Genomic DNA, 68817 nt, shown 5'->3' on the forward strand with positions numbered 1-68817 from the left:
CCCGCACTGGCACAGGGCTCCAGTGCCTCCGTCACGGCCGGCGGGGTCTGGCACGCACAGCGTCTCTCTCCTTGCTCCAGGTTGCAGATGATCTCAGGCTGATCCCAGACTGTCCGGGGCAGAGAGAGAAGCACCTTCACCCACACTGTCAGGAGGCAGCACTGGACCCAGCACCCCCAGCCCCCAGCACCTCACCACGGCACCCCCCAGCCCCTAGCACCCAGCCCCTGGCACCCCAGCAGCTGCAGCATCCCCAGCCCCAGCACTCCAAGCCCCGGCAGCCCAGTCCCAGCACCCACAGCCCCGAAACCCACCAGGCCGGGCAGGGCCCAGCATCTCCCCCCACTCCCCTCCTCTCTCCTGACCCTGCCCAGCTACAATTCATCCCCCTTCTCCCTTGCGCCTACAAGCCTCCTCTCGCCTCGCCTGCATCACCTCGGCCGCTCTCCTGCACACAGGACACCCGCCGAGGGCTCAAATCTGCACCAGGACAGGTTGAGACCGAACACAAGGAAGCATTTCTTTCCCGAGGGTGCTCAAACCCTGGCACAGGCTTCCCGCAGAGCCCGCTCGATGCCCCAAGCCAGGCAGGGTTGCAGAGGCCTTTGGCCAATGATCGCAATGCCGGGCTTTAACTGCTGCTCAGCCCCGAAGAGTGGAGGCACTCGCACCGGGTCAGCCTCGGAGGTCCTTTCCCACTGGCAAAGTCTGTTCCAGCCCAGGTGCTGTGGAGCCCAGACTGGCAGAGCCGCAGAGAGTCCTCACCCAGCACCCCCCTCCCCGCCACCCCCATCCCCTGCACCCTCATCCCCTGCACCCCCCATCCCCTGCACCTCCATGCCCGGCACCCCCATCCCCTGCACCCCCATCCCCTGCACCCCCATCCCCGGCACCCTCATCCGCAGCACCCCCATCCCCAGCACCCCCATCCCCGACACTCCCATCCCCAGCACCCTCATTCCCAGCACCCCCATCCCCGGAACCCCCCATCGCCGGCACCCGCATCCCCGGCACCCTCATCCCCTGCACCCCCATCCCCAGCACCCTCATCCGCAGCAGCCCCATCCCCAGCACCTCCATCCCCGGCACACCCATCCCCCGCACCCCCATCCCCGGCACCCCATCCCCGACACTCCCATCCCCTGCACCCCCATCCCCGGCACTCCCATCCCCAGCACCCTCATTCCCGGCACCCTCATCCGCAGCACCCCTATCCCGGCACCCCCATCCCCCGCACCCCCATCCCCGCACCCCCATCCCCCGCATCCCCATCCCCGGCACCCCCATCCCCGCACCCCCATCCCCCCGCACCCCCATCCCGGCACCTCCATCCCCGGCCCCCCCATCCCGGCATCTCACCCAGCGAGGCGAGCATTCCGTAGGTGTCCCAGCATCACCTCCCGGTAGAGCCGCCGCTGCCAGCCCGCCAGCTCTGCCCCACTCCTGGCGGGAGAAGTAGACGGCCACCTCCTCGAACGGCCCCGCCATCTGCAGCCCGAAGCACGGACAGAGCCCTCCCCCTCCCTTCTCGCCGCCCCCTCCGCCCGCAGCTCCGCCGCCGACGAGAACGGGACGCCGACGAACCGTTTCCGTGGCGGAATTGGCGTCTCCCGTTGGGCTCCGCCTCCCCGCGGGGCGCTGGGACCCCGCAGCCCGGGCTCCAGCCGGGGCACAGCCCCTCCTCCGGGCTGGCAGCGGCGGCTCTACCGGCGGGTGATGCTGGACACCCCCGAGGACGCTCGCCTCGCGGGGGGAGATGCTGGCGCTGGGGGGGCCGGGGCCGGCGCTGCCACCCCCGCAGGGGCGGCAGAGGCTGCTGCTCGCTGTGCCCCCGAGACGGGGGGGACGGTCCTCGAGCTGGAGCGAGGAGAGACGCCGTGCGAGCCAATACCCCCCGGGGCACCGCGGGGGCACCGCAACCCTGTGCCGGGTGGGTCCCGGGGCTCCGCTGGAGGGGGTTCCAGCAGCGGGGGTTTGGGGGGCTCATCCCCGCAGACGGCTGAGCAGGAGACCGGAGCGCCAGAAGGGCACCCTCACCCTCATCTTGGCCAGGCCCCCCAGCCGCTGGAGAAGACCCCAGCACCCACAGCGAGAGCAGCGAGAGCTCAGGAGCCCGAGTGCTTTGGCCATCCACGACCGGAGCCCCCAGGCGAGCACCCCTTCTCCTGCACCGCCTGCGGCAAGAGCTTCACCCGTAAGGGCTCCCTGATCACCCACCAGCGCATCCACACTGGTGAGCGCCCCTTTGCCTGCAGCCACTGCAACCACCGCTTCAGCCGCAAGCAACACCTGGTCACCCACCAGCGCATCCACACCGGCGAGCACCCCTCATGTGCGTCGATGTGCGGAGACACCTCTTAGCCAGAAGGGCAACCTGATCAAACACCAGCGCGGTCCACACGGGCGGAGCGTCCCTTTGCCTGCCACCGACTGTGGGAAAGGAGCTTCAGTCGGAAGAGCTCCCTGATCGCCCACCAGCGCATCCACACCACCGAGTTGCCATTCGCCTGCACCGACTGCAGCAAAGGCTTCAGCCAGAAGGACGCCCTGATCAGCCACCAGCGCATCCACATGGGTGAGCTGCCCTTTGCCTGTGCTGACTGTGGCCAAAGCCTTCAGCAGAAGGGGTTCCCTGAACAGACACCAGCGCATCCACACCGGCGAGCGCCCGTTCGCCTGTGCCGACTGCGGCAAGAGCTTCAACATGAAGAGCACCCTGATCAGCCACCAGCGCATCCACACGGGTGAGCGCCCCTTCCTCTGCATGGAGTGCGGCAAGAGCTTCAGAGAGAAGGGTGCTCTGATCAAGCACCAGCCCTTCCACACCAGCCAGAAACCCTACAAGTGTGACGAGTGTGGCCAAGACCTACAAGTGGAAGTATGACCTGAAGAAACCACCGGCGGGTGCATCAGGGCCTGGAGGGGATGCCGGAGGGTGACCAACGGGAGGAGGAGTGTTTGTCCCTGGCAGGGGAGCAGACAGAGGCCAAGTCCTTCCAGTGCAGCAGCTGCAAGAAGCACTTTAAGGAAGAGGGAGCTGTGCTGGCTCACCAGTGCACCCCCAGCACCCACAGCCTGCGGCTTCCTCTGCAACGCGGTGCCCCCTGAAACTGTTGCTGAGGGTCCTGTGGGGCACTGGGGGCTCTGCTGCAGGGGTGGCTGTGTGGGGACACCCAGAGTGATGACTTGAGCCAGCAGTGACAGGCAGCCATGGTCCTCTCCACCACCACCTGTGGTTTTGAGAACATCCTCAGGAGTGTGGGCTGGATCCCTCCTGAGCTGCTCCCTGGGGACACCCTGAGCAGCTGGCATAGCGCTCGTTGGTCAGGGTGAAGCAGGGAATGAAGGGGTTAACCAACTGAGGTACTCAGGAACAAGAATTGAAGGCATTTCTCAAGACATGGACAGGTTATCAGGAACGCTGGGGGCCCAGGCAGAAGCCGTGTGGCTGTGCTTCAGTGAAAAAGGAGACTGTCCAAGGCTAAGCGTTCCTGCGGTTTGGAACACAGCCAACTCAGCTAAGGCAAAGAGTGGACTTATGGTGATGGAATACTGGAAATAATTGTAATAGTAATGCCCTTTTAGCGAACTAATTTTAATAGCCTAGCCCACGTTAAGGAATATGTATGTCTTTACACTATAAATAGCTGCTTGTTAGACAATGCTGTGTGCAACCTAGGAGAGATTGCCCCTTGCGCCCCAGCTGACAATAAAACACACCCTGCTTTATAACTCCCCTGAGTTGTGAAGTTTGAGTCCACGAGTCAAGGGGGTTCATCGTTGTCACCCCTTCCATGCTGTGCTGGGCCCTGCGGTGCCGGCAGCTGCTGCGGGAGAGCCGTGAGCGCAGGAGTGGCTGCCAGGGCAGGGGAAACGCAAGACCCGTGTCCCAATGTGATCAGCATGGCTTACGGGACAGAGGGGAAGATGCTGCTTTCTTTTTCCACCTGGACAGTGAAGATAAAGCTTCTTGGTGCTGAAGGTATTTGCAGGGTCTCCAGGGTATTTCTGGGTCCCCTGGGCATCGCCCGGGTCCCCAGCCTCTCGGCTCCCCGACACAGGGATGAGGGCGTGAGGGTATATGGGGACAGAGGGCTGGGGACATGGGGATTGGTCAGAGGTAAAGGGGTCTGGGGACACGGGGACATTGGGACGTGGGGGTGTGTGGGGCTGTCATGGTGTGTGTGTGTGGGAGAGAGTCTTCTCAGATTTCATTGCAGCAGCGTCTGGGTGAGAAGCTTCCCTGTCCCACCCCTGGCATCAACCATGTTGAGCGTCAGGACCGATACGAGAAGGAGTTACTACTGTAAAAAAATGGAATATTTTGGATTTTAGATAAAGTTTCATCTAAGGAATTGTAACTTTTGACTGTTTAGACACAACGGCCCTCTGAGACCATGTTTTCTTTTCAAGCAGCGTTTTCCCACACACTGTTCATGCCGTGAAGGTGATAACACTTTGTGTTCAGTACGATGTGTGCAGAACAGATATCTCTGCTCCTGGAATCACCTCTGTTTGGAGTTTGTGTCTATCTCAAACCAAAGGTCAAGCCGAGCTGGAGCCAGCTCCACATTAGCAAGAGGTTTGACTCCTGCGACTTTTCATAACAACATTAGAATTAGACCTTGGAAAGTAAGAGAAGATGCCTAGGATTTCTGGGAAAATTTAGCTATCTGGGTGTAAGTGGGGAATATCTCTTGTAACAGCTCTTGCCCGGCTGCCCGTGACTGATGGAGATCGCTCCCTCGGGTGCCCAGGCCAGAGGAAGGTGTGCTTTGCTTTTCTCAAACTCCAAACGAGTCTCCGGGAGTTTATTTTCCGGCGTTTTTGGTGTCAGGAGGATGATGCCAGAGCCGACTCGCCCTCTGGCCCGGCTTCTCTGGGTGCCTCCCCTCCCGGCTGCTGGGAAAATGAACCCGAGCCCCCCGAACCCGGCCAGTCCCCACCGCTGCCCGCAGCCGCCCTCGTCCCTCCATCCCCAGCGCCACCACTGCCACCGGGAAACTGCCACTGCTGCCACTGGGAAACTGCCACCACTGCCCCTGGAGCTGCCACCACTGCCCCTGGGAAACTGCCACCACTGCCACTGGAGCTGCCACCACTGCCCCTGGGAAACTGCCACCACTGCCACTGGAGCTGCCACCACTGCCACTGGGAAACTGCCACCACTGCCACTGGGAAACTGCCACCACTGCCACCTGGAACTGCCACCGCTGCCACCACTGCCACTGGGAAACTGCCACCACTGCCCCCTGGAACTGCCACCACTGCCACTGGGAAACTGCCACCACTGCCACTGGGAAATGCCACCACTGCCACTGGGAAACTGCCACCACTGCCCCCTGGAACTGCCACCACTGCCACTGGGAAACTGCCACCACTGCCCCTGGAGCTGCCACCACTGCCACCAGGAAACTGCCACCGCTGCCACCACTGCCCACTGGGAAACTGCCACCACTGCCCCTGGAGCTGCCACCACTGCCACCAGGAAACTGCCACCGCTGCCCCTGGAGCTGCCACCACTGCCACTGGGAAACTGCCACCACTGCCACCTGGAGCTGCCACCACTGCCACTGGGAAACTGCCACCGCTGCCCCCTGGAGCTGCCACCACTGCCACTGGGAAACTGCCACCACTGCCACCTGGAGCTGCCACCACTGCCACTGGGAAACTGCCACCACTGCCACCTGGAACTGCCACCACTGCCACTGGGAAACTCCCACCACTGCCACCGGGAAACTGCCACCGCTGCCACCACTGCCACTGGGAAACTGCCACCACTGCCACTGGGAAACTGCCACCACTGCCCCCTGGAGCTGCCACCACTGCCACTGGGAAACTGCCACCACTGCCACTGGGAAACTGCCACCACTGCCACCACTGCCCCCTGGAGCTGCCACCACTGCCACTGAGAAACTGCCACCACTGCCACCACTGCCACCTGGAACTGCCACTACTGCCACTGGGAAACTGCCACCGCTGACACCACTGCCAGTGGAAACTGCCACCACTGCCCTGGAACTGCCACCACTGCCCCTGGAACTGCCACCACTGCCACTGGGAAACTGCCACCACTGCCCCCTGGAACTGCCACCACTGCCACCTGGAGCTGCCACCACTGCCACCGGGAAACTGCCACCACTGCCACCTGGAACTGCCACCACTGCCCCCTGGAGCTGCCACACTGCCACCGGGAAACTGCCACCACTGCCCCTGGAACTGCCACCACTGCCACTGAGAAACTGCCACCACTGCCCCTGGAGCTGCCACCACTGCCACTGGGAAACTGCCACCACTGCCCCCTGGAACTGCCACCGCTGCCACCTGGAGCTGCCACCACTGCCACCTGGAGCTGCCACCACTGCCACCAGGGAGGTGTCACCGTTCCGTTCCCTCGCCTGGGGGTTCAATGGCACTCGGGGTCCTGAGGGGGCTCGGAGCTGCCCAGGATGCAGGGGCACAGGCAGCTGCCCTGCATCCTCCTGCAGAGGGAACCGGGCCAGGCGGGTCCTGGGCACGGCCACCCTCTCCCTGTCCCGGCAGCGCAGGCAGCGAGGGGGGCTGAATCCTGAGAGCGGAGGAATGGATTCTGGAGGAGTGAGTGCATCAGCCCAGGCCTTCCCAGGCCTCCGGGCAATGTCTTGGGTCTGACTGAAGCCTTCCAGGGAGGACAGAACAGTGACAGGAAGGAGCAAATGTCATCTCCTCCCCAGCCCCTGGGAAGGGAGAAACCCCCTTTGTGCCCCCAGAAGGGGAATTGCAGGACAGAGAACAAGACACTCCTACTAAGGTCCGGAAAGAGAATGGGTCTGTGTGTCCAGGGAGTGGAGGCTTAGCCAAGGACAATGATGATGCCCATCTGTTTGAATCCCAGTTGGGCCTTGATGACGATTGTAACGATTTTATTAGATCCCAGAGCACAAATACGCATACTGGCACAACAAGGTGCCGAGAAGTGTGCCACGGGGCTGCGAAGAAGTTAAGATGCTGGCGTGAATGGAAGGAGCAGTGTGTGATAGGGGGTTAAAGTCAGTCCATGGCTCCAAGGGGAGAAGTGCCTATCGACCACTTGCTTTGCAATTAGAAGAACAATCCTCCTGGGGAGGGACCCAGGCAGCTGGCCTGCCTTCCTTTGGCGGATGCTGTAATCCCGTGCTTTAGCTGCTGCTCAGCCCTGAAGTCCTCAGGCAGCTGGACCGGCAGAGCCTTGCAGGTCCCTTCCCACTGAAAAAGCTTATGCCATGCCATGCCATCCCGTCCTCTTTGTTTTCCTGTGTCAGAAAAATGACACCAGACAGAGCCCACTCACTCTTGGCCCGGCTTCTCTTGCCAGCCAAACCCTGGCCATTCCCCACCCATGCCCGCAGTCCACCTTTCCCCCTCCAATCCCCACTGCTTTTCCAGCAGGGACATCGATCCAGGGATCTCCACATGGATCTCCTGCCCAGAGCCTGGGGACAATACGAATGACTAAACTCAATCACCAAGAGGTCTTTCCCAATCTGGTGATTCTATGATTCTCTCCAGTGCCGGTGAGTTCACCATCACTTTTCAGTCCTGAGAAGGACAACCCCCATCCTGTCATCGCCCTACAGCTGCCCACAGGTCCCACTGCACCCAGTGTTGATTATTCAGGTTCTGCTTCTGCCTATAGGTCTTGGCATACCACATTTCTAGGGCTTCTCGCTAGTGTGGAGACGCTGGTGAGTGACCAAGGATTTTCTTCCATCTGAAGCGGAGGTCACAGTGGCCACAGGCAAAGGGGCGCTCGCCGGTGTGGATGCGCTGGTGAATGGTCAGGTCGCCCTTCTGGCTGAAGCTCTTGCCACAGGTGGTGCAGGCAAAGGGACGCTCACCGGTGTGGATGCGCTGGTGCCTGGTCAGGTAGCTCTTCTGGCTGAAGCTCTTACTGCAGTCAGCGCAGGTGAAGGGGCGCTCACCCGTGTGGATGCGCTGATGAATGATGAGGTCGCCCTTGCAAATGAAGCTCTTGTTGCACTCTGAGCAGGCAAAGGGACGTTCACCGGTGTGGCTGCGCTGATGAACGGTCAGGGCGCGCTTCCAGCTGAAGCTCTTGCCACAGGCTGGTGCAGGTGAAGGGCCGCTCACCGGTGTGGGTGCGCCGGTGGCTGATCAGGGCACCCTTCCAGCTGAAGCTCTTGCTGCAGTCAGTGCAGGCAAAGGGGCGCTCGCCTGTATGGATGCGCTGGTGCTTGGTCAGGGAGTCCTTCCAGCTGAAGCTTTTGCCGCAATCAGTGCAGGCAAAGGGGCGCTCGCTGGTGTGGATTTGCTGGTGTCTGGTCAGGGCGCTCTTCTCTCTGAAGCTCTTGTTGCAGTCGGTACAGGCAAAGGGGCGCTCACTCCTGTGGGTGTGCTGGTGTCTGATGAGGTTGCCCTTCTCTCTGAAGCTCTTGTTGCAGTCAGTGCAGGCAAAGGGGCGCTCTCTGCTGTGGGTGTGCTGGTGTCTGATCAGGGCGCCCTTCTCACTGAAGCTCTTGTTGCAGTCAGCACAGGCGAAGGGGCGGTTGCCTGTGTGGATGTGCTGGTGTCTGAGGAGGTTGCCCTTGTGGCTGAAGCTCTTGCTGCACTCGGCACAGGCAAAGCCGGATGCTCTGGTGTGGATGCGCTGGTGCTTGATGAGAGAGCTCTTCTGGGCGAAGGTCTCGCCACAGCTCGTGCAGGCAAAGGCACGCTCTCCAGTGTGGATGCGTTGGTGGGTGACCAGGTGTTGCTTCTGGCTGAAGCAGTGGTTACAGTGGCTGCAGGCAAAGGGGCGCTCGCCAGTGTGGACGGGCTGGTGCTTGCTCAGGCTGCTCTTCTGGCTGAAGCTCTTGCCGCAGTCAGCACAGGTGAAGGGGCGCTCACCCGTGTGGATGCGCTGGTGCCTGATCAGGGAGCTCTTCTGGCTGAAGCTCTTGCCGCAGTCGGTGCAGGTGAAGGGGCACTCTCCCGTGTGGCTCCGCTCATGGATGATGAACACACTCGGGCTCCTGAAGCTCTTGTAGCACTTGGGGCAGGTTGGAGGGCTCTTCTCCAGTGGCTGGAGAGCCGGTATGGGGTGAAAGTGAGGGTGACCTGCAGGACCCTCCTGGCTCCTGCTCAGCTCGCTAGAGGATGAGCCCCCCAAAACCCTGCTGCTGGAATCCAGCATCCCTCCCACGGGCCCCTGGGACCCGCCTGGCACAGGGCTCTGGTGCCTCTGCTGCACCCCGGGGGGGTCTGGCACACGCAGTGTCTCTCCTCGCTCCAGCTTGCAGATGATCTCGGGCTTGACAGTGTCCCAGCCTGTCCGGGTCACAGAGAGAATCACCTTCACCAGCACCTCCAGCCCCAGCACCCCCAGTCCCACCACCCACAGCCCCACCACCCCCACCCGTGGCACCCCCAGCCCCTCCAGCCCCAGCACCCCAGCCCCAGCACTCCCAGTTCTGGCACCTCCAGTCCCAGCACCTCCAGCCCCAGCATCCCCATTCCCAGCACCCCTGGCCCCAGCACTCCCAGTTCTGGCACCCCCAGTCCCAGCACCTCCATCCTCAGCACACCCAGCCCAGCACCCCATTCCCAGCACCCCCGGCCCCAGCACTCCCAGTTCTGGCACCCCCAGTCCCAGCACCTCCATCCTCAGCACACCCAGCCCAGCACCCCCAGCCCCAGCACCTCCAGCCCCAGCACTCCCAGTCCAGCACCCACAGCCCCAGCACCCACAGCCCAGGCTTGACAGCAGCCTGGTCTGTCTGGGGCACAGAGAGAAGAACCCTCTTCCGTGATTCCCAAAATCCCGGCAAATAAACTCCCTCTAAGACTCACTTTGGCGCTTTAGAAAGCAAACCTTTCCCACTTCAATGCATCTGTAATCTGGAGCTTTGGAGCCAACTCTCTGCCTGACCTTGGGCTGGAGATAGGGGAACACTGCAAACAGAGGTGATTCCAGAAGAGGAGACATCTGTTCAGCACAGATCGTACTGAACATAAGGCGTTATCATCTCCAAGGAATGCAGAGAGTCTGGAAAAACACTCTTTGAAAGAAAACATGCTCTCAGAGGGACATTGTGTCTAACAGTCAAAAATACAATCCCTTAGATGAAAATTAACCCTACAGACACAAGAAGTAGTCACAAGCAATTTCTTTAGAAAGTAGAAGAGAATGTCCCTCTGAGAGCAGGTTTTCTTTTAGACAGTTTGTTTCCCAGACATTTCTCATTCTTTGGAGATGACAACGCTTTGTGTTCAGTACGATCTGTGCTGAACAGATGTCTCCTCTTCCCTAATCACCTCTGTTAGGAGTTTTCTGCTTATCGTAAAGGCAAGCTCAGAGAGAGAGCTGGAGCCAGCTCCAAACCAGCAAGAGTTTTGACTCTTGTGAAGTTTCATAACAACATTAAAATTAGACCTTGGAAAGTTACAGAAGACGCATAAGATCTATGGGAAAATATAGACATATGGATGTAAGTGGGGAATCTATTCTGTAACAGCTCTTGCCTGGCTGCATGGGATGGATGGAGATCACTCCCTCGGGTGCCCAGGCCTGAGGAAGGATGCTGCTTTTCAAAACTCCAAAATGAGTCTCCCCGAGAGTTTATTTGCTGTCATTTTCGGTATCAAGGGGGCTGCCTGCCGGGGGGCTGCCTGCTGCAGCCACTGCAGCCGCTCGGCTCCCCAACACAGGGACGAGGGCACAAGGGGCCATAGGGACAGGGTCTGGGGACAGGGGTACATGGGGTGGGTCAGCTGGCCAGGGGGCTGGAGACACGAGGACAGGGCCAGAGGGCTGGGGACATGGGGACACGGGGGTGGGGATAGGGGGGCTGTCGCTGTTCAGCCCCAGCGGGTCACGAAGCACCACCCAGCCGCTCGCTCACTGCCTCTCGGGGGATGCAAAGATTGGGGTGGGGGGATGGCGTCCTGATCTGTTTTTACCGCAGCAGACGTCCGGGGGGTGAAACTTCCCTCTCCTCCCAACTGGCACCGGCACCGGTGTTAGACCCCGATTCGGCACCTCCTTTGCGAGAGAAGCGCGTTTTGCTGGCCTTGCCCAGCCGGGGAGGGCTCTGCCATCCCAGTCCCCCGAGAAGCTCTGCATCCCCGGCGGGCGCGGATCTCAGCGTTCCCTGGGCAGGAGGGATCCCACCCCGCAGCCCGGCAGGGACTGCAGCCCCCGCCCCTCCGCGGGCAGCCCGGCAGGAGATCCGGGCCGAGATCTCGGAGCGATGTCCCGACCGGGAGAAGCGCTGGGATGGAGGGGAGAGGGCGGCCGCGGGCACGGGTGGGGAGCGGCCGGGCTTGGGCTGGCGGGGAGGTCCTTTTGCCGGCGGGCGGGAGGGGAGGCCCCGAGAGAAGCGGCGCCAGGGCAGAGGCGGCCCCGCCCGGCGTCATCCTCGGCGGAGGAACGGGGGCGGTGTCGGCCCCGCGGCGGAACTGCGGGCGGAGGGGGCGGCGGGAGGAGAGGGGAGGGCTCCGGCCGTGCTTCGGGCTGCGGATGGCGGGGCCGTTCGAGGAGGTGGCCGTCTACTTCTCCCGCCAGGAAGTGGGCAGAGCTGGCGGGCTGGCAGCGGCGGCTCTACCGGGAGGTGATGCTGGACACCTACGGAATGCTCGCCTCGCTGGGTGAGATGCCGGGGATCGGGGTGCGGGGATGGGGATGCCGGGGATGGGGGGTGCGGGGATGGGGGTGCCGGGGATGGGGATGCAGGGGATGGGGGGTGCCGGGGATGGGGGTGCCGGGGATGGGGGTGCGGGGGATGGGGGTGCCGGGGATGGGGGTGAGGGGATGGGGGTGTGGGGATGGGGGTGCCGGGGATGGGGGTGCTGGGGATGGGGGTGCTGCGGATGGGGTTACCGGTGCTGGGGAAGACGTGGCTTGGGGTGCCGGGGGATGGGGTTGCCAGAGATGGGAGTTTTCGGGGATGGGGGTGCCAGGACGGGGGGCGGCCGTGGCTGGGGCTGTGGGTGCTGGGCCTGGAGGTCACGGAGCTGGGGCTGCCGGTGCTGGGGCTGCCGGTGCTGGGGGGTGCCAGGGTTGGGGGTGACAGGATAGGGGGTGCCGGGATAGGGGGTGCCGGTCCTGGGGCTGCTGGGGCCGTGGGTGCTGGAGCTGGAGGTGCTGGGCCGGCGCTGCCATCCCGGCAGTGCGGGTGAAGGTGCTTCTCTCTGTACCCCGGACAGGCTGGGACACCGTCAAGCCCGAGCTCATCTGCAAGCTGGAGCGAGGAGAGACGCCGTGCGTTCCAGACCCCCCCGGGGAGCAGCGGAGGCACCGCAGCCCTGTGCCGGGCGGGTCCCGGGGGTCCGTGGCAGCGGTGGGTTGTTCCATCAGCAGAAGCTGGGGGGACTCGTCCCAAAGCCAGCTCAGAGGGACCTCGGCGAACCACTCAGGACAACCTCAGGTCTCCCCCATGATACCCCCCAGCCTTTGCAGAAGCCGCTCCCCACGTGTCCTGAGTGCAACAAGAGCTTCAGGACCCGGACTGCATTGGCCATCCACGAGCGGAGCCACACGGGCGAGCGCCCCTTCACCTGCACTGAATGCGGCAAGAACTTCATCCAGAAACAACACCTGGTCAAACACCAGCTCATCCACACCGGCGAGCGCCCCTTTGCCTGTGTTGACTGTGGTTACAAATTCAGCCAAAAGCAACACCTGCTCACTCACCAGCGCATCCACACCAAGGAACGCCCCTTCATCTGTGCTGACTGCAACAAGAGCTTCAGCCAGAAGGGGTCCCTTATCAAACACCAGCGCATCCACACGGGCGAACGCCCCTTCACTTGTCCCAACTGTGACCAGCGCTTCAGCCGGAAGCAAGCATCTGGTCAGTCACCAGCGCATCCACACAGGTGAGCGACCCTTCACCTGCTCCGACTGCGGCAAGAGCTTCAGACGCAAGGGTGACCTTGTCAGCCACCAGCGCATCCACACTGGTGAGCGTCCCCTTTGCCTGCAACCACTGCAACCACTGCTTCAGCCAAAAGCAACACCTGGTCACTCACCAGCGCATCCACACAGGTGAACGACCCTTCATCTGCACTGACTGTGGGAGGAGCTTCAGAGAGAAGGGGGCTCTGATCAAGCACCAGCGCATCCACTCCACTGAGCCCCCTTCGCTGCTCCAACTGTGACAAGAACTTCATCTGGAAGTGTGACCTGACGAATCACCGGTGTGTACACCACTGCTGAGCGCTTCTTTGCCTGCGTCCACATTTACCACCACTTCAGCCCTCACCTCCACTCTGGCCCAGCCCCCTGGTTGCTGGACAAGACCCCCTCCATGTTCCCTGAGTGCAAGAAGAGCTTTAGGAACCAGACTGCACTGGCCATCCATGAACAGAGCCACACGGGTGAGTGGCCCTTCACCTGCTCCAGGTGTAGCAAGAGCTTCCTCCAGAAGGACTCTCTGATCAACCACCAGCGCATCCACACAGATGAGTGCCCCTTTGCCTTTGTTGACTGTGGGAAGAGCTTTAGCAACACCATCTCCCTTCTCAAGTGTAAGTGAATCCACAGTGGTGAGAAGCCCTTTTCCTGTGTCAACTGCAGCAAGAGCTTCAGCCAGAAGGGTGCCCTGATCAAGCACCAGAGCATCCACACCGGCGAGAAACCCTACAAGTGTGATGATTGCAGCGAGGCCTACAGCCAGAAGTCTGATCTGAAGAAACACCAGTGGTTGCACCAGGGCCCACAGGGTGACTGCCTTGGCAGCCCGGTGGCTTCTGAAGCTGATGCTGAGGGTCCCACGTGGACAGATGCTGCTTTCTTTTTCCTATTTGAGACTAAATCTAAAGCTTCTTGGTGCTGATGACAGGCAGTGAGCTTGGGGGGGAGGACAGAGACCTTCCAGTGAGGCAGCTGCAAGAAATGATTTTGGGATGAGGAGAGCATGGCTGGCCCACCAGTGAACCCCCAGCACCCCTAGCCTGCAGCCGCCTCCACAACCTGTCACCCCCAAACCTGCCACTGAGGGTCCTGCAGGGCACCGGGACTCTGCTGCAGGGGTGGCTGCAGGGGGACACTCGGAGCCCCGACCTCTGGCTCCTCCAGAGCAGCTGCACATGAGCTGGAAGCGAGTGGCAACCATGGCTCCGTCCAAACACTGCCTACGGCTCGGGCTGCTGCCAGAGAAGCATCGTCACCGGCACAGTGTGGATCCTCCTGAGATGGGGACCCTATTGCCTAAAGAGATAAAGCTGTGACAGCAGATGAGGACCTCCATTCCACCCCAGGTGTCCCTCAGCTCATTTGAGCCTTAGACCCCCACCAAACCCTCTGTCCCACAAGATGAAGCTGTTCAAGCCAAACCCGTCCCTTTTGCAGTCACAGGGACTTTGGGGTTTGCCCCAAGACTTGGCTGGTTGCAAAATGGCATTTTCTTCTGCCTGTGTCCTCTTGGCTGCAACAATGATTGAGTGTGGTTAAAAGCCCTTGTGGGACACAGACTGGGAACAGCTGGAGTGTGTTCTGACTTAGCTCAAAGGGGCTGATCTGCTGTCAGCCCATGAGAGCATCTCCAGGTGGGATCAGGCAGGGCAGGTGCCCTTAGAGAATCAGTAGCATAGAGCAACCATGGGGTGAACCTGTCCATCCGAATTGAATTCCCGAGGAAGGAAAGGGTTAAAACGGGGAAAAGAATTTACAAAGCATGCACATTTCAGAGTAATTGAAATTAAACATTGGCTGGATCCTCCTGAGCTGCTCCCTGGGGATGCCCTGAGCAGTTGGCATCACACACGTCATTCAAGGCCTTCGTCATCGTCGCCCCTTCCAGCTGTGCTGGGCCCCGCAGTGCTTTTGTCAATGGAGAGATAGAGTGATGCACTTCACTCTTAAGAGGGAAACAGCAATCTGTTGATTGATTTAAAACAGAGATTTAACAAAGCTTGATAATAGATGTGACAGTGACTTAGAAGGTTTGCTCTTAGGGTAGACTTAGTTTTTTACTGTGCCGTTATGTCTAAAGGACTACATACGCACAACACCTCCTTTACACCTCGGAGCTAAAGTCGCAGTTTCAGAGCACCTATTCCCAGTTCCACCCACTGAGGTTCTGTTGCAGCAAGGATTCTCTCAGCCTCGAGGAGAAACCTCAAGAGGTGTCGGTTTTCCCCGGGAGATCCCGCTGTGCTCCCGCTGTTGTTTCAGGAGAGCTCGAAGGGCACTGGGGTCCCCTCACCGTTGGTAGAGTAAGGCAATTGACTCACAATCATATTCTACACCCCAAGCTGGGGGCCAGTTTCTTCCCGGTGTGGCCAGAGCCGGACCCAGGTGGGTGCATTGCCATCGTTCGGCCCTTGGCTGGTTGTGTTGTGATCTGTCTCCCCCAAAGTCACTGGGTATGTGGATGAAGCCGTCGTCAACCACCTCGATCCCCACTGGTGGTTATGGCTCCATCTGGATTTGCGGTGAGAAGGTCAGTCCGGGGGTGGCAGGAGCACCCCATCACAGAAGGTGACACGGCTGACAGTGCAGCTGAAGGGCCTCTGCGCCGATGCACACGGCACAGGCAGCAGACAGGAGGAGCTGGAAGGCGTTGTGCAGCAGGAGAGCTATGACTATAGTGCCATCACGGAGACGTGGTGGGGTGATCTCCACGGGCCAGAGGGCTGCAACGATGCCTACAAACTCTTCATCAGAGACGGCAGGGAGGAAGAGGTGCTGGGGTTGGCCCTGTGTGTTTAGGGAGTGTTTGGCTTCTCTGGAGCTCCGTGAGTGATGCTGGGTTGGAGTTGTGGCGAAGACTCAGGGGAAGGCCAGTGAGGCAGATGTTGTGGTGGGAGTCTGTTCCAGACCACCCCGGCCAGGATGAAGGGGCAGAGGAGTTATTCTAGAAGCAGCTGGGAGGAGCCTCGCCACCACCAGCCCTCATCTCATGGGGGACTTCAGTCCACGGGATGTCTGCTGGAAACACAAAGCAGCAGAGAGGAACCAGTCTTAGGAGGTTCCTGGAGTGGGTGAAGAGAACTTGCTGACACAGCTGGCGAGTGACCCGATGGGCAAGGTGCCCGCTGGACCTGTGGTTTGTGAACAGGAAGGCCCTGAGGGAGCTGTGCCGGCTGGAGGATGCTCACGAGAGGATAGAGTTCTCAGTTCTTGAGAATTCAAGGGAAGTTCATTAAGTTCCCTTTAGGTCCCCCCTTAACGGTCAGTAAGATCCCGAGCCTTGTCTACATGTGAACAAGTCAGGTTATTATAACAATTCTAACAACTCGTGACTAAATAAGGGTTCGGTGGTGTCTGGGGAGAAGATTCTGTTTGGGAAAATACATTGAAAATCAAATACCCGAGCCCAGATCAGAGCGATGTGCAGGTGAGGAATATGTAGTTAGGGGGTCAAGTAGAGAGAGATGCTAAGAATTAGCTTGTTGTTAAGATCTATATTCAGTGTGCCTAACGCTAAGGGCTTACCCCAATGGCATCCCAACAGGGGGAGGGGAGATGGGGTCCAACCCATCGGCTGATCCCAAAGTTTCAACGCTTTCCGCCCAAAACTTTCCCCTTTGTTTTCATTTTCATAATCACACTTTTGGGGAGGAGTTTTAGGTGGATCGAGAGTGACTGAAGGCACAACGTCAAACCCTGCCGATGTGCTGGAGGAAAAGTTCTCCCTTCACGTGCCAAAACCTGACCGCAGGAGCAGTAGGAGTGGTTATGGGAGTGCTTTGCCTCAGAGCCGGGGAGGAGGCGGGCAGCCTTCCGTGTGGAGCTGTGCTTTAGTATTACAATGCTATTTGCTGTGATGGTTGTAAAGCGAACAGGTCAGCTGGAGGGCAGGAGTGTCAGAGCGGTGACTGCAATTTGTCTTCTTGGAAGTAACGGGCCGTTGTCCTTGGGTACCAGGCTCCTTGCTGATAGCGGGGGCTGGACACGGCTGTCCCCAAATGTCCTGGCGCCCACATCACAGGGCAAGATATCCTCGATGCATTCCATTCCAATGCAAACTGTGCTGCACCTCTGCATGTTACACCTTCACTGATTGCTTTCTAAGGAAAACTGCCTTGTACTCAGCCTGTGAGGGGAGGGAGGATTCATAAAACTTCAGGGTTCCCTTTTTTCCTCATATTTAGTTTATTCCCACAGATTGTTCCCCACAGCCACCCCTGCAGCAGAGCCCCCCAGTGCCCTGCAGGACCCTCAGCAGCAGTTTCGGGGGACACAGGAGTGGTGGTGGCAGCAGACGGAGGGTGCTGTGGATGCGCTGGTGAGCCAGCATGGTCCCCTGGCCCGAAAACTACTTCTTGCAGCCGCCTCCTGGGAAGGACTTGGCCTCCATCTGCTCCCCTGACAGGGAAGGACATGCACCTTCCCACCTGTCACCCTCTGGCACCACCCGCAGGGATCAATGCACCCGCTGGTGTCTCTTCAGGTCAAATTTCTGCCTGAAAGTCTTGTTGCACACCTCACAGTTGTGCGGCTTCTCACCACTGTGGATGCGTTGGTGGGCTATGAGCGCGCTATTCTCTCTGAAGCTCTTGTTGCACTCGGTGCAGGTGAACGGGCGCTCACCTGTGTGGATGCGGTGGTGTCTGATGAGGTTGTTCTTCTGGGTGAAGCTCTTGCCACACTCCATGCAGATGAAGGGGCGCTCACCAGTGTGGATGCGCTGGTGTTTGGTCCGGTTGCTCTTGTCTTTGAAGCTCTGCCACAGCTGGTACAGGAGAAGGGACGCTCATTTGTGTGGATGCGCTGGTGCTTGGTCAGGTGTTGCTTCCAGCTGAAGCTCTTGCCACACTCCATGCAGATGAAGGGGCGCTCCACCAGTGTGGGTGTGCTGGTGGATGATCAGGAGTTGCTTCAGTCGGAAGCTCTTTCCACAGTCAGCACAGTGAAATGGGCGCTCGCCTGTGTGGATGCGCTGGTGTCTGATGAGGTCGATCTTCCAGCTGAAGCTCTTACTGCAGTCGGTGCAGGTGAAGGGGCGCTCACCCGTGTGGATCTTCTTGTGGGCGGCACTCTGGCTCCTGAAAGCTCTTATTGCTTTCAGGGCATGTGAGGGGGGTCTTCTCCAGCGGCTGGGGGGCCAGGCCAAGAGGAGGGTGAGGGTGCTCTTCTGGGCCTTCCGAGCTCCTGCTTGGTTCATCTTGGGAAGAGACCCCCAAACCCCTGCTGGAGGAACTCCACACAGCCACAATGGATGCCTGGGACCCGCCTGGCACAGGGCTGCGGTGCCTTTTTCTGTGCCCCGGGAGGGTCTGGCAAGTACGGCGTCTCTCCTCGCTCCAGCCTGCAGATGATCTCAGGCTTGATGGCAGCGCAACCTGTCCAGGGCACAGAGAGAAGCACCTTCAGCCGCGCTGCCGGGATGGCAGTGCTGGCCCAGCACCCCCATCCCCGGCACCCCCACCCCTGGCATCCATCCTGCTTCCCGCAGAGCCGCTCGATGCCCCAAGCCAGGCAGGGTTGCAGAGGCCTTTGGCCAATGATCGCAATGCCGGGCTTTAACTGTTGCTCAGCCCCAAAAGGCTGAGGCACTCGCACTGGGTCAGCCTCAGAGGTCCTTTCCCACTGGCAAGGTCTGTTCCAGCCCAGGTGCTATGGAGCCCAGCCCGGCAGAGCTGCAGAGAGTCCTCAACCCAGCACCCCATCCCCCCGGCACCCCCATCCCCCCGCACCCCCATCCCCTGCACCCCCATCCCCGGCACCCCCATCCGCAGCACCCCCATCCCCGGCACCCCCATCCCCTGCATCCCCATCCCCGCACCCCCATCCCCGGCACCCCCATCCCCGGCATCTCCATCCCCGGCCGCCCCAATCCCGGCACCCCCCAATCCCCGAAAACCCCCATCCCCGGCACCCCCATCCCCGGCGCCCCCATCCCCGGCGCCCCCATCCCCGGCACCCCCATCCCCGGCACCCCCATCCCCGCACCGCCATCCCCGCACCCCCATCCCCGCACCCCCATCCCCGGCATCTCACCCAGCGAGGCGAGCATTCCGTAGGTGTCCAGCATCACCTCCCGGTAGAGCCGCCGCTGCCAGCCCGCCAGCTCTGCCCACTCCTGGCGGGAGAAGTAGACGGCCACCTCCTCGAACGGCCCCGCCATCTGCAGCCCGAAGCACGCCCGGCTCAGCTCGCCCCGCCGCGCCTTGCCCGGCCCCCTCTGCCCCGGCGGCTCCAGCCCGAGGGCAGTGCCGGCAGAGCTCGCAGCAGCCCGGGCGGGGCAGGGGGAGGGCAGAGGGGCGGCACGGGGGGGGTCACTCAGCACTTCCCCGCTCGGGGGGGACACCCCACCCACCGCCTGCACCGGGACAGGGGCACAGCCGGTGGCTTCCAGGCAGCTTTCCCGGCTCCTGAGCCTGAGGGACCCCGCCCCGCGCCCGAAGCCGCACCCCCAGCGCCTCTCGGGGTCTCCCCTCCAGCCGAACCCCGGCCGCTCCCCACCCGTGCCCGCGGCCGCCTTCTCCCCTCCATCCCAGCGCTTCTCCCGGTCAGGACATCGCTCCAGAGATCTTGAAAGCAGAAATCACTTATAACTAACCTATTACATTAACTAAAATAAAGAATTCTGACACAAAGCGGTTTTTTCTTAACCAGGCGGTGGCTGTATCTGGTTGGAGCCAGATAACAAGGAGTGGTACAACGGTAAAAGCAGGGACCACCAGCTGGGACAGATAAGGCCTGAAGACAGCCTGGGCTCCCTAAGAGCATACGCAAGGAGGAAAGGTGAAAAGTTCATGGTGAGGAAGACTGCCCACCTTCATCCCCAAAGACCCCATGGACCACTATCATGAGAAAACACGCAAGCGCTAGGAGGAGGAGACCTGTGATAATGAGTTCCTGTAATTAATCTTATTAAGATAATGAGTTCCTGGGACTACTCTTACTAACCCTACCCCCTTCTTGGAAAAGTCAGACTATGTAATGTTAACCCAATGCATATATATAACACAATAAAGATGTACGGGGTTTGATACATGGTGTGCGAACGTGGAGGACAGATCCTCCATGCACTCTGTGCACAGCCGCATACCTGCACCTAACTGCGCTCGGTGTCGTTATTCCGAGAGTCAATCTCCACCCAGATCTCCTGCCGGGCTGCCCGCAGAGGGTCTGGGGGCTGCAGTCCCTGCCGGGCTGCGGGGTGGGATCCCTCCTGCCCAGGGAACGCTGAGATCCGCGCCTGCCGGGGATGCAGAGCTTCTCCGGGACAGGGGGACTGGGATGGCAGAGCCCTCCCCGGCTTCTTCCGCAAAGGAGGTGCCGAATCGGGGTCTAACACCGGTGCCGGTGCCAGTTGGGAGGAGAGGGAAGTTTCACCCCCGGACGCTGCTGCGGTAAAAACAGATCAGACGCCATCCCCTCACCCCGATCTTTGCATCCCCCGAGAGGCAGTGAGCGAGCGGCTGGGTGGTGCTTCGTGACCGGCTGGGGCTGAACAGCGACAGCCCCCCTATCCCCACCCCCGTGTCCCCATGTCCCCAGCCCTCTGGCCCTGTCCTCGTGTCTCCAGCCCCCTGGCCAGCTGACCCACCCCATGTACCCCTGTCCCCAGACCCTGTCCCTATGGCCCCTTGTGCCCTCGTCCCTGTGTTGGGGAGCCGAGCGGCTGGAGTGGCTGCAGCAGGCAGCCCCCCGGCAGGCAGCCCCCCTTGATACCGAAAATGACAGCAAATAAACTCTCGGGGAGACTCATTTTGGAGTTTTGAAAAGCAGCATCCTTCCTCAGGCCTGGGCACCCGAGGGACTGATCTCCATCCATCCCATGCAGCCAGGCAAGAGCTGTTACAGAATAGATTCCCCACTTACATCCATATGTCTATATTTTCCCATAGATCTTATGCGTCTTCTGTAACTTTCCAAGGTCTAATTTTAATGTTGTTATGAAACTTCACAAGAGTCAAAACTCTTGCTGGTTTGGAGCTGGCTCCAGCTCTCTCTCTGAGCTTGCCTTTACGATAAGCAGAAAACTCCAAACAGAGGTGATTAGGGAAGAGGAGACATCTGTTCAGCACAGATCGTACTGAACACAAAGTGTTGTCATCTCCAAATAATGAGAAATGTCTGGGAAACAAACTGTCTAAAAGAAAACCCGCTCTCAGAGGGACATTCTCTTCTACTTTCTAAAGAAAATTGCTTGTGACTACTTCTTGTGTCTGTAGGGTTAAGTTTCATCTAAGGGATTGTATTTTTTGACTGTTAGACACAATGTCCCTCTGAGAGCATGTTTTCTTTCAAAGAGTGTTTTTCCAGACTCTCTGCATTCCTTGGAGATGATAACGCCTTATGTTCAGTACGATCTGTGCTGAACAGATGTCTCCTCTTCTGGAATCACCTCTGTTTGCAGTGTTCCCCTATCTCCAGCCCAAGGTCAGGCAGAGAGTTGGCTCCAAAGCTCCAGATTACAGATGCATTGAAGTGGGAAAGGTTTGCTTTCTAAAGCACCAAAGTGAGCCTTAGAGGGAGTTTATTTGCCGGCATTTTGGGAATCACAGGAGAGGGTGGTTCTCTCTGTGCCCCGGACACACTGGGCCGCTGTCAAGCCCGAGATCATCCGCAATCTGGAGTGAGGAGAAACGCCGAGTGCGTGCCAGACATCCCCCCCAGTGTGTGGTGGAGGCACCAGAGCCCTGTGCCAGGTGGGTCCCAGGGGCCCGTGGGAGGGATGCTGGATTCCAGCAGCAGGGTTTTGGGGGGCTCATCCTCTAGCGAGCTGAGCAGGAGCCAGGAGGGTCCTGCAGGGCACCCTCACTTTCACCCCATACCGGCTCTCCAGCCACTGGAGAAGAGCCCTCCAACCTGCCCCAAGGGCTACAAGAGCTTCAGGAGCCCGAGTGTGCTCATCATCCATGAGCGGAGCCACACGGGCGAGTGCCCCTTCACCTGCACCGACTGCGGCAAGAGCTTCAGCCAGAAGAGCTCCCTGATCAGGCACCAGCGCATCCACACGGGTGAGCGCCCCTTCACCTGTGCTGACTGCGGCAAGAGCTTCAGCCAGAAGAGCAGCCTGAGCAAGCACCAGCCCGTCCACACTGGCGAGCGCCCCTTTGCCTGCAGCCACTGTAACCACTGCTTCAGCCAGAAGCAACACCTGGTCACCCACCAACGCATCCACACTGGAGAGCGTGCCTTTGCCTGCACCAGCTGTGGCGAGACCTTCACCCAGAAGAGCTCTCTCATCAAGCACCAGCGCATCCACACCAGTGCATCCGGCTTTGCCTGTGCCGAGTGCAGCAAGAGCTTCAGCCACAAGGGCAACCTCCTCAGACACCAGCACATCCACACAGGCAACCGCCCCTTCGCCTGTGCTGACTGCAACAAGAGCTTCAGTGAGAAGGGCGCCCTGATCAGACACCAGCACATCCACAGCAGAGAGCGCCCCTTTGCCTGCACTGACTGCAACAAGAGCTTCAGAGAGAAGGGCAACCTCATCAGACACCAGCACACCCACAGGAGTGAGCGCCCCTTTGCCTGTACCGACTGCAACAAGAGCTTCAGCTGGAAGGGTGCCCTGACCAGCCACCAGCGCATCCACACTGCGGAGCTTCCCTTTCCCTGCACCATCTGTGGCAAGAGCTTCAGCTGGAAGCGTGCCCTGACCATTCACCAATGCGTCCACACCAGTGAGCACCTCTTTGCCTGTGGCCACTGTGACCTCCGCTTCAGATGGAAGAAATCCCTTGTCACCTACCAGTGCATCCAGGCTAGCTAGAAGCCCTAGACATGTGGTGAGTGTGACAAGACCTACAGGCAGAAGCAGAACCTGAATAATCAACACTGGGTGCAGTGGGACCTGTGGGCAGCTGTAGGGCGATGACAGGATGGGAGGTGTCCTTCTGAGGACTGAAAAGTGATGGTGAACTCAGAGGGCCCTGGGGAGAATCATAGAATCATAGAATCACCAGGTTGAAAAGGACCTCTTAATGATTTAGTTCAGTCATTCCTATTGTCCCCAGGCTCTGGGCACGAGATCCACGTGGAGATCTCTGAATCGATGTCCCTGCTGGGAAAAGCAGTGGGGATGGAAGGGGAAGGGTGGACTTTGGGCACGGGTGGCAAATGGCCAGGGTTTGGCTAGGCTAGGGTTAATTTTCCTGGCAGTCCAGAGGGGAGGCACGGAGAGAATGAGTGGGCTTTGTCTGGTGTCATCCTCCTGACACTGAAAAAAGAAGAGGATGGGATGGGATGGATGGGATGGGATGGGATGGGATGGGATGGAATGGGATGGGACGGGATGGGATGGGATAGGATAGGATGGGACAGTGTAAGGTTCAGTCAAAGGATCGATTTCTCTCTCGACATTTCCCATTAGGTGCTAAGCCTCAGAAACCACAGATGCAGGCCTTACGATAACAGCCAAAGCTGGTACAGAACAAATGCTTTGTACCTGTCTCCAAGTCTCCCTGCGACTCATACCTACCTCCGTATCTCCCTGCTATTGTGAAAGATCCACGAAGCAAGACAGGAAAATTAATGCTGGGACTTACCACAGACCCATACCCCAACAGAGCACGCGCCAGGACAAGTTCATCCAAGGTTCAAGGTGATGATGACTGTTAGCCTTCATTGGGGACCCCAAGTCGACCCCTGCCGCCAGAAGGAGCGCCTGTGCAAGGGGATGAGACCTCTCTCCAAAGGCGAGCACGCCTCGGACACTCCTCTCATAGCACGTGTGTTCTGCCAGGTGGGGACTGGCGTATCTCCACAGGGTTCAGGTGGAGCAAAGGCGGGTCGCAAGGAGGAACCAGGTGTATTAGCTTTTACGGTGGCATCCAGCAGCAGGATGGTGAGTGATGCCATGGGGTGGCCATCTGAGGCGATGGGGCAATTCCCTCAGCCTGGAAAAGCCCAGGAAAACACAGGTGGGAGCAGGGCTGGCGACGCTCGGCTCCTGACACGTGGCAGCGGATGGTCCCACGCGGTGCCTGACGGGAGGGGGCAGGCCCGGCAGCTCCCGTGGGAGATTTAAACCATCCCTTGGGAGCATGGTGACCTGGAGCGCGGCGAAGAGGAGCGTGGCACGTTAGCGTAACGGGGCAGTTTGAGCGAGCAGAGAGGGGCTGGAGGCCGGCCATAAAGGACCGTTGACCACGGTGGCGATGATTAAAACCGCTCCGAATGCTGCAGTAAACAGGATAGATGTTGCCCCCATCTGTCCTGCTCAGAGCCTCAGTGGGTCCGTGCAGCTCCCCAGAGCCTGGGCTGTAGGCAGTGCCCCCTCCCACAGAGCCTGGGCTGTAGGCAGTGCCCTCTCCCACAGAGCCTGGGCTGTAGGCAGTGCCCTCTCCCACAGAGCCTGGGCTGTAGGCAGTGCCCCCTCCCACAGAGCCTGGGCTGTAGGGAGTGCCCCCTCCCACAGAGCCTGGGCTGTAGGCAGTGCCCTCTCCCACAGAGCCTGGGCTGTAGGGAGTGCCCCCTCCCACAGAGCCTGGGCTGTAGGCAGTGCCCTCTCCCACAGAGCCTGGGCTGTAGGCAGTGCCCCCTCCCACAGAGCCTGGGCTGTAGGCAGTGCCCTCTCCCACAGAGCCTGGGCTGTAGGCAGTGCCCCCTCCCACAGAGCCTGGGCTGTAGGCAGTGCCCCCTCCCACAGAGCCTGGGCTGTAGGCAGTGCCCCCTCCCACAGAGCCTGAGCTGTAGGCAGTGCCCTCTCCCACAGAGCCTGGGCTGTAGGCAGTGCCCCCTCCCACAGAGCCTGGGCTGTAGGCGGTGCCCCCTCCCACAGAGCCTGGGCTGTAGGCAGTGCCCTCTCCCACAGAGCCTGGGCTGTAGGCAGTGCCCCCTCCCACAGAGCCTGGGCTGTAGGCAGTGCCCCCTCCCACAGAGCCTGGGCTGTAGGGAGTGCCCCCTCCCACAGAGCCTGGGCTGTAGGCAGTACCCCCTCCCACAGAGCCTGGGCTGTAGGCAGTGCCCCCTCCCACAGAGCCTGGGCTGTAGGCAGTGCCCCCTCCCACAGAGCCTGGGCTGTAGGCAGTGCCCCCTCCCACAGAGCCTGGGCTGTAGGCAGTGCCCCCTCCCACAGAGCCTGGGCTGTAGCAGTGCCCCCTCCCACAGAGCCTGAGCTGTAGGCAGTGCCCCCTCCCACAGAGCCTGGGCTGTAGGCAGTACCCCCTCCCACAGAGCCTGGGCTGTAGGCAGTGCCCCCTCCCACAGAGCCTGGGCTGTAGCAGTGCCCCCTCCCACAGAGCCTGAGCTGTAGGCAGTGCCCCCTCCCACAGAGCCTGGGCTGTAGGCAGTACCCCCTCCCACAGAGCCTGGGCTGTAGGCAGTGCCCCCTCCCACAGAGCCTGGGCTGTAGGCGGTGCCCCCTCCCACAGAGCCTGGGCTGTAGGCAGTGCCCCCTCCCACAGAGCCTGGGCTGTAGGCAGTGCCCCCTCCCACAGAGCCTGGGCTGTAGGCAGTGCCCCCTCCCACACCAGCTCACGTAGGGGAACTACTTTGCGTGGTGGCAGAGCTGAGGGAGGAGGTGAACAGACTAAGGACCATCAGGGAATGTGAGAGGGAGATGGATCGCTGGTGCAGTGCCCTCTCACAAACTCAGCAGGCTGCTGGAGCCACTGCAGCTGAGCAACTCCCACCTGCAAACTGTAAGGTTGGGGGAACAAGAGATGGGGAATGGCAGTGAGTTCCTGTCCGGTGCAGGAAACCTGCTCCCCCTACCCAGACAACAAACCCCCAGAGACCCTTGAGGAATAAATATGAAGCACTGCAGGTGGAAAACATCCCTAAGGATGAAGAAGATGGCTCCCACAGACTAGAAACATTTCCTAGGCTCAGGCATCCTCCGAAGACCATAAAAACATCCTCAGTAAATAAGAAGAGGAGAGTGATTGTCTAAGGGAATTCCCTTCTAAAAGGAACGGCGGCACCCATCTGCAGACCGGACCCTCTCCACAAGGAGGTCTGCTGCTTACCCAGGACATCAGTAAAGGATGTCACTAGAAAACTTCCTTCCTCGGTGAAAGAGACAGATTACTACCCTCTAGTAGCATTTCAAATAGGCAACGATGACTTACAGTGCAGAAAGCTGAAAGCCATCAAGAGAGACTCCAGGACTCTGGGGAGAATGTTGAAGGGCTCTGGGGCACAAGTGGTGTTTATCTGCATTCCAGTGCTAAGGAATGAGAAGCAGGAGGTCAAAGAGGAACAGTTGATTACTGCCCGGCTCCGAGCCTGGTGTGAGGAGAGAGGCTTTGGGTTCTTTGATCATGGGGTGACCCACCCCCAGGCTTTCTTACCAGGGATGGGACACGCTGGTCTCCAAGGGGGACTAAAGTCCTTACTAAAAACCCAGCGAGGCTCTTAAATAGGGCTTTAAACTCGATGTGAAGGGGGAGGGGGAGGAGACCAGGCTAGTCGGGAGTGAGCCTGGAAGTGGGACTCCAGTGGCTGAGAGATGGTGCTGGAGAGGAGCGCCAGTACATCAGCTCAGAGCAAGTGGGGGCGATTCTGCCTGGGGGCGGTGAGGATGAAACTGGCACTGAGGAGCGAGTTATTCCAAGGAGCAGTCAGTTGGGAATGAGCTCTCTTCCCTTTATGAGGGCTGAGGGTTTGCCAGCCCAGCTGAAGTGCATTCACACCAATGCAGGCAGCATGGGCAATAAGAAGGAGGAGTTGGAAGCTGTTGCAGGGCAAGGTGACAACGATGTCCTTGCCGTCACGGAAACGTGGTGGGATGACTCTCATAACTGGAGTGCAGCCATGGGGGTATAAACTTGCAGAAGGAACAACAGTGACAGGGGATAAGGACAAGGCTGAGGTACTTAATGCCGTCTTTGCCTCAGTCTTTAATAGCAAGGGAAGTTGTTCCCTCTGTGTACAAACCCAGGAGTCAGAGGAGCAGAATGAGGCTCCCGTGATCCAAGAGGAGGTGGTTAGAGACTCGCTTGCCCATCTAGACACCCACAAGTCTATGGGGCCGGGTGGGATTCACCCAAGAGTATTGAAGGAGCTGGCGGATGCCCTTTCCAAACCCCTTTCCATCACCTTCCAGCGGTCCTGGCTGACTGGGGAAGTTCCACTGGACTGGAGGCGGCTGATGTTGTGCCCATCTACCAGAAGGGTTGCAGGGAGGATCCGGGGAACTCCAGGCCTGTCAGTCTGACGTCAGTGCCGGGGAAAGTCACGGAACAGGTGATCTTGAGTGCTATCATGAAGCACATGCAAGAGAAGCGGGTGATCAGGCCCGGTCAACACGGGTTCACAAAAGGCAGATCTTGCCAAACTAACCTGATCACCTTCTATGACAAAGTGACTCGAATACCGGATGAGGGTGTCACAGAGACAGAGTGGGATCCAGAACTGTATTTAAACATTTAGTTTATTACCTATAATGTTACAATTCTAAGTCAAGAATATTAACCTTAAGTCTAACCAATATTAGCATCCTATAAGGATTGCGAGGGACCATATGACCTGTACGGAGATCGGTGTTCGGTGATAAAGTCTTTAGATGTTCTAAAAATGCTCTGGTGTTCGTAGATTGTTGACGTCGGTGGGGGGTCTCAGACCAGCTGAGAGGGAGCTCCGATTAAGGCTTGCTCCTCTCATTCTCCTATAGTCCATTCTGGAGTGATAACATCTCGGGTGCCAGTCGGCCCATCTCCTTTACTTTGGTCAGAGGTGCCTGATAGTACGGGACACAGTGGATTGCTTAATCCCCACCAACCGTGTAGGATTCCAGAAAATCCAGGGTCATAGGTCAGGATGTTTCCATCACAAAAACTCATAGTCTAAATCACCCAAGTACAACAGGTGTAGATTTCTTTTCACAAATCTTATTAATACTTCTGTTTTGAGGATCACCTCTGAGTCTTTGTTCGGAAATCTATGGTGTAAATCTGATAAGGGAGGGGGTGACCACGTGCCAGTTTAGTCATCCTGATAGGCAAACGAGTGGCAGAGACAGAATGGCTCATTCTCCCTGACTCATCCTTGCTGCTGGCTCACCAGCACACTCTAAGCACCCCCAACCTGCAGCCACCTGCAGAGCCCAGTGCCCCCTTCCCCCCAAACTGCCTTTGAGGGTCCTACGGGGCACTGGAAGCTGCTGCGGGGGTGGCTGTGGGGAGACACCCAGAGCACCGACCTCTGGCTCTTCTTGTCCTGCAACGCGTGAACTGGCATCAAGTAGTGGCCCTGGCCCCCTCCACCACCAGCTACGGCTCGGGCAGCTGCCCAAGAAACTTCTTGACCTGTGCAGCCTGGATCCTCCTGAGCTGCTCCCTGGGGACACTCTGAGCAGCAGGCATTGCGCTTGTCGGTCAAGGGGTTCATCATCGTCGCCCCTTCCCCGCCACGCTGAGCCTCACGTTGCCGGCAGCTGCTGCGGCAGAGCCGTGAGCTCAGGAGTGGCTGCCAGGGCAGGGGAAACACTGGTGAGCTGCTCCACAGCAGCATGGCGTGTGCCACCACTTGCTGATAGCAGCACCTCGGGCTTGGCATCCCCTTGCTCATCCCTACAAACCCCTTTCCTTCCCTTTCTTGTTGGGAGATGGTGAGAGGCTGGGATCTGCCCCGGGACTTGTGGACGGATGAGGGTAAAACTCCCAAAGGAGCCAGAGGGATGTGGGGTCATCTCGGAGAGCTGCCACCCGTGCTGTGGCCGCCAGCGCTCGCTGGAACCATCTGCTCATCTCATCAGCTTTTTACCATGTTGTGCCATTCACCACAGGAGCACAAATTCCCTTGTGCCTTCATTCATTAACAATAGGCTCTGCCAACCGCTCTGCAGCCCGGCAGTGGTCTTTCCTTCTTGTGTGATCACTTGTGCATCTTGTAAAAAACTGACTTCTTGTTCCTATTGCCTCATTTTACTCTGTAATGCAACAACTTCCCGGTCTAAAGCTCTAAGATCAGTAACTAACAACATCCCTCTCTCTCTCCACTAACTTGCGAGAAGAATCCCGTGCTGCTTTCTATGGCAACCCACGCGTGGCTGTTTGAAGTGCCTGCCTTTGCTTCCATCACCCAAAGGCTTCTTTTTTGAGTTTAAGCTTGTCCAGGAGTTCCTCGCTCATCCATGCAGACCTCCTAGTGGTTTTGCCTGACCTCCTCTTTGTTGGGATGCGTCGCTCCTCAGCCTGGAGGAGTCGATCCTTGAATATGAACCAGTTTTCTTGGGCCCCTCTCCCTTCCAGGGTTTTATCCCATGGAACCTTACCGAGCAGGTCCCTGAAAAGGCCAAAGTCTGCTCTCCTGAACACCAGGGTAGTGAGTTTGCTGCACTCCCTCTTTTCTGCCCTAAGGATCTTGGACCTCACCATTTCATGGTCACCGCAGCCAGGCTTCCCTTGAGCTTCACAGCCCTGACCAGCCCTTCCTTGTTGCTGAGATCAAGGTCCAGTACAGCACCTCTTCTCATTGGCCCTTCTGTCACTTAATGAAAGAAGTTGCTATCAACACATTCCAGGAACCTCCTGGATTGATTGTACCCTGACCCTCCAAACAGATATAGGGGTGGTTGAAGTCCCCCATGATGACCAGAGCTTGTGAACATGAGGATGCACCTATCTGTCTGTACAGGGTGTCATCTACTCACTCTTTCTGGTCCAGTGGCCTGCAGCAAACCCTCACTGTAACATCACCTGTCCCTGCCCTCCCTTTAATCTGGACCCGTAAGCTCTTGGTTGGCTCCTCACCCATCCCCAAGTGGAGCTCCATGCGCTCCAGATGGTCATGGACAGGGGGCAACACCCCCTCCTGATCTGCCCTGCCTCCTGGCCTTCCTCAGAGCCTGTATCCCTCCATCCCAACACTCCAACCACGGTGTTCTGAGGAATTAACCCCTATAACCCCCAAATGAGTTATAAAGCAGTAGGTTTATTTCCAGCGCTGAGGTGCGAGGGGTTCTCCTCCTCGCTTGCACACCATATGACTTAACAAACAGCTACTTATAGTGTAAAGACAGGCATAGTTATAAGCGCCTACTACGTATTCACAACCTTTCCCCCCCCCCCCCCCCCCGCAACACCACCTCAGTTTACCTTTAAATTCTATGTTATTTTCCCACTCAAGGGCAAGTACCACAGGGTCATGTGGCAGCACAATCCCACAGTCCCTTTGGCGCTCTGGATGGTTTCGGAGGTGAAAAACACTTCATTCCACTTTTCCGCTCTCTTTATAAAACAACATCAGTTGCAAAACAGTACTGCGATCCTCTTCTAAGTCATGGAGCCCCTGGCACCCCCTGCCAATTCCTTCCAGTGTCTCAGCATGCACCCCAAGGGGCTTGCTTGAGGAAATTCCTTGCTTGGTTTTGCCCCTATCAGACTACCTTCCGACTCTCCCTTTCTCTAACTTCCACACAAACCATTTAAGCACTTACAAACAGGTTGTCCCTAAGTTCTCAGGGACTTCCCACAAGACAACAGCAATTCCCGTCCACAGATTTATAAGCACTCAGGACAATAGAGTCATCCCGACCTAGCTGAATAGCACAATAAAACATTACAACAGACTGAACACCGAAACCCGATCCGTCCCCCCCGCAGCCTGCAGAATTCTGCCCCCTCCCCCCTCCCCCCATCCGTGCAAACCTTTTTGCTTTCACACTTTTAATTTATTCTTTCTCTCACACAAAACACTTAACTCAGATTCCAGGAGGGGGAGGGTTAACTCACACCCAGCAATGAAACTGCTTTAACAGATAAGCCTAACTCGCATTCCAGGAAGGGAGAAAGGGAGGGGCACTCTCAGCTGCCTCTCCTGGGTTTTTTTTTTCTCCCTTTATTTTTTTCTTTCTTTTTCTATGCTGGGTGTTTTAAAATTTCACCCTTTGCAGCCTTCCATTCCAAAGGTCCGAGGTAAATATACCCATCTGCCGGCTCAATGGACGTTTGGAATTGAAAGGTTTCATAAGTGCATTCCTAGGGTTAACCAAGACAAGCAGGGCTTTTAAACAATTTGCAAGTCTCTCAACAGTTTTGAGCACTTCGTCTGTCTCTGGCCCCTCTGTCTATGCAGGAATGAGGTCCCCTGGTAAGCCGTCCCTATCAATTCCCCTCGTACTCTATTACACATCAAACAATTCACGGAGTACGCTTATGACACAAAACACACAACATAGAACAGTGATCCCTCGCTTTGTTCATCTCCGGCTGTTTTGACACAGAACCGCTGATCGGAACTCCTCACTTGCTCTGAGCTTAATTAAGTGTCCCAATTACGCTACCATACACTCCCACACAAGCGCTTGAACTTGAAATAGGCTCTAAATGACGTTAAAATATACCGGTGCTGAAGATTTGCAACAGATGTAGAAGATTATAGCTATCCCACGTGGCACTCCTGCTACCTCAGCAAGGAGGACCCAATTCACCATTGTACTATAGCTCCTCACCCCATGCCGAGTGCGTCTTATGGCATCTTGGGACTATATTCTTCCCGGTGCTTTGCTATCTCAGCAGGGAGCACCCCCTTGGGCGCAAACCACCAATTCCCAGGGTCGAGCAGTATAGTTATCTCAGCTCGCACAGAATGGCTTACAGGCTCTTGATAACCTATCCTACTCCTTCTCTTAGCGTGAGGCGTCCCATACACGACTTGTAGATTCTCCCCCTGTTTCCCCTGCAGGTATTGCCCAAATCCCATACCTGGTCCACCAGCTGATGGGCCGTCTCTCCCCCAGCAGCCATCGGGTAGGGATGGGAGATTCTCTGGAGAAGCAGTCCGGGGAGTGCCTTAGAATGTCCCTCTCCCAACCGATCCAGCAGCCGGGCAGAGAACGTGTCCCATCTGGGTCGACAAATTGTTCTGCGGAATCAAACCCTGTAGCCCAAAAATGAGTGATAAAACAGGAATATTTACTTCCAGCGCTGTGGTGCAAGAGGGTTCTCCTCCTTCTTTGCACACCGCATGACTTAACGTGCAGCTACTTATAGTGTAAAGACATGCATAGTTATAAGCGCCTACTACATATTCATAACTTTTCCCCACTTCGTATTATCATTAGTTCTGGAAGGTTCACTCCAGTCTTGTGCCCGCGTAGTGCCTCCTGGTGGTTGTGGGATGAGGTCTCAGGGATGAAGTAAGAAGTCTTACTGCAAGTCCCTGCAAGTGCCCCGAGAGCAGCAAGAGCTTCAGGACCCAGACTGTGCCGGGCAACCACAAGCGGAGACACGCGGGTGGGCGCCAGTACACCTGCAGTGACTGTGGCAAGAGCTTCAGGCAGAAGGTGCACCTCATCAACCACCAGCACATCCACACGGGCGAAGGTCCCTTCACCTGCAGTGACTGTGGCAAGAGCTTCAGCTACAAGGGCTCTCTGATCACCCACCAGCAAATCCACACTGGTGAGCACCCCTTCAGCTGCACCAATTGCTGCAAGAGCTTCTGCGAGAAGTGCTCCGTGGTCATCCATCACTGCATCCACACTGGTGAGCGTCCCTTTGCCTGCACTGATTGCAGAAAGAATTTTAGATTGAAGTTCTTCCCGATCAATCACCAACGCATCCACACTGGTGAGCGCCCCTTCACCTGCACGGAGTGCAACAAGAGCTTCAGGCAGAAGAGCTCTCTGAGCAGACACCAGCGAGTGGCCTTTCACCTGCACGGAGTGTGGTGAGAGCCTCAGATGGAAGGACTCAGACTGGGGGAAGAATGGCTGGAGAGCTGCATGGAAGAGAAGGACCTGGGGGTGCTGGTTGACAGCCGACTGAACATGAGCCAGCAGTGTGCCCAGGTGGCCAAATAGGTCAACGGCATCGTGGCTTGGATCAGAAATGGGGTCACCAGCAGGGCCAGGGAGGTTATTCTCCCTCTGTACTCAGCACTGGTGAATTGCACCTCGAATACTGTGTTCAGTTCTGGGCCCCTCACCACAAGAAGGATGTTGAGGCTCTGGAGAGTGTCCAGAGAAGAGCAACAAAGCTGGTGAGGGGCTGGAGAACGTCTTATGAGGAGCGGCTGAGAGAGCTGGGGTTGTTCAGCCTGGAGAAGAGGAGGCTGAGGGGAGACCTTATTGCTCTCTACAACTACCTGAAAGGAGGTTGTGGAGTGGAGGGAGCTGGGCTCTTCTCCCAAGGGACAGGGGACAGGACAAGGGGGAATGGCCTCAAGCTCCGTCAGGGGAGGTTCAGGTTGGACATCAGAAAAAAATTCTTCACAGTAAGAGTCATTGGGCACTGGAACAGCTGCCCAGGGAGGTGGTCGAGTCACCTTCCCTGGAGGTGTTTAAGGAACGGGTGGATGAAGTGCTTAGGGACATGGTTTAGGGAGTGTTAGGAATGGTTGGACTCGATGATCCAATGGGTCCTTTCCAACCTGGTGATTCTGTGATTCTGTGATTCTGTGACTCTCTGACTGACCACCAGCGCATCCACACCTGCCAGCGCCCCTTTGCCTGTGGCCACTGTGACCTCCGCTTCACATGGCAGAAATCCCTGGTCATCCCTCAGCGCATCCATACTATCAAGAAGCCCTAGAAGTGTGGCAGGCGTGACAAGACCTACAGGCAGAAGCAGAACCTGAAGAGACAACACTGGGTGCAGTGGGGCCATTGGTCGGTCCTGTAGGGCAGTGACAGGATGGGGTGTGCTCAGGTGAGGGGGTGGATGGAGGCCAAGTCCTTGGAGGGGACCATGCTGGCTCACCAGCAGCCCCAGCCTGCGGCCGCCTCCACAATCCAGTGCCCCCAAAACCACCGCTGAGGGTCCCGCGGGGCACTGGGCACTGCTGCAGGGGTGCTGGGCCCTGTGGGTGGCAAACACTAAACTCCTGGTGAGTTTGCGAAGCAGAGCTTGTTTCTGCAAAAGGGAGCGGTTGGCAAGAGGGAGCAAGTGGCACCGGACAATGCATCTCATCAAAGAGACTGAAGGATGCGATTGATGGAAGTGCCGCTGATCAGGGGATATTATTCACTCACAATCCAATCTGGGACCAGTTCTGCAAACGCTTGTGTGTAGAAGTAACAAAACGCCTCGTCTTCGCTGTGCGAGCTCATGCTCAGCTCTATTTTACGCTGTTTTCAGAGCCCACCTGGATGGCTGGGGTATAAAGTTACACCTACGAAACATATTCTGTGTGCAGAGTTTTAAAGATGTCTTCAAGGAAGACCAGAGCCTTCAAGTTCAACCATAGCTATATTTTCCTCCATTACATTGTTGTATATGTTTTAGAGACATGTTAAATGTTTTAGAGAAATAGAAGTTACACCATAGGAAATGTTTAATTTCAATTACTCTGAAATGTGGGTGCTTTGTAAATTCTTTTCCCCGTTTTAACCCTTTCCTTCCTCGGGAATTCAATTCGGATGGACAGCTTTACCCCATGGTTGCTCTTATGCTACTGATTCTCTAAGGGCACCTGCCCTGCCTGATCCCACCTGGAGATGCTCTCATGGGCTGAGAGCAGATCAGCCCCTTTGGGCTAAGTCAGAACACACTCCAGCTGTTCCCAGTCTGTGTCCCACAAGGGCTTTTAACTACACTCAATCATTGTTGCAACCAAGAGGACACAGGCAGGAGAAAATGCATTTTGCAACCAGCCAAGTCTTGGGGCAAACCCCAAAGTCCCTGGGACTGCAAAAGGGACGGGTTTGACTTGAACAGCTTCATCTTGTGGGACAGAGGGTTTGGTGGGGGTCTAAGGCTCAAATGAGCTGAGGGACCCCTGGGGTGGGATGGAGGCCTCACAGCCTGGGCTTGTTTGAGTTCAGAGCAGAAACAGCCCTGAAAGCCCGGGCTGAGCTCCCCAAGCTCAGGGTGTGACGAACCCCGAGTCCCCGCTTCGGAGGACACGAGCGGCCGTGCCAATGGCCACTCAACACTCACTGAGGGACTCAGTCCCACCTCGCCAAGAAGCACCCAGGAGTTTGCAAGAGGCGAAATTGGCCCCCGGACCCCCTTTTGTTGGGGAGGAGGAATTAAAGAACCCCCTGACCCGACGGTCGGGGCGATGGGCTGCGCTTCTCTTCCCCCGGAGGAAGGGAGGCCTTTTTGCTCAGTCGCCTCTGCCTTTGTTGGACCTTCTGGGGGAAAAATAACCCCAACTCCTGCTTCAGCTGCTACAGCTTTGTTCCGTCTTTGTTCCGTCTTTGTTCCGTGTTCCATCTGTGTTCCATCTTTGTTCCGTTTTTGGATGGAACATCTTTGTTTCTTCAGTGGCTGCTTCTGTTTTGCAGAATCAAACCCTATAACCCAGAAATGAGTTATAAAGCAGGTATGTTCATTCACACCGGTGGGTGTGAGGGAGATAACTCTGCCCAAACTCACACACCCTATCGTTCAAGAAGTGGTTTATTTTTAGTGCACAGATAGAGAGATACGTAATCGTCTAATACATATTCATTACCTATCCCCACTTCGTATTGTAATTAAATTCTGGAAGGTTCACTCCAATCTTGCCCACCTCCTGGTGGTTGCGGGCCGGGGTCTCAGGGATGAAGTAGAAGTCTTCCTCAGGATAAAAAGAAGTTTTTTCTCCTTGAATTGTGTGCAGCCACAGTTCCTTCTGGTTGTTTACAAACTACTGAACCAAGCGCAGCCAGATTTCTGCATTCCAGTGCCCGCTTATCACTACACTTCTGCTAGCTGGCTCCTTCGTTATCAACTTTCAGGGTCTTCAAGGCAAACAGTATGGGTGGCGGTGAACTATATTTTTCCTCATATGGTGTTAGCTTACATTTACAATGAACTAAATCCTTCTAAGTCCTTAGCTTCCCAACCCCTCCCTGTCCGCTTTCGCTCATCACTTCTGGCTGAAGGTCTTGCTACACTCACCACACTTGTAAGGCTTCTCGACAGTGTGGATGCGCTGGTGCTTGATCAGGGCACCCTTCTGGATGAAGCTCTTGCTGCAGTTGGCGCAGGCAAAGGGGCACTCGCTGGTGTGGATGCGGTGATGTCTGATGAGACTGCATTTGTAATAGAAGCTCTTGCCACACTCCATACGGGCGAAGAGCTTCTCGTTGGTATGGGTGCGCTGGTGGTTGCTCAGGGCAGCCTTCCCAAGGAATCTCTTGTTGCATTCAGTGTAGGCAAAAGGACGCTCATCGGTGTGGATGTGCTGGTGTGGATGTGCTCATCAGTGTGGATCAGGGCGTTCTTCCAGTGGAATTTCTGACCATAGCTGGCACAGGTGAAGGAGTGCTCGCTGGTGTGGATGCGTTGGTGGGCGATCAGGGTTTGCTTCAAGCTGAAGCTCTTGCCACAGTCAGCACAGTGAAATGGGCACTTGCCTTTGCGGATGCGCTGATGGGTGGTCTTCTGGCTGAAGCTCTTCCTGCAGCTGGTACAGGGAAAGGGGCCTTCACCAGCATGGATACGCTGGTGGGCCACCAGATGATGCTTCCAACAAATCTCTTGCCACAGTCAGCACAGTTAAATGGGCGCTCACCCATGTGGATGTGCTGATGGGCGATCAGGTTGTCCTGCAGGCGGAAGCTCGTGCCGCAGTCAGTGCAGCTGAACGGACGCTCGCCTATGTGGATCTGCTGGGGGACCGGGTCAAGATGAGGGTGAGGGTGTCCTTCTGGGCCTCCCCGACTCCCAGCTGGTTCACCTCGGGATGATCCCCCCAAATGCCTGCTGGTGGAACCCTCCACGCCTCCAATGGACCCCCAGGGCCCGCCTGGCACAGGGCTCCAGTGCCTCCGTCACGGCCGGGGGGGTCTGGCACGCACAGCGTCTCTCCTTGCTCCAGGTTGCAGATGATCTCGGGCTTGATCCCAGACTGTCCGGGGCAGAGAGAGAAGCACCTTCACCCACACTGTCAGGATGGCAGCACTGGACCCAGCACCCACAGCCCCAGCACCTCACCACGGCACCCCCAGCCCCTAGCACCCCCAGCCCTGGCACCCCCAGCAGCTGCAGCATCCCCAGCCCCGGCACTCCAAGCCCCGGCAGCCCCAGTCCCAGCACCCACAGCCCCGACACCCACAGCCCGGGCAGGCCCAGCATCTCCCCCCACTCCCCTCCTCTCTCCTGACCCTGCCCAGCTACAATTCATCCCCCTCTTCCCTGCGCCTACAGCCTCCTCTCGCCTCGCCTGCATCACCTCGGCCGCTCTCCTGCACACAGGACACCTGCTGAGGGCTCAAATCTGCACCAGGACAGGTTTAGACCGAACACAAGGAAGCATTTCTTTCCCGAGGGTGCTCAAACCCTGGCACAGGCTTCCCTCAGAGGTGCTCGATGCCCCAAGCCAGGCAGGGTTGCAGAGGCCTTTGGCCAATGATCGCAATGCCGGGCTTTAACTGCTGCTCAGCCCCGAAGAGCGGAGGCACTCGCACCGGGTCAGCCTCGGAGGTCCTTTCCCACTGGCAAGGTCTGTTCCAGCCCAGGTGCTGTGGAGCCCAGACCGGCAGAGCCGCAGAGAGTCCTCACCCAGCACCCCCATGCCACGCACCCCCATCCCACGCACCCCTATCCGCAGCACCCCCATCCCCGCACCCCCATCCCCACACCCCCATCCCCAGCACCTCCATCCCCGGCACTCCCATCCCCAGCACCCCCATCCCCGGCACCCCCATCCCCGGCACCTCCATCCCCGGCACCTCCATCCCCGGCACCCCCATCCCCACACCCCCATCCCCGACACTCCCATCCCCTGCACTCCCATCCCCGGCATCCTCAGCCCCTGCACCCCCATCCCCGGCACTCCCATCCCCAGCACCCCCATCCCCGGCACCCTCCTCTGCAGCACCCCCATCCCCAGCACCCCCATCCCCTGCACCCCTATCCCGGCACCCCCATCCCCGACACTCCCATCCCCTGCACTCCCATCCCCGGCATCCTCAGCCCCTGCACCCCCATCCCCGGCACTCCCATCCCCAGCACCCCCATCCCCGGCACCCTCCTCTGCAGCACCCCCATCCCCAGCACCCCCATCCCTTGCACCCCTATCCCGGCACCCCCATCCCCGCACCTCCATCCCCGCACCCCCATCCCCGGCACCCCCATCCCCTGCACCTCCATCCCCGCACCCCCATCCCGGCACCCCCATCCCCGGCACCCTCATCCCCCGCACCTCCATCCCCGCATCCCCATCCCCTGCACCCCCATCCCCGGCACCCCCATCCCCGCACCCCCATCCCCTGCACCCGCATCCCCGGCACCCCCATCCCCGGCACCCCTATCCCCGGCACCCCAATCCCGGCACCCCCATCCCCGGCACCCCCATCCCCGCACCCCCATCCCCTGCATCCCCATCCCCTGCACCCCCATCCCCGGCACCCCCATCCCCGCACCCCCATCCCCTGCACCCGCATCCCCGGCACCCCCATCCCCGGCACCCCTATCCCCGGCACCCCAATCCCGGCACCCCCATCCCCGCACCCCCATCCCCGCACCCCCATCCCCGGCATCTCACCCAGCGAGGCGAGCATTCCGTAGGTGTCCAGCATCACCTCCCGGTAGAGCCGCCGCTGCCAGCCCGCCAGCTCTGCCCACTCCTGGCGGGAGAAGCAGACGGCCACCTCCTCGAACGGCCCCGCCATCCGCAGCCCGAAGCACGGCCGGAGCCCTCCCCTCCCTTCTCGCCGCCCCCTCCGCCCGCAGCTCCGCCGCCGACGAGAACGGACGCGACGAACCGTTTCCGTGGCGGAATTGGCGTCTCCCGTTGGGCTCCGCCTCCCCGCGGGGCGCTGGGACCCCGCAGCCCGGGCTCCAGCCGGGCACAGCCCCTCCTCCGGGCTGGCAGCGGCGGCTCTACCGGCGGGTGATGCTGGACACCCCCGAGACGCTCGCCTCGCGGGGGGAGATGCTGGCGCTGGGGGGGCCGGGGCCGGCGCTGCCATCCCCGCAGGGCGGCAGAGGCTGCTGCTCGCTGTGCCCCGGACGGGGGGGACGGTCCTCGAGCTGGAGCGAGGAGAGACGCCGTGCGAGCCAGACCCCCCCGGGGCACCGCGGGGGCACCGCAGCCCTGTGCCGGGCGGGTCCCGGGGCTCCGCTGGAGGGGGTTCCAGCAGCGGGGGTTTGGGGGGCTCATCCCGCAGCCGGCTGAGCAGGAGACCGGAGCGCCCAGAAGGGCATCCTCACCCTCATCTTGGCCAGGCCCCCCAGCCGCTGGAGAAGACCCCAGCCACCCACAGCGAGAGCAGCGAGAGCTTCAGGAGCCCGAGTGCTATGGCCATCCACGACCGGAGCCCCCCGGGTGAGCGCCCCTTCTCCTGCACCGCCTGCGGCAAGAGCTTCACCCGTAAGGGCTCCCTGATCACCCACCAGCGCATCCACACTGGTGAGCGCCCCTTTGCCTGCAGCCACTGTAACCACCGCTTCAGCCGCAAGCAACACCTGGTCACCCACCAGCGCATCCACACCGGCGAGCACCCCTTCACGTGCGTCGAGTGCGGAGACACCTTTAGCCAGAAGGGCAACCTGACCAAACACCAGCGCGTCCACACGGGCGAGCGTCCCTTTGCCTGCACCGACTGTGGGAAGAGCTTCAGTCGGAAGAGCTCCCTGATCGCCCACCAGCGCATCCACACCACCGAGTTCCCATTCGCCTGCACCGACTGCAGCAAAGGCTTCAGCCAGAAGGACGCCCTGATCAGCCACCAGCGCATCCACATGGGTGAGCTGCCCTTTGCCTGTGCTGACTGTGGCAAAGCCTTCAGCCAGAAGGGTGCCCTGAACAGACACCAGCGCATCCACACCGGCGAGCGCCCGTTCGCCTGTGCCGACTGCGGCAAGAGCTTCAACATGAAGAGCACCCTGATCAGCCACCAGCGCATCCACACGGGTGAGCGCCCCTTCCTCTGCATGGAGTGCGGCAAGAGCTTCAGAGAGAAGGGTGCTCTGATCAAGCACCAGCCCTTCCACACCAGCCAGAAACCCTACAAGTGTGACGAGTGTGGCAAGACCTACAAGTGGAAGTATGACCTGAAGAAACACCGGAGGGTGCATCAGGGCCTGGAGGTGATGCCGGAGGGTGACCAACGGGAGGAGGAGTGTTTGTCCCTGGCAGGGGAGCAGACAGAGGCCAAGTCCTTCCAGTGCAGCGGCTGCAAGAAGCACTTTAAGGAAGAGGGAGCTGTGCTGGCTCACCAGTGCACCCCCAGCACCCACAGCCTGCGGCTTCCTCTGCAACGCGGTGCCCCCTGAAACTGTTGCTGAGGGTCCTGTGGGGCACTGGGGGCTCTGCTGCAGGGGTGGCTGTGCGGGGACATCCAGAGCGATGACTTGAGCCAGCAGTGACTGGCAGCCATGGTCCTCTCCACCACCACCTGTGGTTTGAGAACATCCTCAGGAGTGTGGGCTGGATCCTCCTGAGCTGCTCCCTGGGGACACCCTGAGCAGCTGGCATAGCGCTCGTTGGTCAGGGTGAAGCAGGGAATGAAGGGGTTAACCAACAGAGGTACTCAGGAACAAGAATTGAAGGCATTTTTCAAGACACGGACAGGTTATCAGGAACGCTGGGGGCCCAGGCAGAAGCCGTGTGGCTGTGCTTCAGTGAAAAAGGAGACTGTCCAAGGCTAAGCGTTCCTGCGGTTTGGAACACAGCCAACTCAGCTAAGGCAAAGAGTGGACTTATGATGATGGAATACTGGAAATAATTGTAATAGTAATGCCCTTTTAGCGAACTAATTTTAATAGCCTAGCCCACGTTAAGGAATATGTATGTCTTTACACTATAAATAGCTGCTTGTTAGACAATGCTGTGTGCAACCTAGGAGAAATTGCCCCTTGCACCCCAGCTGACAATAAAACATACCTGCTTTATAACTCCCCTGAGTTGTGAAGTTTGAGTCCGCGAGTCAAGGAGGTTCATCGTTGTCACCCCTTCCGTGCTGTGCTGGGCCCTGCGGTGCCGGCAGCTGCTGCGGGAGAGAAGGAGTCACTGCTATTAAAAATGGAATATTTTGGATTTTAGATAAAGTTTCATCTAAGGAATTGTAACTTTTGACTGTTAGACACAACGGCCCTCTGAGACCACGTTTTCTTTCAAGCAGCGTTTTCCCACACGCTGTTCATGCCGTGAAGGTGATAACGCTTTGTGTTCAGTACGATGCGTGCAGAACAGATACCTCTGCTTCTGGAATCACCTCTGTTTGGAGTTTGTGTCTATCTCAAACCAAAGGTCAAGCCGAGCTGGAGCCAGCTCCACATTAGCAAGAGGTTTGACTCTTGCGACTTTTCATAACAACATTAGAATTAGACCTTGGAAAGTAAGAGAAGATGCCTAGGAATTCTGGGAAAATTTAGCTATCTGGGTGTAAGTGGGGAATATCTCTTGTAACAGCTCTTGCCCGGCTGCCCATGACTGATGGAGATCGCTCCCTCGGGTGCCCAGGCCTGAGGAAGGATGCTTCTCAAACTCCAAAGGAGTCTCCGGGAGTTTATTTTCCGGCGTTTTTGGTGTCAGGAGGATGATGCCAGAGCCGACTCGCCCTTGGCCCGGCTTCTCTGGGTGCCTCCCCTCCCGGCTGCTGGGAAAATGAACCCGAGCCCCCCGAACCCGGCCGGTCCCCACCGCTGCCCACAGCCGCCCTCGCCCCCCCATCCCCAGGGCTTCTCCCGGCTGGGACATCACTCCGGAGATCTCCACCAGGCTCTCCTGCCCAGAGCCCGGGGCCATCCCTCTCCGGTGCCCGCTGAGGTCTCTCCATCCCTTTGTCTCCAGCTCTAAGCCCGGGGGCCGGGTTGGGGTGCGGGGGGCTCCGGCCGTGGGGCGCGGGGACCTTCTCCAGCCCCCCCCGGAGGCAGAGGGGGCACAGCTGCCCGGCTCCCGCCCCTGGCCCGTGCCCTGCGGGGACGGTGGGCTGAGCCCCTGCCCCGGTGTGCCCCCTGCCCTCTAGTGTGCCACTGTCCCTGGAATTGCCACCGCTGCTCCTGGAGCTGCCACCACTGCCACTGGGAAACTGCCACTGTTGCCCCCTGGAACTGCCACCACTGCCACCTGGAGCTGCCACCACTGCCACCGGGAACTGCCACCGCTGCCCCTGGAGCTGCCGCCACTGCCACTGGGAAACTGCCACCGCTGACACCACTGCCACTGGGAAACTGCCACTGTTGCCCCCTGGAACTGCCACCACTGCCACCTGGAGCTGCCACCACTGCCACCGGGAAACTGCCACCACTGCCCCTGGAGCTGCCACCACTGCCACTGGAGCTGCCACCACTGCCACCAGGGAGGTGTCACCATTCCGTTCCCTCGCCTGGGGGTTCAATGGCACTTGGGGACCTGGGGGGGCTCGGAGCTGCCCAGGGATGCAGGGGCACAGGCAGCTGCCCTGCATCCTCCTGCAGAGGGAACCGGGCCAGGCGGGTCCTGGGCACGGCCACCCTCTCCCTGTCCCGGCAGCGCAGGCAGCGAGCGGGGCTGAATCCTGAGAGCGGAGGAATGGATTCTGGAGGAGTGAGTGCATCAGCCCAGGCCTTCCCAGGCCTCCGGGCAATGCCTTGGGTCTGACTGAAGCATTCCAGGGAGGACATAACAGTGACAGGAAGGAGCAAATGTCATCTCCTCCCCAGCCCCTGGGAAGGGAGAAACCCCCTTTGTGCCCCCAGAAGGGGAATTGCAGGACAGAGAACAAGACACTCCTACTAAGGTCCGGAAAGAGAATGGGTCTGTGTGTCCAGGGAGTGGAGGCTTAGCCAAGGACAATGATGATGCCCATCTGTTTGAATCCCAGTTGGGCCTTGATGACAATTGGTAACGATTTTATTAGATCCCAGAGCACAAATACGCATACTGGCACAACAAGGTGCCGAGAAGTGTGCCACGGGGCTGCGGAAAAGTTAAGATGCTGGCGTGAATGGAAGGAGCAGTGTGTGATAGGGGGTTAAAGTCAGTCCATGGCTCCAAGGGGAGAAGTGCCTATCGACCACTTGCTTTGCAATTAGAAAAACAATCCTTCTGGGGAGGGACCCAGGCAGCTGGCCTGCCTTCCTTTGGCGGATGCTGTAATGCCATGCTTTAGCTGCTGCTCAGCCCTGAAGTCCTCAGGCAGCTGGACCGGCAGAGCCTTGCAGGTCCCTTCCCACTGAAAAAGCTTATGCCATGCCATGCCATCCCGTCCTCTTCGTTTTCCTGTGTCAGAAAAATGACACCAGACAGAGCCCACTCACTCTTGGCCCGGCTTCTCTTGCCAGCCAAACCCTGGCCATTCCCCACCCATGCCCGCAGTCCACCTTTCCCCCTCCATCCCCACTGCTTTTCCCAGCAGGGACATCGATCCAGGGATCTCCACATGGATCTCCTGCCCAGAGCCTGGGGACAATACGAATGACTAAACTCAATCACCAAGAGGTCTTTTCCAGCCTGGTGATTCTATGATTCTCCCCAGTGCCCGGTGAGTTCACCATCACTTTTCAGTCCTGAGAAGGACAACCCCCATCCTGTCATCGCCCTACAGCTGCCCACAGGTCCCACTGCACCCAGTGTTGATTATTCCGGTTCTGCTTCTGCCTATAGGTCTTGGCATACCACATTTCTAGGGCTTCTCGCTAGTGTGGAGACGCTGGTGAGTGACCAAGGATTTCTTCCATCTGAAGCGGAGGTCACAGTGGCCACAGGCAAAGGGGCGCTCGCCGGTGTGGATACGCTGGTGAATGGTCAGGTCGCCCTTCTGGCTGAAGCTCTTGCCACAGGTGGTGCAGGCAAAGGGACGCTCACCGGTGTGGATGCGCTGGTGCCTGGTCAGGTAGCTCTTCTGGCTGAAGCTCTTACTGCAGTCAGCGCAGGTGAAGGGGCGCTCACCCGTGTGGATGCGCTGATGAATGATGAGGTCGCCCTTGCAGATGAAGCTCTTGTTGCACTCTGAGCAGGCAAAGGGACGTTCACCGGTGTGGCTGCGCTGATGAACGGTCAGGGCGCGCTTCCAGCTGAAGCTCTTGCCACAGCTGGTGCAGGTGAAGGGCCGCTCACCGGTGTGGGTGCGCCGGTGGCTGATCAGGGCACCCTTCCAGCTGAAGCTCTTGCTGCAGTCAGTGCAGGCAAAGGGGCGCTCGCCTGTATGGATGCGCTGGTGCTTGGTCAGGGAGTCCTTCCAGCTGAAGCTTTTGCCGCAATCAGTGCAGGCAAAGGGGCGCTCGCTGGTGTGGATTTGCTGGTGTCTGGTCAGGGCGCTCTTCTCTCTGAAGCTCTTGTTGCAGTCGGTACAGGCAAAGGGGCGCTCACTCTTGTGGGTGTGCTGGTGTCTGATGAGGTTGCCCTTCTCTCTGAAGCTCTTGTTGCAGTCGGTACAGACAAAGGGGCACTCTCTGCTGTGGATGTGCTGGTGTCTGATCAGGGCGCCCTTCTCACTGAAGCTCTTGTTGCAGTCAGCACAGGCGAAGGGGCGGTTGCCTGTGTGGATGCTCTGGTGTCTGAGGAGGTTGCCCTTGTGGCTGAAGCTCTTGCTGCACTCGGCACAGGCAAAGCCGGATGCACTGGTGTGGATGCGCTGGTGCTTGATGAGAGAGCTCTTCTGGGCGAAGGTCTCGCCACAGCTGGTGCAGGCAAAGGCACGCTCTCCAGTGTGGATGCGTTGGTGGGTGACCAGGTGTTGCTTCTGGCTGAAGCAGTGGTTACAGTGGCTGCAGGCAAAGGGGCGCTCGCCAGTGTGGACGGGCTGGTGCTTGCTCAGGCTGCTCTTCTGGCTGAAGCTCTTGCCGCAGTCAGCACAGGTGAAGGGTCGCTCACCCGTGTGGATGCGCTGGTGCCTGACCAGGGAGCTCTTCTGGCTGAAGCTCTTGCCGCAGTCGGTGCAGGTGAAGGGGCACTCGCCCGTGTGGCTCCGCTCATGGATGATGAGCACACTCGGGCTCCTGAAGCTCTTGTAGCACTTGGGGCAGGTTGGAGGGCTCTTCTCCAGTGGCTGGAGAGCCGGTATGGGGTGAAAGTGAGGGTGCCCTGCAGGACCCTCCTGGCTCCTGCTCAGCTCGCTAGAGGATGAGCCCCCCAAAACCCTGCTGCTGGAATCCAACATCCCTCCCACGGGCCCCTGGGACCCGCCTGGCACAGGGCTGCGGTGCCTCTGCCGCACCCCGGGGGGGTCTGGCACACACGGTGTCTCTCCTCGCTCCAGCTTGCAGATGATCTCGGGCTTGACAGTGTCCCAGCCTGTCCGGGTCACAGAGAGAAGCACCTTCACCAGCACCTCCAGTCCCAGCACCCCCAGTCCCACCACCCACAGCCCCACCACCCCCACCCGTGGCACCCACAGCCCCTCCAGCCCCAGCACCCCCAGCCCCAGCACTCCCAGTTCTGGCACCTCCAGTCCCAGACCTCCAGCCCCAGCATCCCCATTCCCAGCACCCCTGGCCCCAGCACTCCCAGTCCCAGCACCCCCAGTCCCACCACCCCCGGCCCCAGCACTCCCAGTTCTGGCACCTCCAGTCCCAGCACCTCCAGCCCCAGCATCCCCATTCCCAGCACCCCCGGCCCCAGCACTCCCAGTTCTGGCACCCCCAGCCCCAGCACCTCCAGCCCCAGCACCTCCAGCCCCAGCACCCCCATTCCCAGCACCCCCAGCCCCAGCACTCCCAGTTCTGGCACCTCCAGTCCCAGCACCTCCAGCCCCAGCACCTCCAGCCCCAGCACCCCCATTCCCAGCACCCCCAGCCCCAGCACTCCCAGTTCCGGCACCTCCAGTCCCAGCACCTCCAGCCCAGCACCCCCATTCCCAGCACCCCCAGCCCCAGCACTCCCAGTTCTGGCACCTCCAGTCCCAGACCTCCAGCCCCAGCATCCCCATTCCCAGCACCCCTGCCCCCAGCACTCCCAGTTCTGGCACCCCCAGTCCCAGCACCTCCAGCCCCAGCACTCCCAGTAAAGCACCCACAGCCCCGGCACCCACAGCCTGGGCTTGACAGCAGCCCAGTCTGTCTGGGGCACAGAGAGAAGAACCCTCATCCGTGATTCCCAAAATGCTGGCAAATAAACTCCCTCTAAGACTCACTTTGGCGCTTTAGAAAGCAAACCTTTCCCACTTCAATGCATCTGTAATCTGGAGCTTTGGAGCCAACTCTCTGCCTGACCTTGGGCTGCAGATAGGGGAACACTGCAAACAGAGGTGATTCCAGAAGAGGAGACATCTGTTCAGCACAGATCGTACTGAACATAAGGCGTTATCATCTCCAAGGAATGCAGAGAGTCTGGAAAAACACTCTTTGAAAGAAAACATGCTCTCAGAGGGACATTGTGTCTAACAGTCAAAAAATACAATCCCTTAGATGAAACTTAACCCTACAGACACAAGAAGTAGTCACAAGCAGTTTTCTTTAGAAAGTAGAAGAGAATGTCCCTCTGAGAGCGGGTTTTCCTCTAGACAGTTTGTTTCCCAGACATTTCTCATTCTTAGGAGATGACAACACTTTGTGTTCAGTACGATCTGTGCTGAACAGATGTCTCCTCTTCCCTAATCACCTCTGTTTGGAGTTTTCTGCTTATCGTAAAGGCAAGCTCAGAGAGAGAGCTGGAGCCAGCTCCAAACCAGCAAGAGTTTTGACTCTTGTGAAGTTTCATAACAGCATTAAAATTAGACCTTGGAAAGTTACAGAAGACGCATAAGATCTATGGGAAAATATAGACATATGGATGTAAGTGGGGAATCTATTCTGTAACAGCTCTTGCCTGGCTGCATGGGATGGATGGAGATCACTCCCTCGGGTGCCCAGGCCTGAGGAAGGATGCTGCTTTTCAAAACTCCAAAATGAGTCTCCCCGAGAGTTTATTTGCTGTCATTTTCGGTATCAAGGGGGGCTGCCTGGTGGGGGGCTGCCTGCTGCAGCCACTCCAGCCGCTCAGCTCCCCAACACAGGGACGAGGGCACAAGGGGCCATAGGGACAGGGTCTGGGGACAGGGGTACATGGGGTGGGTCAGCTGGCCAGGGGGCTGGAGACACGAGGACAGGGCCAGAGGGCTGGGGACATGGGGACACGGGGGTGGGGATAGGGGGGCTGTTGCTGTTCAGCCCCAGCGGGTCACGAAGCACCACCCAGCCGCTCGCTCACTGCCTCTCGGGGGATGCAAAGATCGGGGTGGGGGGATGGCGTCTGATCTGTTTTTACCGCAGCAGCGTCCGGGGGTGAAACTTCCCTCTCCTCCCAACTGGCACCGGCACCGGTGTTAGACCCCGATTCGGCACCTCCTTTGCGAGAGAAGCGCGTTTTGCTGGCCTTGCCCAGCCGGGGAGGGCTCTGCCATCCCAGTCCCCGAGAAGCTCTGCATCCCCGGCGGGCGCGGATCTCAGCGTTCCCTGGGCAGGAGGGATCCCACCCCGCAGCCCGGCAGGGACTGCAGCCCCCAGACCCTCTGCGGGCAGCCCGGCAGGAGATCCGGGCCGAGATCTCGGAGCGATGTCCCGACCGGGAGAAGCGCTGGGATGGAGGGGAGAGGGCGGCCGCGGGCACGGGTGGGGAGCGGCCGGGCTTGGGCTGGCGGGGAGGTCCTTTTGCCGGCGGGCGGGAGGGGAGCCCCGAGAGAAGCGGCGCCAGAGCAGAGGCGGCCCCGCCCGGCGTCATCCTCGGCGGAGGAACGGGGGCGGTGTCGGCCCCGCGGCGGAACTGCGGGCGGAGGGGGCGGCGGGAGGCGAGGGGAGGGCTCCGGCCGTGCTTCGGGCTGCAGATGGCGGGGCCGTTCGAGGAGGTGGCCGTCTACTTCTCCCGCCAGGAGTGGGCAGAGCTGGCGGGCTGGCAGCGGCGGCTCTACCGGGAGGTGATGCTGGACACCTACGGAATGCTCGCCTCGCTGGGTGAGATGCCGGGGATGGGGGTGCCGGGATGGGGGTGCGGGGATGGGGGTGCCGGGGATGGGGGTGCCGGGGATGGGGGTGCGGGGATGGGGGTGCCGGGGATGGGGGTGCGGGGATGGGGGTGCGGGGATGGGGGTGCCGGGGATGGGGATGCGGGGATGGGGGTGCGGGGAAGGGGGTGCGGGGATGGGAGTGCCGGGGATGGGGGTGCCGGGGATGGGGGTGCGGGGATGGGGGTTCCGGGGATGGGGGTGCCAGGACAGGGGGAGGGGCCGTGCTGGGGCTGTGGGTGCTGGGCCTGGAGGTCGCGGAGCTGGTGGTGCCGGTGCTGGGGCTGCCGGTGCTGGGGGTGCCAGGGTTGGGGGTGACAGGATAGGGGGTGCCGGGATTGGGGGTGCCGGTCCTGCGGCTGCTGGGGCCGTGGGTGCTGGAGCTGGAGGTGCTGGGTCCGGCGCTGCCATCCCGGCAGTGCGGGTGAAGGTGCTTCTCTCTGTACCCCGGACAGGCTGGGACACCGTTAAGCCCGAGCTCATCTGCAAGCTGGAGCGAGGAGAGACGCCGTGCGTTGCAGACCCCCCCGGGGAGCAGCGGAGGCACCGCAGCCCTGTGCCGGGCGGGTCCCGGGGGTCCGTGGCAGCGGTGGGTTGTTCCATCAGCAGAAGCTGGGGGGACTCGTCCCAAAGCCAGCTCAGAGGGACCTCGGCGAACCACTCAGGACAACCTCAGCTCTCCCCCATGATACCCCCCCAGCCTTTGCAGAAGCTGCTCCCCACGTGTCCTGAGTGCAACAAGAGCTTCAGGACCCGGACTGCATTGGCCATCCACGAGCGGAGCCACACGGGCGAGCGCCCCTTCACCTGCCCTGAATGCGGCAAGAACTTCATCCAGAAACAACACCTGGTCAAACACCAGCTCATCCACACCGGTGAGCGCCCCTTTGCCTGTGTTGACTGTGGTTACCAATTCAGCCAAAAGCAACACCTGCTCACTCACCAGCGCATCCACACCAAGGAACGCCCCTTCATCTGTGCTGACTGCAACAAGAGCTTCAGGCAGAAGGGGTCCCTTATCAAGCACCAGCGCATCCACACGGGCGAACGCCCCTTCACTTGTCCCAACTGTGACCAGCGCTTCAGCCGGAAGCAGCATCTGGTCAGTCACCAGCGCATCCACACAGGTGAGCGACCCTTCACCTGCTCCGACTGCGGCAAGAGCTTCAGACGCAAGGGTGACCTTGTCATCCACCAGCGCATCCACACCGGTGAGCGTCCCTTTGCCTGCAACCACTGCAACCACTGCTTCAGCCAAAAGCAACACCTGGTCACTCACCAGCGCATCCACACAGGTGAACGACCCTTCATCTGCACTGACTGCGGGAGGAGCTTCAGAGAGAAGGGGGCTCTGATCAAGCACCAGCGCATCCACTCCACTGAGCCCCCTTCGCTGCTCCAACTGTGACAAGAACTTCATCTGGAAGAGTGACCTCGTGAATCACCGGTGTGTACACACTGCTGAGCGCTTCTTTGCCTGCGTCCACGGTTACCACCACTTCAGCCCTCACCTCCACTCTGGCCCAGCCCCCTGGTTGCTGGAGAAGACCCCCTCCATGTTCCCTGAGTGCAAGAAGAGCTTTAGGAACCAGACTGCACTGGCCATCCATGAACAGAGCCACACGGGTGCGTGGCCCTTCACCTGCTCCAGGTGTAGCAAGAGCTTCCTCCAGAAAGACTCTCTGATCAACCACCAGCGCATCCACACAGATGAGTGCCCCTTTGCCTTTATTGACTGTGGGAAGAGCTTTAGCAACACCATCTCTCTTCTCAAGTGTAAGTGAATCCACAGTGGTGAGAAGCCCTTTTCCTGTGTCAACTGCAGCAAGAGCTTCAGCCAGAAGGGTGCCCTGATCAAGCACCAGCGCATCCACACCGGCGAGAAACCCTACAAGTGTGATGATTGCAGCGAGGCCTACAGCCAGAAGTCTGATCTGAAGAAACACCAGCGGCTGCACCAGGGCCCACAGGGTGACTGCCTTGGCAGCCCGGTGGCCTCTGAAGCTGATGCTGAGGGTCCCACGTGGACAGATGCTGCTTTCTTTTTCCTATTTGAGACTAAATCTAAAGCTTCTTGGTGCTGATGACAGGCAGTGAGCTTGGGGGGGAGGACAGAGACCTTCCAGTGAGACAGCTGCAAGAAATGATTTTGGGATGAGGAGAGCATGCTGGCCCACCAGTGAACCCCCAGCACCCCTAGCCTGCAGCCGCCTCCACAACCTGTCACCCCCAAACCTGCCACTGAGGGTCCTGCAGGGCACCGGGGACTCTGCTGCAGGGGTGGCTGCAGGGGGACACTCGGAGCCCCGACCTCTGGCTCCTCCAGAGCAGCTGCACATGAGCTGGGAGCGAGCGGCGACCATGGCTCCGTCCAACACTGCTACGGCTCGGGCTGCTGCCAGAGAAGCATCCTCACCGGCACGGTGTGGATCCTCCTGAGATGGGGACCCTATTGCCTAAAGAGATAAAGCTGTGACAGCAGCCGAGGGATGCCCTGCCTTTGAGTGACGAGGATCAGCACGGACCCCCCTGGCTTTCTGAGCTTCTCCAGGGGAGCCTGGGAGCCGCTGGATCCGTCCCGCGTCCCGGACTTGGTCACCGGTTCATGCCTTAGGGATTCTGCGGCTGAGTTGGCAACCAGTCCGAGTTGGTTTGACCCGGGAGAGTCCCCTCAGAGCGACCAAGGCTGGGATCGCTGTTGATAAATTCACAGGGGAAGGGCTGAGAGAGGTTTAACAAAGATGGAACAAACTTGTAACAAAAAAGTAACCAATTGTAATAAAGACTTGTAACAAAGTTGTAACACAAATGTATCAAAGCTGTAGCAAAAATGTATCAAAGCTGTAGCAGCTGAAGCTGCAGTTGGGGTTATTTTTCCCCCAGAAGGTCCAACAAAGGCAGAGGCGACTGAGCAAAAAGGCCTCCCTTCCTCCGGGGGAAGAGAAGCGCAGCCCATCGCCCCCTCCGTCGGGTCAGGGGGTTCTTTAATTCCTCCTCCCCAACAAAACGGGGTCCGGGGGCCAATTTTGCCTCTTGCAAACTCCTGGGTGCTTCTTGGCGAGGTGGGACTGAGTCCCTCAGTGAGTGTCGAGTGGCCCTTGGCACGGCCGCTCGTGTCCTCCGAAGCGGGGACTCGGGGTTCATCACACCCTGAGCTTGGGGAGCTCAGCCCGGGCTTTCAGGGCTGTTTCTGCTCTGAACTCAAACAAGCCCAGGCTGTGAGGCCTCCGTCCCACCCCAGGGGTCCCTCAGCTCATTTGAGCCTTAGACCCCCACCAAACCCTCTGTCCCACAAGATGAAGCTGTTCAAGCCAAACCCGTCCCTTTTGCAGCCCCAGGGACTTTGGGGTTTGCCCCAAGACTTGGCTGGTTGCAAAATGCATTTTCTTCTGCCTGTGTCCTCTTGGTTGCAACAATGATTGAGTGTGGTTAAAAGCCCTTGTGGGACACAGACTGGGAACAGCTGGAGTGTGTTCTGACTTAGCTCAAAGGGGCTGATCTGCTATCAGCCCATGAGAGCATCTCCAGGTGGGATCAGGCAGGGCAGGTGCCCTTAGAGAATCAGTAGCATAGAGCAACCATGGGGTAAAGCTGTCCATCCGAATTGAATTCCCGAGGAAGGAAAGGGTTAAAACGGGGAAAAGGATTTACAAAGCATGCACATTTCAGAGCGCCCCCGACAGCCAGGGAGGGGGGGGCGCTGGGGCGCTGCACGACGCTCTCCCCGTGCCTGTCCCCTCCCCGGCAGTGACCCCGGGCTCTCCAGTTGCTCCCACTCGGTGGCTCCGAGCAGCACGGGGGGAGGGGGGGAGCGGGGGGGTGGATGTGAGGGTGTGGGGTTGCAGGACCTGAAAAACTCGCTTATCTTGTAGGTCAGATGGAATGCAGTCAAACCAGGTCGGACCCTCCCCCTCCGTCTTTGTATCCCACGGGAAGGGGGTGGGGGCAGTGGGCGGGCGGCGGGTGGTGCTTCATTACCCACTGGGGCTGCACCGCGACAGCGCCCCTCTCCCCACACCCCAGGGTCTCCCCTGTCCCCTCGTCCCCGTGTGTTAGGGAGTGTTTGGCTTCTCTGGAGCTCCGTGATGTGACGCTGGGTTGGAGGTTTGTGGCGAAGACTCAGGGGAAGGCCAGTGAGGCAGATGTCGTGGTGGGAGTCTGTTACAGACCACCCGGCCAGGATGAAGGGGCAGAGGAGTTATTCTAGAAGCAGCTGGGAGGAGCCTCGCCACCACCAGCCCTCATCCTCATGGGGGACTTCAGTCCACGGGATGTCTGCTGGAAACACAAAACAGCAGAGAGGAACCAGTCTAGGAGGTTCCTGGAGTGGGTGGAAGAGAACTTGCTGACACAGCTGGCGAGTGACCCGATGGGGCAAGGTGCCCGCTGGACCTGTGGTTTGTGAACAGGGAAGGCCCTGAGGGAGCTGTGCCGGCTGGAGGATGCTCACGAGAGGATAGAGTTCTCAGTTCTTGAGAATTCAAAGGAAGTTAATTAAGTTCCCTTTATGTCCCCCTTAATGGTCAGTAAGATTCCTGAGCCTTGTCTACATGTGAACAAGTCAGGTTTATTATAACAATTCTATAGTTTTATTCCCACAGGGTGTCCCCCACAGCCACCCCTGCAGCAGAGCCCCGAGTACCCTGCAGGACCCTCCGCAGCAGTTTCGGGGGACACAGGAGTGGAGGTGTCAGCAGACAGAGGGTGCTGTGGATGCGCTGGTGAGCCAGCATGGTCCCCTTGGCCCGAAACCGCTTCTTGCAGCCGCCTCCCGGGAAGGAGTTGGCCTCGATCTGCTCCCCTACAGGGAAGGACATGCACCTTCCCACCTGTCACCCTCTGGCACCACCCGCAGGGATCAATGCACCCGCTGGTGTTTCTTCAGGACACACTTCTTCCTGAAAGTCTTGTTGCACACCTCACAGTTGTACGGCTTCTCACCACTGTGGATGCGTTGGTGGGCTATGAGCACACTCTTCTGGCTGAAGCTCTTGCTGCACTCGGTGCAGGTGAAGGGGCGCTCGCCTGTGTGGATGCGCTGATGCTTGATCAGGTAGCTCTTCGCTCTGAAGCTCTTGCTGCAGTTGGTGCAGGCAAAGGGGCACTCACCGGTGTGGATGCGCTGGTGGCTGATCAGGTGATGCTTCAGGCTGTAGCTTTTGCCACAGTCAGCACAGTGAAATGGGCGCTCACCCGTGTGGATGTGCTGGTGGGCGGTCAGGCTGCTCCCATATCTGAACCTCTTGCCGCAGCTGGTACAGGCAAAGGGGCGCTCACCAGAGTGCATGCGCTGGTGGCTCATCAGGCTGCTCTTCTCTCTGAAGCTCTTGCTGCAGTTGGTGCAGGCAAAGGGGCGCTCGCCCGTGTGGATGCGCTGGTGGTGGATCAGGATTTGCTTCTGTCTGAAGCCCTTGCCACACTCCAGGCAGACAAAGGGGCGCTCACCCGTGTGGATGCGTTCGTGTCTGGTCAGGTTGCTCTTCCGGCTGAAGCTCTTACTGCAGTCGGTGCAGGTGAAGGGGCGCTCACCCGTGTGGATCTTCTTGTGGGCGGTCAGTGCACTCCGACTCCTGAAGCTCTTATTGCACTCAGGGCACGTGAGGGGGGTCTTCTCCAGCGGCTGGGGGGCCAGGCCAAGAGGAGGGTGAGGGTGCCCTTCTGGGCCTTCTGAGCTCCTGCTTGGTTCATCTTGGGATGATTCCCCCAAACTCCTGCTGGAGGAACCCCCCACGCCCCCAGGGGACCCCCGGGACCCGCCCGGCACAGGGCTGCGGTGTCTCTGCCGCGCCCCGGGGGGGTCTGGCACGCACGGCGTCTCTCGTCGCTCCAACCTGCAGATGAGCTCGGGCTTAACGGTGTCCCAACCTGTCCGGGGCACAGAGAGAAGCACCTTCACCCGCACTGCCGGGATGGCAGCGCCGGCCCAGCATCTCCAGTCCCGGCACCCCCATCCCCGCACCTCCAATCCCGGCACCCCCATTCCCGGCACCCCCATCCCCGGCAGCCCCATCCCCCGCACCCCCACCCCCCGCACCCCCATCCCCGGCACCCCCATCCCCCGCACCCCCATCCCCGGCACCCCCATCCCCGGCACCCCCATCCCCGGCACCCCCATCCCCGGCATCTCACCCAGCGAGGCGAGCATTCCGTAGGTGTCCAGCATCACCTCCCGGTAGAGCCGCCGCTGCCAGCCCGCCAGCTCTGCCCACTCCTGGCGGGAGAAGTAGACGGCCACCTCCTCGAACGGCCCCGCCATCCGCAGCCCGAAGCACGCCCGGCTCAGCTCGCCCCGCCGCGCCTTGCCCGGCCCCCTCTGCCCCAACCCTGACGCCGCCAGGCCGGACCCGGCAGCCCCGGGGTCGCCGCTCCCCCGCCAGGCCTGGCAGTGCCCTTCTCGCAGCCGGGCTGCCCGCAGAGGGGCCGGGGGCTGCAGGGCCAGCCTGCCTGCGGGGCTGCTCTTCCCCGGGCCCGGGGCACTGGGATGCAGAGCCCTCCGGGACTGGGATGCTCTGGGACCCCGCGCTCCTTCCGACTCGCTGGCGCCAGCACTGGGCTCGGAGCCTGGGGGGTTGCGTGGGGGTGGGGGGCGGCCAGGCCGGAAAAAACCACTTCCCTTCCAAAGCAGATGCTGATTGCGCTCTGAGGCTCGACCGGAGCGGGGCCGCTCGGGGCCTCGCAATTTCCCCCCAGGCGCTGCTGCAGCGAGAGCCGCTCTGGGCTGTGCCCGCCTGGAGCCTGGGCTGCTCGAGAGACACCAATTCCGCCCCAGAACCCTTTCGTCGTCTCCGTCCTTGTCGGCGGCGGAGCTGCGGGCAGAGGGGGTGTCGGGGGGCGAGGCGGGGGCTCCGGCCGTGCTTCGGGCTGCAGATGGCGGGGCCGTTCGAGGAGAGCGGCCGAGGCGAGAGGAGGCTGTAGGGGCACGGAAGAGGGGAAGGTGTGTGGGGCTGTCACGATGTGGGGTGGAGGGAGGGGGTCTGATCGGATTTTTTGGCTGCAGTATCTGGGGCTGAGTCTTCCCTGTCCCACCCCTGGAGTTTATTTTCCGGCATTTTCGGTGCCAGGAGGATGATGCCAGAGCCGACTCGCCCCTGGCCCGGCTTCTCTTGCCAGCCAAACCCTGGCCATTCCCCTCCCGTGCCCACAGCCCACTCTTCCCCCTCCATCCCCACTGCTTTTCCCAGCTGGGACATCGATCCAGAGATCTCCACACAGATCTCCTGCATGGAGCCCGGGGCCGATAGGAGTGATTGGACTCGATGACCAAGAGGTCTTTTCCAGCCTGGTGATTCTATGATTCTATGATTCTCCGCAGTGCCCGCTGAGTTCACCATCACTTTTCACTCCCGAGAAGGACACCTCCTATCCTGTCATCACCCTACAGCTGCCCACAGGTCCCACTGCACCCAGTGTTGTTTATTCAGGTTCTGCCTCTGCCTGTAGGTCTTGTCACACTCACCACATTTCTGGGGCTTCTCGCTAGCGTGGATGCTCTTGTCTGAAGCTCTTGTCACACTCAAGGCACGTGAAGGGCTTCTCACCTGTGTGGATGCTCTGGTGGGTGATCAGGTGCACCTTCTGGTGGAAGATTTGTCGCAGATGGTGCAGGCAAAGGGACGCTCGCCCGTGGGGAAGCGCTGGTAGGTGATCAGGGAGCCCTTCTGGCTGAAGCTCTCGCCACAGTTGGCACACGTGAAGGGCCTCTCGCCTGTGTGGCATCGCTCGTGGGCGGCCAGTGCAGTCTGATCCCTGAAGCTCTTGTCACACTTGGGGCACGTGGGGGAGGTCTTCTCCACCGGCTGAGGGACTGGGACAGGGTGAGGTCGGGACTGCCGTGACGGGTTCACCTGGCTCCCACAAGGCTGCCTGTGAGTCGAGCCAACCTGTTGCCTCCTGCTCCGCTCAGGCACCCCTGGGAGCCTGGTGGTGGCTACTGAGAGCCCCCCAGGGACCCCGTCAGCCTCCCTCTGCATCCTATGGCTGCCAAGTGCTGGGAAGGAGGGCAGCGGGCACTGCAGGGAACAGGTCAGCCACGTAGAAAGCCTTCCAGGGGAGAGAAGCACAGGTACCCTGCCAGCCCCCGGCCCTTCCTGAATGAAAGACACAGCTGACAGAGTGGCATAGCCCTACCACAGGCATAGCAGACAGATCTCACCAGGCAGCACCAGGGACCGGAGCATCTGAGGCCAAGGGGGCAGAGATGCTGGAAGCCCTCATCCCTCTCGCAGAACCCTGGAACCCTCCTGGCACAGGGCTCCGATGCCCTCGCTGCAACCCAGGGGGGTCTGGCACGCACAGCATCTCTCCTCGCTCCAGCTTGCAGATGATCTCAGGCTTGACAGAGCCCAACCTGTCCGGGGCACAGAGAGAAGCACCTTCACCAGCGCTGCCGGGATGGCAGCGCTGGCCCCGCACCCTCATCCCCGGCACTCCCAGAACCCCCAATCCTGGCACCCCCATCCCCGGCATCCCCATCGCCGCAGCCACATCCGCAGCAACCCCATCCCCGGCACCCCCATCCGCAGCATCCCAGAACCCCCCATCCCCGCACCCCCATCCCCGGTACCCCCATCCCCGGCAGCCCCATCCCCGGCAGCCCCATCCCCGGCAGCCCCATCCCCGCACCCCCATCCCCGGCATCTCACCCAGCGAGGCGAGCATTCCGTAGGTGTCCAGCATCACCTCCCGGTAGAGCCGCCGCTGCCAGCCCGCCAGCTCTGCCCACTCCTGGCGGGAGAAGCAGACGGCCACCTCCTCGAACGGCCCCGCCATCCGCAGCCCGAAGCACGGCCGGAGCCCTCCCCTCGCCTCCCGCCGCCCCCTCCGCCCGCAGTTCCGCCGCGGGGCCGACACCGCCCCCGTTCCTCCGCCGAGGATGACGCCGGGCGGGGCCGCCTCTGCCCTGGCGCCGCTTCTCTCGGGGCTCCCCTCCCTCCCGCCGGCAAAAGGACCTCCCCGCCAGCCCAAGCCCGGCCGCTCCCCACCCGTGCCCGCGGCCGCCCTCTCCCCTCCATCCCAGCGCTTCTCCCGGTCGGGACATCGCTCCGAGATCTCGGCCCGGATCTCCTGCCGGGCTGCCCGCGGAGGGGCGGGGGCTGCAGTCCCTGCCGGGCTGCGGGGTGGGATCCCTCCTGCCCAGGGAACGCTGAGATCCGCGCCCGCCGGGGATGCAGAGCTTCCCTTACAGAGCAGATGCTGATTGGGGTCTGAGCCTCGACCTGACCGGGCCCAGCCCTGGCACCCCCAGTCCCAGCACCCCCAGCCCTGGCACCCCCAGCCCTGGCACCCCCAGGACCTCCAGCCCCAACAGCCCCAGCACCCCCTGCCCAAACACCCTCTGCCCCTGCAACCTGGTCTGGAACCCCTCTCCGAGGGGACAAAGGGCCGCGGGGACAGGGGAGACCCTGGGGTGTGGGGACAGGGGCGCTGTCGCGGTGCAGCCCCAGTGGGTAATGAAGCACCACCCGCCGCCCGCCCACTGCCCCCACCCCCTTCCCGTGGGATACAAAGACGGAGGGGGAGGGTCCGACCTGGTTTGACTGCATTCCATCTGACCTACAAGATAAGCGAGTTTTTCAGGTCCTGCAACCCCACACCCTCACACCCACCCCCCCGCTCCCCCCCTCCCCCCGTGCTGCTCGGAGCCACCGAGTGGGAGCAACTGGAGAGCCCGGGGTCACTGCCGGGGAGGGGACAGGCACGGGGAGAGCGTCGTGCAGCGCCCCAGCGCCCCCCCCTCCCTGGCTGTCGGGTGCGCTCTGAAATGTGCATGCTTTGTAAATTCTTTTCCCCGTTTTAACCCTTTCCTTCCTCGGGAATTCAATTCGGATGGACAGCTTTACCCCATGGTTGCTCTATGCTACTGATTCTCTAAGGGCACCTGCCCTGCCTGATCCCACCTGGAGATGCTCTCATGGGCTGATAGCAGATCAGCCCCTTTGAGCTAAGTCAGAACACACTCCAGCTGTTCCCAGTCTGTGTCCCACAAGGGCTTTTAACCACACTCAATCATTGTTGCAACCAAGAGGACACAGGCAGGAGAAAATGCATTTTGCAACCAGCCAAGTCTTGGGGCAAACCCCAAAGTCCCTGGGACTGCAAAAGGGAAGGGTTTGACTTGAACAGCTTCATCTTGTGGGACAGAGGGTTTGGTGGGGGTCTAAGGCTCAAATGAGCTGAGGGACCCCTGGGGTGGGACGGAGGCCTCACAGCCTGGGCTTGTTTGAGTTCAGAGCAGAAACAGCTCTGAAAGCCCGGGCTGAGCTCCCCAAGCTCAGGGTGTGACGAACCCCGAGTCCCCGCTTCGGAGGACACGAGCGGCCGTGCCAAGGGCCACTCGACACTCACTGAGGGACTCAGTCCCACCTCGCCAAGAAGCACCCAGGAGTTTGCAAGAGGCGAAATTGGCCCCCGGACCCCCTTTTGTTGGGGAGGAGGAATTAAAGAACCCCCTGACCCGACGGAGGGGGCGATGGGCTGCGCTTCTCTTCCCCCGGAGGAAGGGAGGCCTTTTTGCTCAGTCGCCTCTGCCTTTGTTGGACCTTCTGGGGGAAAAATAACCCCAACTGCAGCTTCAGCTGCTGCAGCTTTGATACATTTTTGCTACAGCTTTGATACATTTTTGTTACAGCTTTGATACATTTGTGTTACAACTTTGTTACAGTCTTTATTACAATTGGTTACTTTTTTGTTACAAGTTTGTTCCATCTTTGTTAAACCTCTCTCAGCCCTTCCCCTGTGAATTTATCAACAGCGATCCCAGCCTTGGTCGCTCTGAGGGGACTCTCCCGGGTCAAACCAACTCGGACTGGTTGCCAACTCAGCCGCAGAATCCCCAAGGCATGAACCGGTGACCAACTCTGGGGGTGTTTCAGCCTGGGGTGCAGGGTCTGGGGGTGTTTGGGCTGAGGGTGCCGGGGTTGTGGGTGTTTTGGCCTGGGGTGTTGGGGCTGGGGGTGTTGGGGCTGGAGGTCCTGGGGGTGCTGGGACTAGGGGTGTTGGGGCTGGGGGTGTTGGGGCTGGGGGTGCTGGAGGTCGTGGGGGTGCTGGGACTAGGGGTGTTGGGGCTGGGGGTGCTGAAGGTCCTGGGGCTGGAGGTCCTGGGGGTGTTGGGGCTGGGGGTGTTTCAGCCTGGGGTGCAGGGGCAGGGGGTGTTTGGGCTGAGGGTGCCGGGGTTGTGGGTGTTTTGGCCTGGGGTGCTGGGGCTGGAGGTCCTGGTGTTGAGAAACGATTGAGTTATAAAGTTATACGTGTTTAGAATGTCCATTAATATTAGAATAATTTACTTATTTGTTCGTTTTATATATACATATATATATATAACCTTTCCTATATAAATACCTATGTGAGAAAATCTTCTACTAAGGATGGAGACACTGGTAACAACCTCTGGCTAGCATGGAATGTCTGGCTTGGAATGTGTTGTGCTTAGCTTGAAACATTCTTATCTATGTAACCCAGGTAACGGAGAGTGCTAAAGCTGACGGAACACAGAGAGTAATTCTTATCTCTACAACTCAGGCAATTAAGATCACGAAAAGCTGACAGAGCACAACGTGTAAGGAATGTTGGAATTTGCCCAACCCTCAGGAGGCTGAAAGTTGGCCAAGAAGATAGAGGTAAAAAGGGCAAAGCGAGGAAGATGATTTTCTTCATCTGAGGAAGAGTGTTTTCTTCATCCTCACCACCACCGAGAGGGGGGAGCGCAGGCGCAGGAGCTGAAAGTGTTGCAGGAGCTGATGTGGCAATCACCGAAATGAATATGCATCACCCTTTTGGATATGTAACAGATTGAGCAACGCCTTAAGGATAAATGGCGAACGCGTTGTGACGCTCTTCGGAACCAGATTTGGGTGCGCACCCCTGGTTCCCGGGGCCCCGACATAAAGCACCGCATATAACCTTCCTCGCGCGGTTATGTGTTTGTCTCTACGCTGACAGTTTTTGGCCACCACGAAGGGACCTCGCGGGCATCGCCGAGGCGGTCCGCGCACCGATCCCGCTCCAGCCGGCACCGAGTGATTTTCGGGGAGCCATCGACCGCGGCCGACCTCCGGTGCTCTCGACGGGCAGTAGCGGTAAGACCCGGTGCTTTATGAAATTCTGTTGGTCGTAGTAATCGGTGCGGTAAAAGCCCGTTAGACGCGGCGAAAGCTGCGCTTGGTAGGGCTGGGGAGCTCCAGAGCGAAGCGTAGGCGCCGTCCGTAAGACGGTAGGAAGAGCTCTGCCCGTTCGGCATCAGTGATCGATTCCGCGTTTTCCGGTAATCTGTATTATTTGATAACCTCTATTATTCGTTATCGCAGGATCAGCAGCTGTATTCTCATTTCGTACCTTTTAGTCATCTCTATTATCCGTTACGCGGCGGTTTGCTTAGCGCGTTGCTTTGTGTTGGTCTGGAGTGTTATAAAATGCCGCTGATACCTCAGTCGTCACCGTTAGGGTGTATTCTGATGCACTGGAAAGAGGGGCAGTTCGGGCGAGAGATGCAGAAAAGAAAATTGGTTGAATATTGCAATGTACGGTGGACACGGTATGATTTGGAGGATGAGGTTCGCTGGCCGGAAAATGGAACGCTGGACTGTAATAGCATCTTACAGTTAATGCTGTTTTGTGAGCGTGAGGGTAAATGGGATGAGGTGTCATACGCGGAGCTGTTCTTTATTTTACGACGAAACAAGGAGTGGCAGAAAGCGTGCGGAATAGTGATTTTAGGTGTAAAGGCGAATGAGAAATGTAAGGGCTGTATAGCGGAGAAGAAGTGCGTGAGATGCTCTGCAGTGGAGAACGCTACGCAGCACCGCCGGGATGAAGATTTTGACCTTTTAGTGGCTCCATCCGCTCCCCCAGTCCCTAAAGAACTAAAGGAGAGCGAGGATGAAGACATCAGAGAGCGGTTTAGTGGGGAGTATGGAATGGAAAAGGAAAAGGATTGTCCCTGCACCCCAATTTCCCATCGTAGCAGGCAGCGAGATGCTCAAGGACGGGAGCCCAGGCACCAATCGAGTACAATGATAGCACCGTTACCCCAAGGAGTAGGGGCTGAAGGAGCCGTATCTGTGAAAGTGCCGTTCTCTCCAGGGGATTTGGTACTCTGGAAACAAATAGCCGGGGCTTATCGTGAAAATCCGGATAAGGTAGCGAGAATAGTGAAAATGATTATGAAAACCCAGAACCCAGAGTGGGATGACATACAGGTGTTATTGGATACCTTAATGGATCCCACGGAAAAGGGAATGGTGCTGAGGACTGCCCGGGAGCGCGTTAAGGAGGACATCCGGCAAGGAGTAATTCCGGGGACGGTGGAGCAGAATTTTCCAACGGAAGATCCGATGTGGGATTACAACACTGTAAGGGGAATGACTTATTTGAGGAGGTACCAGGAATGGGTGGTCGTAGGGATACAGAACGCTACGCCCAAAGTAATAAATTGGTCAAAGCTGTACAACGTAAGGCAGGAAAAGACGGAATCTCCTTCTGCGTTTCTGGAACGCCTCACAGAAGCAGCTGGGAAATACACGGGTTTAGATGTGGAGACAGAACAGGGTAAGATGCAATTAGCCCTGGCTTTCCTGGGACAATCGCAGGAAGACATTAGGAAGAAGTTGCAGAAATTAGAGGGGGCAGAGCTGCGTGATTTGGATAAACTGCTGGAGGTTGCCTGGAAGGTGTATAATAACAGAGAAAAAAAGGATGCACAGAGACAGCGACGGAGTTTGTTATCAACCATGCAGGGGAGGAACCTGCGAAACCCAGGGAATAGAGGAGCAGGACGAGGGAGAGGGAGAGGATATGGACCCACCTACCCTTTCAACAACCTAGAGGCGAGGATAGGTAGGCTTGGAATTAATCAATGCGCGTACTGCAAAGAGGAGGGACATTGGAAAAATGAATGTCCGCAGAAATTGAGGCAGGGAGCTCAGACAGGAGCTCCATTCGGGAATGCTGAGATAGCCAAGACAATGATTATGGGAGAACGTGGGAACCAAAGCTGACCAGGATCGGAAAATCACAGAATCACCAGGTTGGAAAGGACGCATTGGATCATCGAGTCCAACCATTCCCAACACTCCCTAAACCATGTCCCTCAGCACTTCATCCACCCGTTCCTTAAACACCTCCAGGGAAGGCGACTCCACCACCTCCCTGGGCAGCTGTTCCAGTGCCGATGACTCTTTCCATGAAGAATTTCCTTCTGATACCCAACCTGAACCTCCCCTGGCAGAGCTTCAGGCCATTCCCTCTTGTCCTGTCCTCTGTCCCTTGGGAGAAGAGCCCAGCTCCCTCCTCCCCACAACCTCCTTTCAGGTAGAGAGCAATAAGGTCTCCCCTCAGCCTCCTTTTCTCCAGGCTAAACACCCCCAGCTCTCTCAGCCGCTCCTCGTCAGACGTTCTCCAGCCCCTCAGCAGCTTCGTTGCTCTTCTCTGGACACACTCCAGAGCCTCAACATCCTTCTTGTGGTGAGGGGCCCAGAACTGAACACAGTATTCAAGGTGCGGTCTCACCAGTGCCGAGTACAGAGGGAGAATCCCCTCCCTGTTCCTGCTGGTGACCCCATTTCTGATCCAAGCCAAGATGCCGTTGGCCTTCTTGGCCCCCTGGGCACACCGCTGGCTCATGTTCAGTCGGCTGTCAACCAGCACCCCCAGGTCCTCCTCCGTGCAGCTCTCCAGCCACTCTTCCCCCAGTCTGGAGCTGCACAGGGTTGTTGTGCCCCAAGTGCAGGACCCGGCATTTGGCCTTGTTGAACCTCATCCCATTGGTCTCATCCCATCTTTCCAACCTGTTCAGATCCCTTTGGAGCCTCCCTACCCTCCAGCAGATCCACACTTCCTCCCAGCTCAGTGTCATCTGCAAACTTGCTGAGGGTGCACTCAATGCCTTCATCCAGGTCATTGATAAAGACATTGAACAGGGCTGGACCAGTACCGAGCCCTGAGGAACCCCACTTGTGACCGACCTCCAGCTGGAGTTAACTCCATTGACCACCACTCTCTGGGCCACCCAACCCGTTTCCAACCCAGGAGAGTGTGCGCCTGTCCAGAGGTGACGGTTTCTGCAGCGTGAAATGAGGAACCCCTGGAAAAGGTAAAGTTGGGGGAAAAGAAGTGCCATTTTTAATAGACACAGGCGCGACGTACTCGGTTCTAAACAGTCCGCATGGGAAGAGAGGAGGAAAGACTGCAACAGCAGTGGGAGCCACAGGGAAAGAGGAAGCGCAGGCATTTGCTCGACCCCTTAGAATTAAGATTTGGAGGAAAAGAACATACAAAAATCAATTTTTGTATATGCCAGACTGCCCGGTGTCACTTATGGGAAGGGTCCTCCCCTCTAAACTAAAGGCAAAGATTGTCTTCGAAAATGGAGAATTAATAATGCGAGTGCCGGAGTCAAAATTGGGATAAATATCGGTGATTGGGGAATCTCCAAAAGCCCAAATAGAGAAGTAGAGGAAGCGGTGATCCCCACCGTCTGGGAAACGGATATTCCAGGAAAATCCAAAACCCGCACAACTGATAATCGTAGAACTGAAAGATGGGGCAAAGCCGGTAAAAATAAAACAGTGCCCTATAAAGATTACCGGGATTACCGGGATTTAGGGATCTAAACGTGTGACTTCAAGCAACGACAAAAATGACCTTCTGGAAGAGAATGGCATTGGATATTCTACCACTGGAAGAATGCGGTGTTTGCGGCTACGTAAGAGACCGAATGGATCGCGGCTGTGTGCGTGTACGGAATGTAACGACAGGAATGGAGTAGGGTATATCCCGGCTAAAAAGAGTTGAACACGAAGCCCAAGAAGAAAGAAGAGGAATCGGTCATAACCGGGCAGGAGAATCGTTCAACGGACTGGGAATTCGTCTTGGAGGTGGCTGCAATCGCTCGTGGAAAGTGGTTTCACACTTTTGCCGACGTTCCCGGCCATCTATTTGGTGTATCCGTGTGTCCGCCGAGGGATCACCCGCAGGAGCAGCTGAGCACCTCAAAGCATAGGAGCAGTCACACGAGGAGATCCACCACACTCTGACTCCACCACCACACTCCGACGCCACCACCACCCTCCGACTCCACCACCACCCTCCGACTCCACCACCGCACTCCGACTCCACCACCACCCTCCGACGCCACCACCACATTCCGACTCCACCACCACCCTCTGACTCCACCACCGCCCTCCGACGCCACCACCGCCCTCCGACTCCACCACCACCCTCCGACTCCACCACCACCCTCTGACTCCACCACCACCCTCCGACTCCACCACCACCCTCCGACTCCACCACCACCCTCCGACTCCACCACCACCCTCCGACTCCACCACCACCCTCCGACTCCACCACCGCCCTCCGACGCCACCACCGCCCTCCGACTCCACCACCACCCTCCGACTCCACCACCACCCTCCGACGCCACCACCACACTCCGACGCCACCACCACACTCCGACTCCACCACCACACTCCGACGCCACCACCACCCTCCGACTCCACCACCACACTCCGACTCCACCACCACCCTCCGACTCCACCACCGCCCTCCGACTCCACCACCACCCTCCGACTCCACCACCACCCTCCGACTCCACCACCACCCTCTGACTCCACCACCACACTCCGACTCCACCACCGCCCTCCGACTCCACCACCACACTCCGACTCCACCACCGCACTCCGACTCCACCACCACCCTCCGACTCCACCACCGCCCTCCGACGCCACCACCGCCCTCCAACTCCACCACCACCCTCCGACTCCACCACCACCCTCCGACTCCACCACCACCCTCCGACTCCACCACCACACTCCGACTCCACCACCGCACTCCGACTCCACCACCACCCTCCGACTCCACCACCACCCTCCGACTCCACCACCACCCTATCAAGAGCCCATAGGGACCTAAATACATGAAATGGAAATACTTCGTATGGAAGAAGCATTTCCAAAGGGGGGAAATGTTGGGAAACGACGACGACGTTAAGGTTATGCACATTTGAAGATGGGCTGTAAGATGGTACACTTATTAATTAATTTGCCTCTCGTATAATTTTCTCTATAACCATATAGAAGCTCATACTAAATCCAGGGAGGTTGGTAATAGCCTCTAGCTCGTACGGAATGCTTCCTTCGGAATGTTCTTATCTACGTTCGGGATGTTCTTATCTACGTAACACAGATAAATGGGAATTACTAAAGCCAACAGACCACCAGGTGTAATCCTTATCTATGTAACTTAGGCGACCGGGAGCATTACAGCTGACGGAGCACCGCACGTAAGGAATGTTGGAATTTGCTCAATCCTCGGGAGGTGGAAGATCTGCCAGAAACCCCGAGGTAAAAAGGGCAGAGTGAGGAAGATGATTTCCTTCCTCTGAGGAAGAGCGTTTTCTTCATCCCACGACCGCCGAAAAGGGGGTGCGCGGGCGTAGCAGCAGACGATGTCGCGAGACGGGATGGGGTAACCCCTAAAATGGATATGTACCGAAGTACGCTGCGCCCTTGGAATATGGAACAGATTGAGCAACCTCTTAAGGATCAATGGCGAACGCGTTGTGGCGGTCTCTGGAAGCAGATTTGGGGGCGCAGCCCTGGTTCCCGGGGCCTCGAAATAAAGCACCGCATATAACCTTCCTCGCGTGGTTATGTGTTTTGGCTTTACGCTGATGCTGGGGGTGCTGGGGCTGGGGGGGCTGGGGGTGCTGGGGCTGGGGGTGCTGGGGGTGCTGGGAATAGGGGTGCTGGGACTGGGGGTGCTGGGGCTGGGGGTGCTGGGACTAGGGGTCCTGGGGGTGCCAGGGCTGGGGGTGCTGGGACTAGGGGTGCTGGGGCTGGAGGTCCTGGGGGTGCTGGGACTAGGGGTGCTGGGGCTGGGGGTGCTGGGGCTGCTGGGACTGGGGATGCTGGGACTGGGGGTGCTGGGGCTGGGGGTGCTGGGGGTGCTGGGACTAGGGGTGCTGGGGCTGGGGGTGCTGGGACTAGGGGTGCTGGGGCTGGGGGTGTTGGGGCTGGGGGCACTGGAGCTGGAGGTCCTGAGGGTGCCAGGGCTGGGGGTGCTGGGACTAGGGGTGCTGGGGCTGGGGGTGCTGGGGGTGCTGGGACTGGGGGTGCTGGGGCTGGGGGTGGTGGGGCTGGAGGTCCTGAGGGTGCTGGGACTGGGGGTGTAGGGGCTGGGGGTGTTGGGGCTGGAGGTCCTGGGGGTGCCAGGGCTGGGGGTGCTGGGACTAGGGGTGCTGGGGCTGGGGGTGCTGGGGCTGGGGGTGTTGGGGCTGGGGGTGTTGGGGCTGGGGGTGCTGGGGGTGTTGGGGCTGGGGGTGTAGGGGCTGGGGGTGCTGGGACTGGGGGTGTTGGGGCTGGAGGTCCTGGGGGTGCTGGGGCTGGGGGTGCTGGGGGTGCTGGGGCTGAGGGTGCTGGGGCTGGGGGTGCCAGGGCTGGGGTTGTTGGGGCTGGAGGTCCAATGGGTCCTTTCCAACCTGGTGATTCTGTGATTCTGTGACCCATTGGACCATGGAGTCCAACCATTCCCAACACTCCCTAAACCATGGCCCTCAGCACTTCATCCACCGTTCCTTAAACACCTCCAGGGAAGGCGACTCCACCCCCTCCCTGGGCAGCTGTTCCAGTACCCAATGACTCTTTCTGGGAAGAATTTCCTTCTGATATCCAACCTGAACCTCCCCTGACGGAGCTTCAGGCCATTCCCCCTTGTCCTGTCCTCTGTCCCTTGGGAGCAGAGCCCAGCTCCCTCCTCTCCACAACCTCCTTTCAGGCAGTTGTAGAGAGTAATAAGGTCTCCCCTCAGCCTCCTCTTCTCCAGGCTGAACACCCCCAGCTCTCTCAGCCGCTCCTCGTCAGATGTTCTCCAGCCCCTCAGCAGCTTCGTTGCTCTTCTCTGGACACTCTCCAGAGCCTCAACATCCTTCTTGTGGTGAGGGGCCCAGAACTGAACACAGTATTCGAGGTGCGGTCTCCCCAGTGCTGAGTACAGAGGGGAATCCCCCCCCGTTCCTGCTGGTGACCCCATTTCTGATCCAGGCCACGATGCCGTTGGCCTTCTTGGCCCCTGGGCCACCGTTGGCTCATGGTCGCTGTCAACCAGCACCAAAATTACCAAATGGGGTCACCAAATCCCCGGATCCTCCCCGCAACCCTTCTGGTAGATGGGCACAACATCAACCAGTGCCTCCCAGTGCCTCCCCAGTGCCTCCCCAGTGCCTCCCCAGTGCCTCCCAGTCGCCCTCGAGACCTTCCCAGTCCCCCTTTGGCCTCTCCAGTCCCTCCAAGTCTCCCTTGAGACCCTCCCAGTTCCTCCCAGTCACCCTCGAGACCCTCCCAGTCCCACCCAGTGCCCCTTGATACACTCCCAGTCCCTCCCAGTCCCCCTGGTGGACCTCACAGACCCTTCCCAGTCCCCCATGACACCCTCCCAGTGCCTCCCCAGTCCCTCCCAGTCCTCCTCAAGACCCTCCCAGTCCCACACAATGCCCCTCAATGCCCTCCCAGTCCCTCTTCAGACACTCCCACTCCCCCCACTCCCTCCCAGTCCCCCTTGAGACCCTCCCAGTCCCTCCCCAATCCCTCCCAGTTCACCCCTGAGACCCTTTCAGGCCCCCCCCAGTCCCACTTTAGACTCTCCAGTGCCTCCCCAGTCCCTCCCAGTCTCCCTCAGGACCCTCCCAGTCCCTCCCAGTCCCTCTTCAGACACTCCCACTCCCCCCACTCCCTCCCAGTCCCCCTTGAGACCCTCCCAGTCCCTTCCCAGTCCCTCCCAGTTCACCCCTGAGACCCTTTCAGGCCCCCCCCAGTCCCACTTTAGACTCTCCAGTGCCTCCCCAGTCCCTCCCAGTCTCCCTCAGGACCCTCCCAGTCCCTCCCAGTCCCTCTTCAGACACTCCCACTCCCCCCAGTCCCTCCCAGTCCCCCTGGTGGACTTCACAGACCCTTCCCAGTCCCCCATGACACCCTCCCAGTGCCTCCCCAGTCCCTCCCAGTCGCCCTCAAGACCTTCCCAGTCCCCCTTTGGCCTCTCCAGTCCCTCCCAGTCTCCCTTGAGACCCTCCCAGTCCCACCCAGTCCTCCTCGAGACCCTCCCAGTCCCACACAATGCCCCTCAATACCCTCCCACTCCCCCCCAGTACATCCCAGTCCCACCCAGTGCCCCTTGATACACCCCCAGTCCCTCCCAATCCCTCTTCAGACACTCCCACTTCCCCCAGTCCCTCCCAGTTCCCCTTAAGGCCCTCCCAGTCCCTCCCCAGTCCCTCCCAGTCCCCCTCGAGACCATCCCAGTCCCACACAACGCCCCTCAATACCCTCCCAGTCCCTCTTCAGACACTCCCACTCCCCCCAGTCCCTCCCAGTCCCCCCGGTGGACCTCACAGACCCTTCCCAGTCCCCCATGACACCCTCCCAGTGCCTCCCCAGTTCCTCCCAGTGCCTCCCCAGTCCCTCCAAGTCTCCCTTGAGACCCTCCCAGTTCCTCCCAGTCCTCCTCGAGACCCTCCCAGTCCCACACAATGCCCCTCAATGCCCTCCCAGTCCCTCTTCAGATACTCCCACTCCCCCCAGTACATCCCAGTCCCATCCAGTGCCCTTTGATATCCTCCCAGTCCCCCTCGAGACCCTCCCAGTCCCTCCCAGTCTCCCTCGAGACCCTCCCAGTCCCACCCAGTGCCCCTTGATACACTCCCAGTCCCTCCCAGTCCCCCCGGTGGACCTCACAGACCCTTCCCAGTCCCCCATGACACCCTCCCAGTGCCTCCCCAGTTCCTCCCAGTCCTCCTCGAGGCCCTCCCAGTCCCACACAATGCCCCTCAAGACCCTCCCAGTCCCTCCCAGTCCCTCTTCAGACACTCCCACTCCCCCCAGTCCCTCCCAGTCCCCCCTGGTGGACCTCACAGACCCTTCCCAGTCCCCCATGACACCCTCCCAGTGCCTCCCCAGTCCCTCCCAGTGTCTCCCCAGTCCCTCCCAGTGCCTCCCCAGTCCCTCCCAGTTGCCCTCGAGACCCTCCCAGTCCCCCTTTGGCCTCTCCAGTCCCTCCCAGTCTCCCTTGAGACCCTCCCAGTTCCTCCCAGTCCACCCTCGAGACCCTCCCAGTCCCACACAATGCCCCTCAATACCCTCCCACTCCCCCCAGTACATCCCAGTCCCACCCAGTGCCCCTTGATATCCTCCCAGTCCTCCTCAAGACCCTCCCAGTCCCGCCCAGTGCCCCTTGACACACCCCCAGT

The 68817-nt window shown here is 59.2% G+C and overlaps 5 protein-coding genes across 6 annotated transcripts; 1 reads left to right on the forward strand and 4 right to left on the reverse strand.

Annotated features, from left to right (window-relative positions):
• The first annotated feature begins 2447 nt into the window (after positions 1–2447).
• Positions 2448–51139, forward strand: LOC128851169 (uncharacterized). Its single transcript, XM_054057918.1, is given in 25 exon segments — positions 2448–2607; positions 2609–2855; positions 8009–8018; positions 12451–12799; positions 12801–12926; positions 12928–13091; positions 13093–13174; positions 13257–13786; positions 15421–15651; positions 17069–17189; positions 17325–17898; positions 21421–22628; positions 23610–23711; positions 29062–29134; positions 31496–31560; positions 31980–32482; positions 35665–35831; positions 36232–36377; positions 38278–39954; positions 42495–42514; positions 43277–43545; positions 43630–44553; positions 46861–47538; positions 48044–48971; positions 48973–51139. Coding segments are annotated over 25 exon segments (9630 nt in total). The 5' UTR covers positions 2448–2571; the 3' UTR covers positions 49373–51139.
• Positions 42430–46133, reverse strand: LOC128851193 (gastrula zinc finger protein XlCGF26.1-like). 2 transcript variants are annotated; one of them, XM_054058426.1, is made up of 3 exons: positions 45744–46133; positions 43289–44905; positions 42430–42892 (listed from the first exon to the last, which is right to left on the reverse strand). In XM_054058426.1, exons 1-2 carry the CDS (start codon positions 45904–45906, stop codon positions 43296–43298), a joined length of 1773 nt encoding a protein of 590 aa, XP_053914401.1. In that variant the 5' UTR covers positions 45907–46133; the 3' UTR covers positions 42430–42892; positions 43289–43295. The 2 variants fall into 2 exon arrangements, with proteins under 2 accessions (XP_053914401.1, XP_053914400.1); XM_054058425.1 differs by lacking the exon at positions 42430–42892 and having other exon boundaries at positions 43147–44905.
• Positions 51140–52155: 1016 nt separating the features above from the next.
• LOC128851170 (gastrula zinc finger protein XlCGF8.2DB-like) lies at positions 52156–53280 on the reverse strand (the record flags this gene model as incomplete). Its single annotated transcript, XM_054057919.1, has 2 exons — positions 52156–52613; positions 52698–53280. Coding segments are annotated over 2 exons (750 nt in total), but the record flags the coding sequence as incomplete, so codon positions are not given.
• LOC128851206 (translation initiation factor IF-2-like) lies at positions 53258–55184 on the reverse strand. The gene is made up of 3 exons (XM_054058474.1): positions 55045–55184; positions 53718–54497; positions 53258–53453 (listed from the first exon to the last, which is right to left on the reverse strand). Exons 1-3 carry the CDS (start codon positions 55047–55049, stop codon positions 53438–53440), a joined length of 801 nt encoding a protein of 266 aa, XP_053914449.1. The 5' UTR covers positions 55050–55184; the 3' UTR covers positions 53258–53437.
• Positions 55151–55709, reverse strand: LOC128851212 (replication initiator 1-like). The gene has a single exon (XM_054058480.1). The coding sequence runs from the start codon at positions 55556–55558 to the stop codon at positions 55151–55153; it is 408 nt and encodes a 135-aa protein (XP_053914455.1). The 5' UTR covers positions 55559–55709.
• Positions 55710–68817: the final 13108 nt, after the last annotated feature.

This window comes from Cuculus canorus, chromosome 2, assembly GCF_017976375.1.
Source record: "Cuculus canorus isolate bCucCan1 chromosome 2, bCucCan1.pri, whole genome shotgun sequence".
Lineage (NCBI taxonomy): Eukaryota > Metazoa > Chordata > Aves > Cuculiformes > Cuculidae > Cuculus > Cuculus canorus.

Excerpts from the sequence above, each read along its gene's own strand:
- LOC128851193 (XM_054058426.1), bottom strand. The coding sequence starts at position 45,906 with ATGTTCAGTACGATCTGTGCTGAACAGATGTCTCCTCTTCTGGAATCA. Across the intron at positions 44,906-45,743 it reads TTGCTTTCTAAAGCGCCAAA|GCTGGGACACTGTCAAGCCC; the intron begins GTGAGTCTTAGA and ends TGACCCGGACAG.
- LOC128851212 (XM_054058480.1), bottom strand. The coding sequence starts at position 55,558 with ATGCAGAGGGAGGCTGACGGGGTCCCTGGGGGGCTCTCAGTAGCCACC.